We start from the raw sequence: 72,089 nt of genomic DNA, 5'->3' as shown, positions 1-72,089 counted from the left end.
GTCCAGGCGGCTTGTAACCAGTGCGTGGGTGACCGTTTTTCTAGTCTCAGTGGGGATCCAGCGAAATGTTTTTTTGAGCATGCGAAGAATATTGAAGCAAGATGATGAAACTGCGTTGACTTGTCTGGTCATCGAGAGTGAGGAATCCAGAATGACGCCCAGGTTTCGTCTGTTGGGATGGGTGCTTTTCCAAGGGATTCTGGCCACCACGAGTGGGAGGTACCTAAGATAAGGACTTCTGTTTTTTCGGAATTCAGTTTCAGGCGGCTGTGCTTCATCCATTCGGCTACTTCTCTCATTCCTTTATGTAGGTTGGTTTTGGCGGTGTTAGGGTCTTTGGTGAGTGAGAGGATCAGTTGAGTGTCATCAGCGTAGGAGATGATGTTGAGGTTGTGTTGACGTGCGATGGCCGTGAGGGGGCTCATGTATACGTTGAAGAGGGTGGGGCTGAGTGAAGATCCTTGTGGCACGCCGCAAATGACTTCAGTGGCTTCTGATTTGAATGGTGGGAGGCGGACTCTCTGAGTTCTTCCGGCAAGGAACGAGGTGATCCAATCCAGTGCTTTTCCTTGAATTCCGATGTTTCTGAGGCGTTGTAACAGGGTGCTATGACAGACTGTGTCGAAGGCTGCGGACAGGTCGAGGAGGATGAGGGCGACGGTGTCACCCTTGTCCAGTAGAGTTCGAATGTCGTCTGTTGCTGCGATGAGTGCGGTCTCAGTGCTGTGTTTGGCTCGGAAGCCGGACTGTGAGGAGTCGAGGGATTTGTTGGTTTCGAGGAAGGCGGCGAGCTGGTTGTTGACAGCTTTCTCGATGACTTTGGCCGGGAATGGAAGGAGTGATATGGGGCGGTAGTTTTTGAGTTCGGTGGGGTCAGCTGTGGGTTTTTTCAGAAGGGCGCTGTTCGGCGTGTTTCCAGCTATCTGGGAAGGTGGCGGAGGTGAGGGAATAATAAATAATTGGTCAGGGGATTCAACTTCTGTTCTGGGTCAGAGTTTGGTTTAACACCATTTGCCGACTGGGCAAGCTTAGCTTCCTACACAGACCGACTCATAATCGTAAATAGTAGTAGCACAGATAGTGATGGTAGAGGCAGGATAAGAATGTAGAAAGTAGTCTAAATTTGAAGAAGATCAAAGACTATTTTGTAAAAAATAGAAATAGGAAACAGTTTGTAATGAATAGGAGCTGTAAAAGTTAGGGAAGTATAAGTATTAATATAACAATAGAACAACTTACTGAGGCCAGCAGAAGAGCCTGCAAGGGACTGCTGTGACTGTCCACCTTCATCCACCGGAGTCTCAATGGTGCTGCTACTCGCCTTGCCCCTGGGAGGTGCTGATGATCATGAAATAAAGAAACACAACATGGATGATTGTTTTTTTTAAATATTTGATTTCTTTGACCACAATCTAAAATTGTCTCGGGGAAACAAATTAGCAACAATTGCACTACATATTAGCAACAATTGCACTACATGTATTAACCTATCTGATCTGGTCAACTAGGAGGATACTACTAGTACAGAATTGCTGGATTCGAGGCCGTCTAGTTGGAAAGTTATGTAAATCAACAACTAAACCAACAACAAAAATGTTCTACTACGACTGCCAGCACTCAGCAGCACGCGACGTGACAGACACAGTCTGTCATCATGATTGCACAGCACTAAAAAATGTCCTACTACTACTACTAATAACAAGTCATAATATACTTAACCTATCAATCTATCACTATCTCTTCTTCTTAGTGGCAGCAGGAGTACAAAGGAAGGACTAGACTTGAGTCCCTAGTCTCTCTAGCATTACGCAGTTCTGTAAAGTACTACACTCATACATAATCTCAGGCCAAATGAGCACAAAGTTGCAAACAAGTAAGCATAGTAGCAACGCCACTGAGGAGGCGAGCACCTGCAATCACAGAAGCTACTTAAACACTATTTTACCTGCAATGTAATCGAATAGGCAGCATTCTTGCTCTTCAGGAAAAACATATATTAGCAATATAACAAAGAGCAGAATAATACAAAGTAGTTATTAAATAGCTACTCACCAAGGCCAGGGATCTCCACACCTAGCAGGTGGAGAAGATCCTGCACCTGGTCGAGGACGTCCGCCCACCTGTGCGTCCATTGGCTGTAGGTGCGCCGGACCCCTGACTCCCTCCGCATGGCCCGGCACACCTTATCCCACCGCTGGCGATGCTCCCGGAGGCCAAACCCTCGACCGGGCCTGCCCCTGCTGCTACGGTCTTCGGGAGGTGGCACAGAACAAAAAATACCAGGGTGGCCAACTCCACCGCGGTGAAAACCTCCCTGGCATCTACATCAACTCCCCTCAATCGCCCGCAAGGGAGCCGGCTACGGGGTGCGGGACCCTTCCCCTTTGATTTGCCCGCTCCCTTTGCCATGGTCCTGGCCGAAAGAAGAAAAGAATAGGGGGAAGAAAGAAATAAATAAATGAAAGAGAGAGCTAAACCCAAAAAGTTATAAAGTAACAAAAAGTAAAAAAACACAAAATATAGATCTAGACAAATAGAGAGATAGATAATGAGCAAAAAAGAGCAAAAAAAAGTTCAAAGAAAGAAAGGATGGCAAAGATTCAAGCAGGATTCAAAAAGCATGCACAGGAGCATAGCAATGAATCAAAAACAAGATTGCAGCGCCCATTGAGGACCGCGTGGGTAAGTTTGCGCAATATTTCCCCCTCGAGCACGCAAAAACACGCGCAAACTTGTAATAGCGTGCTGCACACAACGCAACATTGCCAATAGCGCCCGGAAACGGAAATACGCAACGCACACAAGATGGCCGCGCCCATGTAGGACCGCATGGGCAACCTCGCAGTCGGTGCGCTGCAAGCGGTCCACGAATAAGCAAAAAACCCGGCGAACAGGCAAAAAAACCATTTTGCAAATTCGATCGAATTCGCAAATTCTGCGGATCGCGAATTTGCTTTCGTGCGATTTCGTGGATTGCAAATTCGCACATTTCGCCCATACTTTCAATTTATGACACTTTTCCCCAAAACTGCCTTTGTCTATTCTAATATGTGCCAAAGGCAGAAATGGAACTGGTCCAACCTCTATTGTCCACAGATTGAAAAAGCTAGGAAACATGTTTATAAATCTGTTTCTGCCTTCCTCCGAGACTGTAGAATGGGGTCTACCTACCACAACAATCTCCGTTTCAATATGCATGACATCTATAGGAGAGACAGTGTACATTTTACAGATGAGGGAAACAAAGTCTTCCTCTTGAACTTTAGACTCTGCATTGGTACTTACATGTAGGCACTACAATCTCCCAATAAACACAAGGGCTCTTTTTAGAGCCATCCAACATCTACACTTCATAAAAACTTGAAAAATATTTTTCCTTTTCTTCCTTCAGTACGCTTATAGGACGACTTCCAATCTTTGCACTGTACATCGTCCATATGTGCATGGTACGCGTATGATAAATCTACCATAAAAAATAGCCTGTATCACAAATTTTTTATAATCCCCGAGGACCCCATCCGCCGGGGCTTAAATATAACATTGGGTACCGTGGGAGGAGCCCCAAGGCCCCCATGGTCCCAGCCGTCTCCCCACTTCCTTCGGGAGCCGGCATTGCTTTTCGTCACAGAGAACAGCTTACATGCTTACATTTTTCTTTCAAAGATGATTTTAAGAGTTATACATTTTATAAAATAATATAGTACTGCACGATAAAGGAGAAAAGTCAGCACATTTATGATAGAATAGAAAATAGAAAAACAAATGAAATACTTTTACACTCAACAAACTCGTAAGCAGAGTACACAATTTAAGTTAAAAGCACCCTACCACAACTAGTTTTTGAAACGCATTGTACAATAAAATGCGTCACAGAATAGGCTACATACATGGTGACTGCATCGTAACATCACATAGAAAAAAGAAAGCGAATCAAAATTAGCATGAAGAACATAGACGTAAGTAGACAACAGCCAATACATTTTTTTTCAAAATCTGCGGAAGTAAAGGGATTGGTCGCTAATACGTTTTCTTATAATCGTTCACAACCAATCAGTTTTTGTTTTTAACATACGAGTACATCAGATATTTTGGCATATACAGGAAGCAAGAGGGAATTATTAAAGATGACTTGCTTTTGCAAGACCCCGAAAGGCTTGTTCCCAAAAAAGTATGCACTTTACTGTCAGACCCCATTTAATGATTATCCAGACTCTCAACTTAAACACGTCACAAATCATCTCTCATCACTTTGTCTTCTTTCTTAGTGTATTGTATGAGGTAGAGTGCATGACCCTATGCCCAGAGACTTCGAAGGTTCTAGAGACTGTCACGCCCCACGGCCAGCTCCTGCAGAGTCCCGGAGCCATGCGGCCCCTCTCCCAACATTTAAAAGCCCCGCGGGGAGATTGTAAATTAATACTGAATACGTTAGTACACGCCACTCTTACGCTACCAGGAAAACACAACAACAGTATAAGGCCCAAATTTCCATTGTAGTCATTTCTTAGTTGCAGGTCTAGTTGTCAGATCAACACACACACTCCCTCATGGCTGGTATACACCCACACCACACCCATTCAGCGCATCCGTCACTGCACACGTGACCCTATGTATAAAAAAGATGAAGCGCATGTGTTGTACGCCATTTTAGAGTTGTTCCCAAAGTACCGAACATGGGGCCCACTACTACCTGCGTGGCCTCTTTGGTCACTGAGTTAGTGGTGCCCGAAGCACTGAGTGGGTGAAGAACCTGCGATGATGATGATAGGAGCAGGAGTATGTCATTAGCCATAGAGATATCAGGACTCGGCACCATATATGAGACTTCTTTCTTGGAGACCGGACTACATCATGAGGAAGGTGTCTTTTCCACGAAAAGGTGAGCAGTGAGGCTTGAGTACGCATCGGAAGAAGTCACGGTTGTAGCAGAGTAGATACAAAAACGCGACTTAGCATTTTAGACGAATGCACTCCTATATAGTGCATTAATTTACATGTATAAATGTTTTTCCCAATAGCAGGAACGTTTTTATAATCGCTGAAATGTCCTTAAAATTACCAATACAAATAGTTCGTAGAAATGTGAGAAGGAACGTATATAAAAGCGCGATGTTATCTAACTCCAAATTAATATGGTAAAAATTACCAATCATAACATCTTTCTTTTATTATCTTTTAGATGTACAGCTTCAGGGTGCATTATGTCCGGCACGTGGTAAAAAACACCGGTTACAGAAAGGTGAGCTGCGAGTATTATTTTCAGTCACTCTCTTATTTCTTCTCTTGTTTCATAAAACAATTACACACAATGTTAACTACCTTTTTATCTTATAGATAGTGTTTTATAAATTGACGAAACCCAGCAAAAAGAAACTTACAAAGCTCTACATTTGTGTATTCTGCGATGATGCGTGGCCATTGCAACAGCGACTGAGAAGCCTGCTTCCACACGTGGTGCACCCTCTCTGAATAATGGCAACAGCAGAAGGTGAGCAAAGAAGCTTGTTTCAGAAAGAACAACAAGTTATCTGTGAAAGGAGAGAGTGCGTGCCTCCGAACAGTGACAACAGATAGGTTACAACAGTCTGAGGAACATATCTATAAGCTTATTGCGCCACTTTTGTGACACTTTCAACACGTGAAAAGTGGTGCAAGAAGCTTGTAAATCGCCGTCTGACTTTCAAGAAAAACTCTCAACTCCACATGGTCAGTGACGGCTACCACCCCTCTCCCTGTATACCCACATCAACCCAGAACACAATGACACAGATTTGTCTTTGGAAGGTGGGGGGTCGCAAGACCCCCCGGCCGTATTTATTAAGATACAAAATAATAAAATTGTTAAACAAAATATAAGATTTTTATGCAAAAATATTCAGGAACATTTAGATACATTCATATCGACAATTGTGATCGGCTAGCCTTAACAAGATTCTAATATAGCTTGTTTCCTAACCGAATCTAACATCCTCATCTGAAATTTTTTGCATACTAACATTTATGGCGATATGGCAAGGTCGCTAACCGGTGTAGGGTCTTACAAGCTGCGTCCTTATGCAGGTGCGCATGCGCAGCCGGGCCCGTTAATTACCCGGTCCACCCCTGCAGCCAAGCCTGTTAATTACTCGGTCCACCCATGCAGCCGAGCCCGTTAATTACTCGGTCCACCCCGTGAACTCCATTTAACCAGTCAAGGAGGGCCCTAACTTGTATTACCAGCTGCCCCTGAAGTTCTAGGAGGAGCCAGTGACCCCTCCTCCCCCTGGGCAGACACCTCCAAAGGATGATGCCGCCCCCTCGGACCTTAAAATAGCTGCTCACTGGTCATGACCTTACCGCATGTCCAATACCCTAATAAATACGACAACCTGTGGAAAAAAGGAACTAAAGGACAGCTACGCTATCTACAACAACATGTCATGACATACCATCATCAAGCTACTATGGAAAAAAAGGCCTAAACTAAACAGCAAACATTAATAATTACATTTTAACACTTCTCCCCCAAACGGGAAGCCAATACTCAGTACACGAGAGATATACACAAATACAGTCTACATCAAACATTCTAACCGACATGTATGCTTCAATTCTATGGCAGGACCGGAGGCTTCAGATTATGCCTTACTTTCTTCACTTTATTTTCACAGCAGCAAGAAACATGTAAAAAACTACTTTTCCCATGAACACAAGGGAAAAAACAGGAGACTGAATAGTAAGTCCTTTGTCAGTCTCTATGCACCGGCAGCAACCATCATGCCTTGCATCCACTTCCTCTTCCTATTTCTTCGCGCGAAGCACTCAGTCCAGTAACCTCACGCGTCTTGTTTTGGACCATCATTCCCTGGAAGAAAAGCTCAGAATCAGAATCTGACCTCCCTGAATACCAGGTACGCAGCATCAGTGCATACAGAACAACATCATTGTCAACCTCATAAAAGCCATAAACAGGTTACTTACATTCTGTACGGGGAGGGTCCACTTCGAGGAAGTCCTTGGGGGGGATAATCCTCACCTCCGAGTCCTTAATAGAATTGGAACTTACCAGCACTAAGGCTAGGCAAATTCTCATTCTATGGCAGGACCGGAGGCTTCAGATTATGCCAGTTCAAAGCTTATCGACAACTAGCCGAGCCACCTCTGTTACTGGCTTAAAGTAGAACCTCTTGAACGTGGAGTCTCATCAGGTCCTCCAACCGAGCCCCTAGCGCAAAAGCCTTCGAGGCGCACCCATCTGGCGATTGTCGGGGAAGAAACAGCCTTGTACAGTTTCCGTAGGGCAATTAGCAGTTGTCTCTCACCCGGAGGGCGAGTATCATCAGTCATATCCTCATATGCACGGAGGCACTGCACCACACACAGCTTGGGGGAATCCGGAAAAGCCAGGTATGAAATAACCCTCGTAAGGGTCTTAGTTCTCCTGCTCACTGTAAAGGACACCCCTTCCGGGGAAAAGGCCCGTGCTGTAATATCAAGCGCAGGCACGTCTGAGACTCGTCTGCAGGAAACCAAACACAATAGCATCGCTAGTTTAGCAGTAAGCTCTTTGCGAGACAAAAACCTGTTCGGCTGCCAAGAAAGAAACAAATTCAGAACCCTGTTGACGTCCCACAGGACTGAATACCGCGGCTCTAGAGGCAGCGAGAGGCGAATCCCCCTCAACAGTCTGCAAACCAAAGGGTGTTCCCCTGGTGTTTATGGGAAAAGTAGTTTTGTACATGTTTCTTGCTGCTGTGAAAATAAAGTGAAGAAAGTAAGGCATAATCCTCGCCTCCGAGTCCTTAATAGAATTGGAACTTACCAGCACTAAGGCTAGGCAAATTCTCATTATACATCCTAAAAGAGAAACACTTGATTAATAACAAAACAGGTATACATAATGCACAACACAGCTTTGTTCCAGGGATGGTGGGTGGGGAAAATTAGGAGGCCCCGAGTGCGGGGCACGACCAGTGTGGGGGAGCATGAGGCGACAAGAAGGGCCAACTGAGCGTTCCCCCCTCCTTTATTCCCGGGGACGCAGGGAGAGGGCGGGCCACCCCCTCCCCTCACCCCTCGATGCCCCCCCCTTTGACCCGGAAGACTGCACCACGCCTCCCGGATCAGGGATTGGGCGTCGGCCGACCGGTGGTGTGGCGCACACCTCCTGCGAAATCATTGGACGCCGGGAGATCACGCCCCCACACCACCGGCAGGCAAGGGGAGAAGGGATCGCCGCACTGCCATGCGGGCGGGGGGCCAAGGGCCCCCCCCTTTTCAGACTATGCGAGTTAATGGGGTGCAGTAGTGTAGGTATGCAATTTTAAGAACTCACATTAAATTCACTTTTGTCAGAAGTTTTGCAACTCAGTTTACAGTAATTAATCAAATGTTCTTATCTTTGCCTTCACCAAACATTCTTCACGACATATCGAGCAACAGCAATGAAATTGTCTGCAACGTATTCAATATACCTTGACATGTAGAAGCAGAGTTGAATTCAATTTGTGAATTCTGGTGGCCGCAGTGTTTATACAAGGTAAGCACAGTGGCCTAGATATACAATGCCTCCATTGCAATGCATTAGAAATAAATCGGCGCATTTACAATCCCGTTGTGCCACTTTTGTGTCAGTAACGCAGTAGGCACTTCCATATAGACACCGTTTGAACGCAAGACTATAAAAGCAGTGAAATGTACTATGCACATTACACACGTAAAATTGTGGTGTTACCTTCACTTGTAATGCTTCACCTTATTTAATCACATCTACATAACTTTAAACTCTAATTTTCATTTTTGTTTTGCAGATTACCTATCCTACATCTTTTGGAGTCCACATCACAATTCGTTTATAATACTGTTTTATTAAAGATATTTTACTAGTTGTTTCTTATATTATCTTTAAGATACTTTTATAGGTATTGTTATTTTAATAAAAGTTAATAATTAAAACTATATACTTGATTTTTTTTTTGGGGGGGAGGACGGTCCACAACAAAAATAATATTTATAATTTGAAGTACTATAGTAAGATGTTTGACAGTAGGGTTGGAAATTACTGGCTGTACAATAAGTTATATTTTCTCTGGATGGACTACAACATAGAAAGGAAATCAAAGTAAAACAAAACAATGTGTACCACATTTACAAACCTCTTGCAACATTTTTGCATCCAAACCTACCCCCCTACAAAATTAACTGTATGGTCCTCAATGATGCCCCTCAAACCACGTAAACGACCACCTCCCGGAGATTACTATATTGTGTGAGTGAGGCTGTGTGGCCCACCACCTGATGCCCTGGAGTCCGTAACACACAGACCCGGTTGCTGCAGTGACCTGGGGAAAAACAGCTATTACAACTGGTCATAACCACGCGTGACCGTCACCACAAATTCATTAGCACGCATATGCCTTTACCATGCATGCCTTTACCACGCATGCTTTTACAACTACTACACATTTACCACGCATGATAAAGTCATATGCACGATAATGGTTTTGTGGTGATAGTCACACGTTCTAATGGCTGTGCCTTACATGATTCAAATTCGTTTTTAGGTATGCGTGTGACCAAGTCTGATAAGATCGGAATCCAAGGACAAACAGCGTGGTGTCTGTGGCAGGAAATCTCATGGATCACAGATAAGATAGGCTGAAGGTAAATTGAAAGTAGCAGGTATAATAAAAATAACGGAGGAACACTACTAAAATGGCGGAGGGAGGAGTATATAATTAACATTTTTAACATTTGACGACTCGGCAATACGTTTCAAATAAACATAGATAGAATATGATTATTAATATATTACAAAAGTATAGCAGCGGATGAGGCACACAACCCGGCAGAAGAAAGCGGAAAACATAATACCTGAAATGAGGAGAGGCTTGCTTGGCGAACTTGAAGAAAAACAAGGAAACGTGGGTTTGGAAATGAGGCTGCACATGCGTAGAAAGTACAACTGGTGCAGAAAAAAAACCTGAAAGTTTTGCATACTATCATAAAAATATAGCTCTTTTTTTGACCAGTAAAGTTAGTTCTGAAAACAATTGTTTTTATGACCCCCAAAGGCCCCACGGTCCCAGCCAGCTCCCCGCATCCTTCGGGAGCTCGGGCACTGCAGAAGGCGGTCCTGAAAGGTGGTGGTCCCCAGGGCCATCAAAGGCTCCAGGAAGGGGGCCGTGGGGCCCCCCTCCCAACATTCAAAATCCCTGAGGGGTGGTAGTCCCCGGGGCTGGGTGGTTCATTCCCCCTATTTTCTATATTAGAGCCCGGAGGAGGTGGCGGTCCCCGGGGCATGTGTGAGGGGCTTGAAACCCCCACACACAGTTTTTTAAATAAAAAGAGGCCCCAGGGACTGACGTTCTCCAGGGTTCAGGCGGGGCCATGAGCCTCTGCATACATATAGTTAAAGCCCCAGGGGATGGCGATCCCCGAGGCAGAGGGACCCCTCTGGGCCCCCATTATGAAAAAAAAATTACCCATGATATTTGGCCCCCGTGGGCTAATTAAGAATAAAACGGACTTCTAATTTTTTTTCCTTTTCCACCACGTAGGAGTACCATACACGTACCCCGCAATTTTTTATTAAAAAAAAAAAACATGTAAGACCCCCTAAGGAAGCCTAGAGGGTCAGGATGTTTCTACCCTGTCCCCTTTTCTTATTATTCAACTTTGTTTTACTGTTTTCTTGTGACTCGGTTCTACCGAGGCACAAGATGGCTACCAACACTTCCTGGTTTGGAGTGTTGACAGACAGTTGACATCCAATCAACATGCAGCTCGTGCTCGTAATTGTACGGATTTCCGTACGCGTACAGTACTTCGTCTCTAGATATCACTATGATTTTACTTTTGATTTTCTCAGGAACTACTGAACGGATTTACACCATTTAACAAAAAGCACAATCTGCGAACCAAACTCTACCACTATGCCACATTTGGTAAAATTCCGTTCAGCCGTTCGGGCTGAAGCCCTGGCTAAAGGTCCCTATGGAAAATTGCATGGGGAAAACACGTTTTGGGACCCCTGTTTTTTCTCAACCCCCACTTGACGAATCACCCCAAACTTTCAGGGAAGGAGCGGAGCGGAGCAGGCCATTTTCTTGAAAATAATTCGCGAAGATTCGTCCTCCAGCGCCAAAGTTATTCCAAATAGAATGTTGTGGTTTTCCTAGTGAAAGTAGGTCCTAAATATAACTACCTACTGGGAACCACCAGTAGGTAATATGCAAAAAAAGAAGCAGAGATCGCTGGGTAGTTCTCAAGTTTAGGTGAAAAGCAGCTCCTGTATAGAACACTCTCAACACCAGCGACACTCTAGATCTGCTCACCTCAAATGACTGCTTTTCTATCAAAGTCTTTAAGCATAGGATTAGCACAGTGGTATCCACACCAAGATAGGAATAGACAAAGTATTTTGCCATTTCTACAGCAAACCTTTTAAGCATAGGACTAGCACAGTGCTGACCTTGCCGAGCTGTAAAATGACAAAAGCCATTTATCACTTCAGGCACAATATTACAGCTTTGAATTGGTAAAATACCAACCAAGCCAACCTGAAATGAATAAAAGAAACCCCTGACACAGTGTTTCGCTCTAATTAGAGCTCTTCAGAGAGGTATAGCTTTGTCCAGACACAAGGGAGCAACCAGTATAAGTCTGAAAAATTCCCTTTCAGGCATAGAGAGATGAATAAATTATGCAAAAAAAGAAGCAGAGAACTCTGGGTAGTTCTCAAGTTTAGGTGGAAAGCAGCTTCTGTATAGAGCACTCTCAACACCAGCAACACTCTAGATCTGCACACCTCAAATGGCTGTTTTTCTATCAAAGTCTTTAAGCATAGGATTAGCACAGTACTATCCACTCTGAGATAGAAATGGACAAAGTCTTTTGTCATTTCTACAGCAAAGTTTTTAAGGAAAGGACTAGCACAGTGCTCTCCTTGCCTAGCTGTAAAATGACAAAAGCCATTTATTGCTCCAGGCACAGTATTACAGCTTTGAATTGGTAAAAAACCAAACAAGCCAACCTGAAATTAATAAAAGCAACCCCTGACACAGTGTTTCGCTCTAATTAGAGTTCTTCAGAGATATATCTATATATATATATATATATATATATATATATATATATTATGCTCCATGGGGTTCTCCAAGTAGCGGGTTGCACTCAAGCCTGCGAGCGCCGTCCCCAAAGCGTTAGTTGGTATGGACAGTTGCGTGTTTGAAATAGGCCCAACGCGTTTCGGAAATTTATTTTCCTCATCAGGGGCCAGCAGTAAAGTGCACGACATCTACCATCTCCCTAGATGAAAACACACATTGTGCTTATGGGAGATGTAGTCCATATGTCCACGATGGATGCCCTTCAAATTACTCCTCGTTCCAAAGGCTCTAACATGAGCCCCAAACAACACTCCTGTCCTCATCCATTGCGCAGCTCCACATAGGCGACTCCTAAAAGTGCGAGTAACGTGGCCCCCGTTTACCGGGGTGGTGCAACCCAGCGGCAGGACCCCCCCTAATAAATTATGCTCCATGGGGTTGTCCAAGTAGCGGGTTGCACTCGAGCCTGCGAGCGCCTTCCTCAAAGCATTAGTTGGTATGGACAGTTGCGTGTTTGAAATAGGCCCGACGCATTTCGGAAATGTATTTTCCTCATCAGGGGCCAGCAGTAAAGTGCACGACATCTACCATCTACCTAGATGAAAACACACATTGTGCTTATGGGAGATGTAGTCCATATGTCCACGATGGATGCCCTTTCAAATTCCTCCTCGTTCCAAAGGCTCTAACATGAGCCCCAAACAACACTCCTGTCCTCATCCATCGCGCTGCTCCACATAGGCGACTCCTAAAAGAGCGAGTAAAGTGGCCCCCGTTTACTGGGGTGGTGCAACCCAGCGACAGGACCGGCGCTTATATATTATGCTCCATGGGGTTGTCCAAGTAGCGGGTTGCACTCGAGCCTGCGAGCGCCTTCCCCAAAGCGTTAGTTGGTATGGACAGTTAGGTGTTTGAAATAGGCCCGGCGCGTTTCGGAAATGTATTTTCCTCATCAGGAGCCAGCAGTAAAGTGCACGACATCTACCATCTCCCTAGATCAAAGCACACATTGTGCTTATGGGAGATGTAGTCCATATGTCAACGCGATGGATGCACTTTAAAATTACTGCTCATTCCAAAACGCTCTAACATGAGCCCCAAACAACACTCCTGTCCTCATCCATCGCGCAGCTCCACATAGGCGACTCCTAAAAGAGCAAGTAACGTGGCCCCCGTTTACTGGGGTGGTGCAACCCAGCGGCAGGACCGGCGGTCCGGCGCTTATATATTATGATCCATGGGGTTGTCCAAGTAGCGGGTTGCACTCGAGCCTGCGAGCGCCTTCCCCAAAGCGTTAGTTGGTATGGACAGTTAGGGGTTTGAAATAGGCCCGGCGCGTTTCGGAAATTAATTTTCCTCATCAGGAGCCAGCAGTAAAGTGCACGACATCTACCATCTCCCTAGATGAAAGCACACATTGTGCTTATGGGAGATGTAGTCCATATGTCAACGCGATGGATGCACTTTCAAATTACTGCTCATTCCAAAAGGCTCTAACATGAGCCCCAAACAACACTCCTGTCCTCATGTTATGTTATGTTATGTTAATATTATTTTTATAGCGCTCAGCTGCCCCAGCAAAGGGGCGTCCTGGCGCTTAAACAGGTACTATAACATAACATACGGAAGGAAAAAGAAAGGGGGGCGGCTACTCGGAAACAGGGAACAGGAAAGTTTTAATAGCATGCCTGAAGGTGAACAGATCATTCAGAGCTCGGATGTGCACCGGGAGCAAATTCCACAGCCCCGCAGCAAGCACCCGGTAGGAGCGGCCACCCATTCTACTAAGTTTGAAACGGGGGCAGACTGCCAGATGAAGAGCCTCTGATCTTAAAGATCTCGAAGGGATGTAGGGGATAAGCAAGTTAGCAAGAGCCGGCGGCGAAGAATGTTTCAAGATTTTAAAGGCCAGACAGAGCGCTTTAAACTTGATCCTCTGTCTGACCGGTAACCAATGTAGGGCCGAGATGGTGCACGAAACAGAACAATGTCTGGGAAGACCAACAATGGTCCTCCTCTCGTAGTCTCATCCATCGCGCAGCTCCACATAGGCGACTATATGTATATATATTCTATCTATATAAATTAAAATGTAAATGTTCGTTTGTTCAAAATCGCAAATCTCCGAAAGGTCTTCACCGATTGGTTTGAAATTTTGACACAACATTGGATTCGAATAGGCGCGTGTTTTTATATACACAACGTTGGATTCCAATATGCGTGTGTCGAATATGCGCGTGTTTTTAATCGAAAGACCGAACAGACACATAAAAATGTCAATGTTCGTTTGCTTAAAATCTTAAATCTCCAAAAGTTCTTCACCGATTGCTTTTAAATTTTGATACAACGTTGGATTCAAATACAAGCGTGTTTTTAATCGAAAGGCCGAACAGACCCTATTGATTTGGTTGCTGCGCAACAACTACAAGGGAGGCATAGAGACAATAGTCTACATATATTAGGATGGACAGTTGGTGTCAGGATGGCAGACTGGGAAGTGGGTGGAGGGAGGGGGGAAGAGTTGGTACATTTTGCAACATTAAGAAAGGAAGCATAGAGAAGAAAGGGGTTCCCAAAACGTGTTTTCCGCATGCAATTTTCCATGGGGACCTTTAAGATGGGCTACAGCCCGAACTGCTGAACGGAATTACACCAAATTTGGCAGAGAGATAGAGTTTGGTTCACAGATTATGCTTTTTGTTGAATTGTGTAAATCCATGCAGTAGTTCTTGAGAAAATCAAAAATTAAATCAAATATATATCTATAGACAAAGTACCGTCCAAGGATTATACAAATACAATTACGAGCACGAGCTGCATGCTAATTGGCTGTCAACTGTTTGTCAACACTCCAAACCAGAAAGTGTTGGCAGCCATCTTGTGTCTCGGTAGAACCGAGGCACAAGAAAACATAAACATAAGTGCACAAAAGATGGAAAGGGGGCAGGGTAGACACACCCTGACCCCCTAGACCTGCTCAGGGGGTCCCACAAGGACCCCCAAGTATAAATCGCGGCATGTGCGTAGGATATGCGCATGGCGTGGAAATAAAAAAGAAAACTTGAATCCCACTTTAGTGCTAATTAGCCCCCGGGGGGGCCAAGTCCCAGGGGCAATGTAGTTTATTATAATGGGGAGCACAGTGGGGCCCCCCTGACCCAGGGGCTGCTACCCCCGGGGCTTTTTTTTAAAATATATGTGCGGCGGTGGCTCATGGCCCCCGCAGTAAATGTAAATGTATATGTGTGGGGGAGCTCTCAGAACCCCCAAGCCCCTGGGACCTCCACTCCCTGGGGGATTTAAAACATTAATTGAGGGGGCTCTGAGGCCCCCCCAGCCCTGGGAACCGCCACCCCCCAGGGATTTACAATATTATATGATGGGGGTCTGAAGCCCCCCCAGTCCCAGGGAGCAATACCCCCCGGTGCTTTAAAATATTATTTGATGGGGGCTCTAAGGCTACCCCAGCTCCGGGGATCGCCACCCCCGGGGCTTCTTGAAAGTGTTGGAGAGGGGCTGCGTGGCCCCCTCCTGGAGCCCAAGATGGACCTGGAGTCAGCCACCCCCAAAGGCTGGCTCCTGCAGTGGTCCGGGGTGCACAGCCCCGGAACAATGCCGTTTGCAATGTCGGGTGGGAGCCTCGCGGCTCCCACCCTATCATTGGAAACTGCTTTCCTATCAGGAAGAGAGAGCTCTCTCTTCCAAATAGGAACTCAGATTGCTTTTTCTCATGGGGAACAGCATGTTAGTTGTTTGGATTTTGAAAGTGAGAACAGATTTCACTGCTCTGTCTTTCAAAATTCAAACTAAGTTTGTTATTGGAGGACGAGAGCCAGGAGACATCTGCCCTCTCATAGCAAACAGGAGTGTCCCTAGGGTAGGCACCCCGGGATACTGCAGGAACTGACTTTAGGCTCGGCGATCCGCAGGGCTCTCGAGGGCACCAGGCGGAGGGCCACACAGCCCCCCTCACACAATACAGAAATCTCTGGGGTGTGGTTGTTCCCAGGGTTTGAGGTTCATCATTGATGCCCACACACATTTAATTTTGTAGGAGCGGGGGCCTTGGACGCAAAAGTGGCGCAGGGGGGTTTTAAATCTGGTATAGTGTTTTATTTTACTTTGCTTTCCTTTCTGTCTTGTAGAGGATTTAGGGTAAATATAATGGTTTTTGTACAGCCAGTACCTTTCAACCCTACCCCCAAACAGCTTTCTGCCTGTTACCATAGTAACAGTTCATGGAACACTTACATGAGGACAGAGGTTAGAAGTTCACCACACTAAGTTGCTAATGGCGTTGTACTTTTAATGTTTTGGATTGGTACCGTTAGTTGTAGCTATAGACTCTGGTACAGATCTGGTAAAGAGTTAGACTCAGAATTATACATCAAATTCTAAATATCATTTCTATTGGGGACCGCTATCCACCATAAAAAATAAGTATATATATTTTTTAATTAACTTTTATTAAAACAACAATAAATAACTGGAAACGTACCTTAAAGATAACAATACAATAAAGAACTAGAAACATAACTTTAATAAAAAATATATAATAAACAAAATGTGATGTGGACTCCAATAGATGTATGGAAGGTAATCTCCAAAACAAAAATGAAAATGAGTGTTTAAAATTAGATCGATGTGACTAAATGAGGTCAAACATTACAAGTCAAGGTAACACTAGGATTTTACTTGTGCAGTGTGCCTAGTACATTTCACTTGTGTTATAGGGGCACATTGAAGCGGTGTCTGTATGGAAGTGCCTACTGCTTCAGATTTAAATTACAGATCAACAGGTCTTTAAAATGATTCAGAGATGAGACAGTATTAGGTGAGAGATCAAGTCAATATGCAGGACAATATTTTTTAGGGCTTATTTACAACAGTCTTGCACCACTTTTGTGTTACTTTTTTCATGTTGAAAGTGACGCAAAAGTGGCGCAAGGGGCTTGTAAATAAGCTCTTTTATATGTAATGCATTTAATCGGAGGCTTTGTATATCTAGGCCGCTCTGCTTACCTTGGTTCTACATTCCAGAGTAGACAGCAGCGTCTATAAGTTTAAAAGAGGAAGAGAAATGTTGTGAAAGAGAAAGAGGAAAAAACAACATTAAAACGTGGGAGAGAGAAAGATATAAATCGAGCTGTTAATACTGGAGAAAATATTCGTAGCTCACCTTTTGCCTCTGTTGTGTGTCTAAGCATGTGCTGGTTCATAGTGCACCCTCCAGTTTAGTGATCTGAAAGATAGAATATAGACTTTGTAATAGCATAGTGCATACAACTGCACATGTATATTTTTGCTTAATTTATTTGTATACTCAGGATAATGTATATTTTTAACTTCCACTGTAAGGAGGTGTTGTGTGCTGTGTTTCTTCCAAAGTAGTATATTACATACACTCCCACTGCATAGCGGTGAGTTCTCAATATTAAAGGGCAGATTTACAAGCTCCCTGCGCCATCAGTACGTCACTTTTGTGACGTACTGGTGGTGCAGGGGACCCTGAGCGACATTTCCTCTCCTTGTAAATATGGCCCCTTCACACGCAGCACTTTGCGGTGAAGGTGCGTTTCATGGGTGTTGCTGTGGGTGTTCTCATGCAACACCCATAGAACAAGACACATTATCCAGATTTACAAGAAATCGTAAATCTGGAGATGCATCTGAATGCTACTTCACCCAAGAGGTGGCGTAGCAAGGCGCAACAAGGACAAATGTTTTTATTTCTCTTAGTTATTTTTCCTCTTTCATTGTGTGCTGCATTCCTCGCACGCATTGAAAGAGGAAAAATGCCTTTAGCGAATATTTCTGTGCATTAAGGTGCCTCTTCTTTCACAAAACAATCTCCCCTTGGCGCAGGCATCCTTGCAAGGGTGCCTGCGCCGGCGAATGGCAACTGTTTGTGTGCCAGAGTAGGGGAGAGCACAGGAATGCGACATATTCTTGTAAATATGTCGCATTCGTACGCTCTGAAAGTGCCGTAGCGTGGTGCAGCCAAAGGGCTTACGGTCTGCGGTACTTTCTTGTAGACCTGCCCCAGCGTACCTAGACTGTTGCATCTCATTGACTCGCAGACTCTGGAGGTGAGTGTTTTTCTTGAGAAGTCAGAGGCAGATTTACAAGCTCCTTGCGCTACTTTTCCCATGTTAAAAGTGACACAAAAGTGGCGCAAGAAGCTCGTAGATCTGTTTGTCAGACTGTTGTAACCAATCTATTCTTACTGCTCAGAGGTAAACGTATATTTCTACGTAGTGAATGTGCTGGACACTACCCACTCTCTCCTTTCACAGATAACGTGTTATTGTTTCAGAAACAAGCTTCTTTGCTCACCTAGTGCCATTGGCATGATTAAATGAGGGTGCATTACGTGTCGAAGCAGGCTTCACTGTGGCCGACAGAATTCACTACTTGTACTTAGGTAAAGTTGTGCATGGCAGTGTGTACAGCAGCGACCATTACTTTAAAAGAGAAAGAGGAACTATGAGAGAGAAAGTGAGAAAGAGAAAGAGAGAAAAAACGACATTAAAATGTGGGAGAGAGAAAGTTATAGTTGGAACAGTTAATACTGAAGAAAATACTCGTAGCTCACCTTTTGCCTCCCTGTGTCCAAGCACGTGATAGTTCATAGTGCACCCTCCAATTTAGTGCTCTGAAATATAGTATAAAGAGTTAGTGATAGTATAGTCCCACTTTCTCCTTTGACTGATGACTTGTCGTTGTTTCGGAAACAAGCTTCTTTGCTCACCTTGTGCCATTGGCGTGATTGAAAGAGGGTGCAGTACGTGTCGAAGCAGCTTTCTCAGAAGTTGTTACGATGGCCACGCATCATCGCAGAATCCTCGAACATTGAGTTTTAGAAGTGTTGGGGGGGGACGCCAATTTGTAAAACACAACCTGTGATATAAAAAGGAAGTTAACAGTGTGTGTCATTTTTTATCAAAGGAGAGAGGAGGTGACAGAGTGAATGCAAAGAATATTCGCATCTCATCTTTCTTCCACCAGTGTGTTTTTCACCACCTCCTGGGACATAATGCACCCATAAGCTCTACATCTAAAAGATAGTAAAAGAAAGATGTTATGATTGGTAATTGTTACTATCTTAATGTGGAGTTGAATAACATCGCCCCTTCACACACGTTCCTTCTTACATTTATAGGAACTATTTGTATAGTTTATATTCTGGACGTTTGAGCAATTATAAAAACGTTCCTGCTATTGGAAAAAAAATATTACATGCAATTTGTACACTATATAGGACTGCGTTTTTCTAATTCGCTGCGTCGCTTTTTTGTATCCAGTCTGCTACAGCCCTTCGACTCCCTCCGATACACACCCAGGTCTCACTGCTCACCTTTTCGTGGATAGGACACCGTCTACATCATGCAGTCCCACTCTGCCACTAAGAAGTCTCACATATGGTGTAGAGTCTTGATATCTCTATGGCTAACAACATACTCGTGCTCCAATCATCATCATCGCAGGTTCTTCACACGCTCAGTGCTTCGGGTACCACTAACTCAGTGACCAAAGAGGCCAGGCACGTGGTAGTGGGCCCCTTTGCTCGGTAGTTTGGGCCTACATGCTGTGTCCGAACCACCAGGACGGGTCATCACAGCACTTGCAAAGGGAGCAACTCTAAAATGGCGTACAGCACGTGAGCCCCGTCTTTTTTATAGGTAGGATCACTTTTTTAGTGACGTATGTGTTGAATGGGTGTGGTGTGGGTGTGTGCCAGCCATGAGGGAGTGTGTGTGTGCCGATCTGACAACTATACCTGGAAAGAGGAAATCACTACAATGGAAATCTGGGCCATATAGTGTTGTTGTGTTTTCCTGGTAGCGTAAGCAGAGTGGGCTGTACTAACGTATTCAGCCTCGATTAATTTACCATCACCCGCGGGGTTTTTAAATGTTGGGAGGGGGGCTGCACGGCTCAGGGACACTGCAGGAGCTCGCCCTGGGGCGTGGCAGTCTCCAGGACCTTCGAGGGTTCTAGGCATAGGGACACGCAGTCTGCCTCACATAATACACTAAAAAAGAAGAGAAAGTGATGAGAGATGATTTGTGATGTGTTTAGGCTTGAGAGCCTGGATAATCATTATTTGGGATCTGGCAGTGAAGTGCATAGTTATTCTGGAAGAAGTCTTTTGGGGTCTTGCGAAAGCAAGTCCTCTTTAATAATTGCCTCTCGCTTTGTGTACTTGCAAGGTTATCTGATTTGCTCGTATGTTAAAAACCGATACTTTCAACACCTCTTATTGATTGGTTGTAAAGCATTGTAAGAACATGTATTAGCGACCAATCCCTTTCCTTCCGCAGATTTTGAAAAACATTTGATTGGCTGTTGTTTGGTTATGTGTACCTTCCTCATGGTAATTTTGATTGGCTTTTTTTTCTACATGACGTTACGATACACTTACCATGTATGTTGCCCATTTTGTGACGCACTTTATTTTACAATGCGTTTCAAAAACTAGTTGTGGTAGGGTGTTTTTAACTTAAAGTGAGTAGTCTGCTTACAAGTTTGTTGACTGTAAAGGTATTTAAAAATATGCACAAGTTTATAAAATATTTTTATTGAGTCTTTTATATTCATCATATGGGTGAAATGCAAATTTTTATTTTTCATTCATCTGTATCACACGTTAGACCACATTTCTTTTATTTTATCATAAGCAGTGGGCTTTTTTTGCTTTCAGATAAAGTAGAATAGAAGTGACTACGAGAAACACTCCATCACTTCTCCTGCTTTAAAGTCACGTTTTTCAGTTGACAGGTGTTCTCATTCGCACTGTTTTACTTCATCACGTGTTTATGTAAACATGCCTCTTTAAATACTTTTTAACTTTCGCATAATTTCTAAAATACTTTATTTAAACTTGTTTTTATTATTAAAGCATTTTACAGGGGGGTGGGCCTTGGACGTGAAAGTGCCTTAAGGGGGTTGTAAATCTGGAACACAGTGTTTTGTTTTACTTTGCTTTCCTTTCTGTCTTGTTGAGGATCCAGGGTAAATATAAAGTTTTCTATACAGCTAGTACCTTTCAACTCTACCACCAAACGGCTTTCTGCCTGTTACCATAGTAACAGTTCTTGGAACAGTTTAATGAGCACAGAGGTTAGAAATTCACCACACTATGTTGCTAATAGAAATAGTTACTTGGTGGCAGTTAATGTTTTTCCATGGGAACCTTTAGTCATAGAAGTCAGTGGAAAATATAATTAAAATAATAGCAGGGGTTTGCTGGGGCCCACACAGTCCCGGGGCTTCACTCATGTTGGAAGGGGGGGGCAGTAGGCTGTGGAAATTATGGGGTCAATTAGGATGGCGGATGGACAAAGTCCTTCCGCCATCCTGTCAGAGGACGGGACCATCCGCCACAGGGGCGGAGGTCTTGTGCCTCAAATTAGGATGCACCCGCCACAGTGACGGGTGCATCTCACATTTTTAACATTGCGGCAGGCTGTGCTGAAAACACCGCCCGCCGCGATGGTAAAAATGCATGTTGTGCGTTTCAAAGCACAACATGACAGGCACTGCACGGTGCCTGCCATGTTATTAGACCTTGGATGGCCAACGGTGGTGATCCGTCCGCCATCCTAAACGGCCCCTATATCGGGAAAACAACAATGCGGCTTATTGCGTCTTTTCTTTAATATAATTTTGAATAATGTGTATGTATTAGGCAGTGTTCACTTTTCTTATAGATACAGTCACTTTGTTACAGGCAATATATTAATATGTAGGACGGCGTGTTCTGTATATGTGCGTGATACAAATTTTAACATTTCATTTTCTAATGTGTTCTAACAACAATCTTAATGTTCATTTGGGTGTGAACTATTGAAAGTAGAAGTATTTTCTGTAATTCACTTGTGCTCCAGAGAGTTACAAGGACATGTAATTGGCTTTTATGTTGTATGGAGGACTTTCCTGAGCTTTCTGTTGGTTGTTTGCGAACTATTGAAAGTAGAAGTGTTGTCAGCCATTCATTTCCGCTCTTCGCAGTAGGAGAGACATCTGATTGGCTGACGTGTTTTAAGGAGGACTTTCTAAGCTTAATGTTTATTGGCTGTAAACTGTTGAAAGTGAAAGTGTTGTTAGTGATTCATCCTGTTTGCGGAGTATTAGTGTAATGTGTTCTAAGCGGGACCTTACGAAGCTTAATGTTGATTGGCTGTGAAGTATTAAAAGTAGAGGTTATGGCAGTCATTATCTCCTCCTCTGCGGAACAACATGGACATTTTATTGGCTAAAGTGTTCTGAGCACAAGTTTGCTCCTTATTGGGTTGGAATGGTTGACTGTTGTCAGTGATTTTGTGACGCACTTCCAAAGTAGTGTGGGAAAAGAAAGTAGTAGAGGGCAGGTTAGGAATACTATTAACTCTGTACAGTGCTCATAAGCTGGCGGAGAGGGATTATGAGGGAATTTTTTTTTTATATGTTTCAAGGGTCATTTATATAATTGCTGTGTGGTGTATAAATCATGGTGGAAAAATGACAGTGTGTTGCGCTGTCTTTTTTATCAAGTTTGCGGGTGACATACTTCTTAGGAGTACTATTTACTTATAATGTGGTTTACTTTTCTGATGGGAAGGTGTGGTTGTGCAGCAAAAATCTAGGTTTGAAACAGTTTTTATTAAGCAAATACAAATAAACTTCCTTCAGAAACTGTCACTGTATATATGAAAGGGGTGAGAATAAAAAATGGAATTTCATAAAATATCAGTTAAGCGTGTCCACACCCTCCTTTTTTCTGCTACAGTTTGTAAAAGTGCTGCCCCATATTGTTGATAATGTAAGAGGGCATCAGTTACTTTTAGATAAAGTAGAATAGAGGTGCTACAGCAAACAATACCGCACTACATTATCTGAGGTCAAGAGACTTCATATTACATAGGAATGTATGCATTATTATTTTCAAATTTGTATTCAGGAATGTTCTGCCGTAGTGCTTAGAGGTTGCACACTGTTCCGCTAACAAATCGCATACTCACTTAAGAATATATAGTATGGTACTCTTATAATATACAGAACTGTTTTACTTCTGGACGTGTTGGGAAAAGTTACAAACTGTGAAGCTGTAAAGGTTTCGGTTTCCATAGTAACACGTAAAAGGTCATTATTATCTACATACGTTGGAGAGTTTAAAAAGTGTTACTTGGTAAACTGTGTTTTTTGCATTCTCATTATTAAAAACATCTAAATAGAAGACATAAAAAATATTGCTTACAATAGAAGAAAAAAACGGATTAATATTTGTTATATCTATGCTTCTTAATTAAAAAAAATGCTAGCATTTGTAAATCGTAAAGCTACCCTCGGAAATGTGTGCTGGAGCTTGGGGCATTGGGAAGATTAAGCAAGGTATTATTTACAGTGAGATAGTGGTAGGCTAAGATGTCATAGTGTATAAAATGGGACATGGATTGAGAACAGGTCTCTGCAACGCACATGTATGGTATTGAATAGAAAGACATGCTTGGCTAGTAGAGACCAGGGGCTTTCAGGATTAAAAGAGACCAAATTGCTCAACATAAAATACGTCACGGAGTGTGTTTTCAAATACTCTTTCATATTTAGAAGGACAGGATAAGTTACTGTGTGTAGCTTTTCTTCTCTATGTAAATATGTCCTCATTATACACAATACTTTGTGTTGAAGGGGCGTTCTATAACTCTTGCTGTGAGAAATTTTGACTTATATAAGCAATGACTAATTTCTAATTATGTTAAAAGGTGAGTACTAGATAGGTCTTTAACTCCTTCGCTGCGATGGCTATTCCGCAGCAGCGCTAAGGGGGAGGCGCGGCCGCGCGGCGCTCCCGTGCTCGTGACGGAACCGCTCCGTCACGAGCCGTGGGTGAGCTGTGCTTGTGACGGAACGGTACCGTCACGCCCCCGCCCGCTCTTTAAAATGCCCTGCACAGGTGCGGAATTCGCGCCAAGCAGGCGCGGGAGCGGGCCGTGATGGAACTGTTCCATCACCAGCACAGCCCACCCGAGGCTCGTGAAGGAACGGTTCTGTCACGAGCATGGGAGGGTTAAGGATTGATGTGTGTGAAAACACATGAAGTATTCAAAAACTAGTGTGAGAATGGTATCTAAATACACACAGATTCACAGTGTTATTCTAGACAAGCAACAGTATCCTTTGCATTTTACTAAAACACATTTACTAGTTTGGAAGGGGTAAGGTGAATAGACATATTCTACATTTTTTAGTACTGCATTTTAGTATAGGAGCCCAAGTCATTTTCCATAGTCTTAAGCAGTGACTAGTTTCGAATTTTACAAAAACTTAATTACAGGATATGTTTATAAGCAATTATATTAATATAACCTTATGAAGTACAAAAACTCTACTGTTGGAATGTTATTAGACAATGGTATTTACATAATATTTTTTCGGGGCCAAAATAGTTGATAAACCTACTTTTGTATTATGTACTAAGAAAACTGTTAAAGTGAAGTGTATATGTTTTTGTGCAAGGACCTAGAACATAAGAGATTTGTTATGGATAAAGAGGAGAATATGACCGAAGGCACATTGAAAATGAGCAAAAGGTTAATTAAAGTACAAAATCTAAATATAACAGGCAGCAAGACTGAATTAGAGGACAACAGTACTGCAGATATCACCTGTGATTTTGAAAATGAAAGCAATGATGCTTATTTTTTGGAAGCACTGGATCACGTAGAGTTACTGGAAGCTATAAACTATGAAATGGCAAACCAGCAGTATGATCTCGAAGAAGTACCAGATGAACACCTTTTAGAAGCTGTGTTAAAATATGAGATGTCTGAATAATAATTTTATTATTATTATTATTATTATTATTATGCATTCTTATATAGCGCTCGATTACCCGTAGGCATCTCGGCGCTTGCCTTGGGAACCCGTCCTGGCTTTTTACCCAGTTAGATACCCGTACTGGGCATCCCCAAGGTGAAAGCCAGGCATCCCACCGCGGGGGGGTCGTAGTGGAGATTAAGCAAGCTAATGCCCAGAGCTGCAGACTGTGAACCCATGATTCGAGTAGGCACTGAAATGAGAATTATCGAGTCCGTGGATATTTGGGCTCAAGACCCTGCCGCGTCGGGAATTGAACCCTGGTCCCAGGTCTGACCTCTGCTTCAGGGTCTGCCTCCTCTAACCAGTGAGCCAAACTTCTCCACTCTATTGTTTAATAATAATAAAGCATTGAGCACTATTTACTTATCCATTCACTGTACTAAAACTCAAGCACTTATAGATTAACTCAGACACTCTCTTTTCAGTATTCTATTGATTCAGGCAGAAGCCAGTACTTATGCAGTGAAGTAGGCCTCAAGATATGGACTGCTTCAAACCCTTATACAGTATGCATGCAGTCTTCTATCTACCTGCACACTTGTATTTTATACCTTCAATTCCCTAGTCTGTATCCTTACACTTCCACCAAACACTCTGTCACTGCTGTTGCTCTATTGTAGTGACTCATTCAGCAGTGTGTGCTAATTAATTCACTGCATTAAAACACTAACACTTACAAATTCACCCAGGCAGTTTCACCAGAAGTACAGAGGGAAGCGTAGACTTGTAACATATTTATGTACATATGTTATATTTATGTGCTTCGGAAGTACTACATACTAAGTAAACACCTTATAGAGTTATGCTGTGGAACTTCCTTATAGTTCTGCACATTCACCATACACTACTAATGTATTCTTTCATTCATTTATGCACTACACATTCATTCAAAAAAACTTTTACACACTTTGTTAACGTTTTGGAAAACACAGGAACTTCTCAAAACAGATGGTTCTTCAGTGAAGGTGAAAGAAGAATGAATACAATGGGCGGGGTCCTTCAACAGTTAGAATAGGAAGTAATATGAACTAATCAAATCCCTTGTTTTGAAGTCACGTAGGGTGCGCTTATGATGCGAGTAAGTACGACGTACCCTGCGCTTTGCGTATTTGCTTTTAAAAGTAATATACACTTATTAAAACTAAATGAATACTATTTTTATGATAACCTCAGATAATGTATTGCCTTAAAATTTACATTAAATACATAAATATATCTTTTTAGGCATTAAAAAAAACATTGCGGTGTATGCGTAGCGTATGCCGTAGAAACGCACATAATATCACACGGAAGCGCTGATGCGACGCGTAACGTCAAAACCTATTCGCAAATTATGGGCTGGTATGTGTACAGTACGATTACAGGTGCAAAGGATAATGCGAGGACAGTACGTGTACCATACGTTTACCACAAAAGAAATGCAAAACAAATATATAGAAATTAATTTTAATATATTGAAAAAAAATGTAAATAATAAAAAAATCTTTTTAAATGGTTTTTATATTTTACATTAAAAATATGTAATGTCATTTAAAAAATAAAATAGCTAAAAATAATTATTAAGAAAAATATACTAAATTAGTATAAAAAATATATATAACAATTAATAGATATAAACATTGGCATTTATTAAACCTATGAAATTCACTGAAAAAACCATAGGTTTTAGGCACGTTATAGTTAGGAATTAGCATTTGAAAAACCTTCGAAATTCACTGAAAAAACATAGTTTTCAGCCACGTTATAGTTAGGAATTAACATTTAAAAAACCTTAGAAATTCACTGAAAAAACCATAGGTTTTACACGTTATAGTTAGCTGGACATTTCGCTCATACAAAGTCATTGAAATTCCCCCGTTATAGTTAGTTCAGCTAACTATAACTCACGCGCCCGCAATCCACTGCTGATGACATCACATCTTACATCACTCATGACATGGTCAGTGACATCACTCATGACATCTGGTAGGTAAAATACAACTATTTTTTTTAATGTCCACTTTGTTAAGTGTATACTGTGGTTAACATAGAATGTGACAGTCATTTGAATTTCAGTGCAGGCATTCATCGTAGTAATGGCCACATGCACCAACTAATTGTTGTTACAAATTTTTATTTGGATGTTTAACTACAGGTGTGGTTGTTTCACCTTGTTTAATGATAAGTATGAAATATTTTGTGACTATTGAAATTAGATGCAGTACAGGACTTGCAGGAGAGAAAGGGAAATGGGGCATGGATGTATATGTTGAATACTTCTAATTTGTGACTGCCATTGATTTTGCGGTTAATTACACCTTGTAGAGTGCAGTTTCTACATCATTTTACATTGCAGTTATCCCTATAATTTGTTTTGCATATGCTTTTTAATGTGTTAATTTGAGGAATTTCTTTAAACACACCTGTATGCTGAACTTTCCATTTTTAATTAAATATCACTTTTTGGGCAAGTATCCATTTTTTTTGGAGGTAACTTACACCAAATGTACACATAAAATATGATCATAAAGGTGTGTTTCTTTCAATTTCTTAACTATCAACATTACAGACATATGCATTGCACATTGATATGCTATTGCTTGTAAGAGAGATTTATAAATGCACTAGTCCTGGGCACAATAACAGGCAAGTCAAAAGGTCACAGGTGAGAGTGTAGCTTATCGTTCATTGTGTCCACAACGGTGTTGGTTTTGTTTGTCATCAAGCAGAAATGACAGGACATGAAAGATTGGGCCCATGGCAGAAGAGGAAGTGTGTAAGTGAGAAAAGGTGAGTTCTACCTTATATCCCTTCCATTCTGCCAACTCAGGTGTGGAGGGTTTACTGCCACAGTCACATTGGCGGGAAGGCGCATTGCGTTTGTCCCGGTGGGGGAAACTGAAGGTCCTCCATCCACCAGCCGCTTTTGTCTCTCCCACTGTTGATGCTTTCGGGATTTCCTGGGAGTTGTGGCAGGACTGCAGCAGCCTTTTGTCTATTTAACCAATAACATCTAAATAGGGTGTGTGGATTTCCAAACCAGTGGGTGGGAATAACACTGAAAAACCCCCAGTGGTACTCGATCCGCCAAGATCTAAATCTGGCTCTAAGTTCAAAGGTGAACTTTTGACTGGGACCTACAACCTCTGCTTGCCCGACCCCTGCTCCATTGTGGTCAGCCTAAACCTTTGACTTTGTCCTTGTCCAGATTGACCAGATAGCCACTAGTGGCACTTTAAGCTTTTTGGCGTTACCATGCACAATTTGTCATTTAAACTATGAAAATTCATATCTCTGGTTCCCTACTTAGGATTTTTGTTGTTTTTGGTGTTGTTTTGAAGATTAAAATATTCTCTACTTTTGTTGAAGTTTCACTGTGTTGTGTCTTTTAGTTATTTACTGTTTGGGTGGAATTAAATGTTTTACACAGAGCTGTCTCCTAAATTAAGCCTGACTGCTCATTTGGTAAGCTACCAATGGTTGTGCAAGCATTAATTTAATGAGACATGACTGGACCTGCTAGTGATTGTGGTATTATTACTAGCTAAAGGTGAATCCCACCACCTACTAATAATCTACTTTCTAACAGAATAGTTCTGCAAGTGATCTGAACCTTTGCCCCCATATGATTTCTGGTCGGTGACTAGGACCCTAAAATAATTCTGGCTTTGCCAAGAGCAACAACATCCCTTTAATTAGGATCTACTGCAGTCTCACTTGATCAAGTTAGGGAAAGGTTTGGTTGTCTGTTTCTCAAATCCACAGAGCCTGGCAATGATTTTAAGCAGAGGAAAGAGTAGATAATGATAAAGTTGGCTTTTAGGTGATAAAAGATCTTTTGAAAGTCACTTAGTTGCATATTTACACTACATTTTTACCACTTCCCCCACGATCTTGACTTGAGGATCTAAGATCTCCACAGTTTGAAGGTCAAACATATGGCTGTATCTCAATAATTGTGACTGTGCTTACTAGGACTATGATCCTGGTGTCACTCATCAAGGCTAACTCACCTTCATCCATAGGAACATGAAGCAATGTTGGCACAGTTCTTCAGCCTGCTATCTAGTCACAACTTACAATATGGCAATATTTCTACATACAAAAATGAATGCTTCAAACATGCAGAAGTTCTGAGTGACTGAAACAATGTTCCCAAAAAGATAGTATTCCTGGAACTAAATCCCAAGATCAAGTGTATGTAACAATCTACATTTTGGAGACACTTGCCTAAATGAGTATATATTTGGGTTAAAGAAAAAGGCGCATTCTTAAAATTGTTTATTGAGATCCTAATTTAAAAAAGAATCTGAATTTACAGAAATGTGACACACAAATGTGGAACATAACACCTCTTTAACTGAGCCATCACTGTAGCAACTGCATAGTTTGCGCTGAAACTATCACATGAGAACATTTGTATTCATCATGGTCAAAAAGTGACTCATAATTTAATTAAATGCATTTCAGAAACCAATTTCTATGCAAAGATTTTCCAAAGCACTTTATTATATGAAGGGAAAACCACAAAAGAAATAAGAAAAAGGATAATAAGTCATATTAAGATTTAAATGCAAATTACAGAATGCTTATTTGATTAAAGAATTATGAGCACCACTTTCAAAATTAACTAAAATGAATAGTTTTGAAAGCCACCTGAAGAGATCCTGAATACATGATTATTAACAGAGAGATGTAATAATGATAATTAAATTAAAAATTTCTCAAGAAGATCTTGATGAGGGTTCAGTATCACTTTCAGTAACAACAAGAAAGATTTACAAGTGGAGATGTATAACAACAACCATAGGTGAGTGTTTGACTAATGGAAAGACTACTGAGATGCCAGACCTGAATTTAGAAATATCTCCACTAGTTATAGCAATAGCTAGATAAAATATGTAATGACATTTTTAAAAGTAACCATTACAGTACTGACTAACTGTATTTTAACACAATTAACGCTCAGAGAATTAGGGTCACAGGGATATTTTAACGACCTGCCACGGTAATCTTACCCAACCACTACATATCAAATACACAATAAACCGGGGTGTCGCGAAAATGCCAGCAAATGTGAAAAAAATGCTCTACAGACCCTATCTTGGACTGCTTGCTCAAAAGTCAGTACCTGTGATGGTATGGTATGCGTAGGGGGATTAAACGTCAAGCGTTTCTTAAGGCCAGTATTGCTCTCCCATTTATCAATTTGCAATGATTGCTTGTCCCTAAAAAAATAGTGTCATAGTTATCTATTGTTACTACCACTCGTAAATCTTATTGTTGTTACTGAAAGTGATACTGAACGCTCATCAGATTTCTGCTATGCATGACACTCCTCCCCGCATGGTAAATCACCCTGACAATAATTTTTCATGCACATTCCTCTCTCCTTCCACTGCTCCACACCCTGCAGCCCATCAGGGTTTACCCTCCGTTTTTCAGTACCTAGTTAGCCCCTGCCCAGCCACGTGCTGTCTCCCCCACAACCTTATCCTTGCGTTACCCCTCCCCTTCCTATCCTCACCCTCTCCTTTCCTCCCTGTACAGCACCGTCCTTACTATCTACCCGGTCCTGAAGATGATCCTGAATAAAGAGGATCTAAATGCCGTTGACCGTTCAGCGCAACTGAAGGCTCATTCCATAATGTGGCTCTGTCAAATTCTTCCAACAAATGAAAAAAACATTTCAAACTATTGTTTTGAGCCATATTGTGTATTTAACACAGTGAAAATACACAAACACTTGCGCCGTCCTTGCTGATCACTACTGTCACTTGTGTCGCCACTTTCTGTGTCACATACACACTTTGAGCAAAAACTGCAATTTGGGTTGTTTTACAATTTATTCTAGACAGTACTGCTACAACTGTTTATATTGCTTACTTTAAGTATTTGATGCCTCAAGCACATTCCTAAACTTTACCTATTGAGTCTCCTTGTGTCTGTTTACGTAATCTTGATGCATATATGTTTAATTGTCTTTAAGAAAAATACCATTTGTGATATTGTTTGCTAATTCTCATTTACCTACCCTAATATCAACATGGTTTAAGGGTTATACTCCTGTAGTTCTCTACAAGATTTTGAGCAGCTGCTGAGCAGCGAGAGTTGGTGCCCTTAGGGCCCTCCTTTCGGACCCATTTTTGTGGTCCATACTCCTTGTTGTCACATTATTGCCATCAAGGATGTCTAAGGAGACTCTATCCTATTCGGATGAATATATCTAAAACCTAATGGGCGGCCCTCACTCCTCTCAAGGCCTTCCATCACCACCACCAGTACCCCCACCCCTAAATCCTCCTGTGTGTTGTTAGAGAAACTGGAAAAACTAAAGAAGAAGCAGATAAGAACAGAACATGCACGCATGCTCACGGACTACTTAAAATCTGGCGTCATCCCCTTAGGTCTTCAAATCAGAAACACACCGGCTATCTTCACACAAGACCTGAAATTCCGCATTGGCTTCAGTCATTTGGCCACAACTTGCACACCCCACTGGATGGTGCTTGGCATTGACACCACCATTGAACACAGCTGAAAAGAACTAAAAAAGATAGCTGAACTTGAAAGATTGATTTTGGCGGACTCTTCCATCATGGATGCTAAAAATCTTCTTGAAAAAATCAACAATACTATCTCCACCTTTAACACCTTCGAAGTTAATAAAAAGATCACCAAGATCCAGAAAGACATCTAATTCTACAAAGTAGAACAAACCTACCCATACCTCCATTAGAAATTCTACAACACTCCCTATATTCCACCAAGAACTCGCAACTGGGGAAGATGTCGCAACAACCAATGGATCACATTCTTGGACTCATCTAACACCCCAATTGAGGACACAGACGCAGGTGAAGGAACGAGTACATCTCGAACCCTGAACAGACTACAGCCATTAATTCCACCAGGTTTTTTAGGATGATGCCACAGACGTGGCCAACCACAGACCAGACCACCCAGAAATCGACAGTATCAACCCCAATTCGCAGGAGAGAGGCAAACCCGCAACCGGTTTTACTAATGGGGGCCACAACAATAGCGCCCTCAATGATCCTGGTTCCAAACTCAACGCCCCTACCACATCAACTTTGGATCCACTGTCCATACCCATATTCAACCTATCTGATCACATCCTCATCCATGATGAGACCCAGCTCCTCTCCAGAGGCTTGAGCTTTGTGCCTACTGAATGCACCAACTTTCTTGAACTTCAATCTAATCTACTGATGTTTTTCCGACGCATTAGACTAAAACATTTTTTGCTGACAAAGCAGAATCCACCCAACCCTCTAGAATACGGTTTCATGTACCATCTACCTTTAATCCCCCCTCTTCAACAATGCCCACTGAAATATTGGCCTTCGAACGTCTAGTCATGCAGGATGTCACTGACCTCAATTCACAATTTGAGTACGTACCATATAACTTACCTCTTACAGAAAAATGAGCCATATTGACACTGAAGAACAACCCCGAACTGATAATTAAACCTGCTGATAAGGCTGGTGGCAAAGTGGTCATGGCAATTGACAAATACGATCAGGAAATCAAACGACAATTGGGCAACCTCAACCACTATCGCCCACTCACCAAGGATCCCTTACCCGACATCCAGATCAAAATTCAACAAACCACAGGACTAGCCAGATCACTTGACATCATATCCCAAAAGGAGTACAATTTCCTCAAGAACCAAAACCCATGAACCCTGAAACTATACATACTCCCCAAGATCCACAAAGACAGTACCAATCCCCCTGGCCGCCCCATCGTCTCAGGATGAGGGTTTATCCTCAAACCTCTGGGCAAATACATTGATGCCATCATCAAGGAGTTCGTCCCCATAACCGACACATTCATTTGTGATACTATGGATCTCATTATCACCGTTGAAGACAGACCCTTCAACACCAACACGGACCTGATGGTGGGACTGGACATAGAATCATTATACACAAACATTCCACATAAGGAAGGCCTTGATGTCATTAAGGGGCTCCTGGTAGCAAGACCCCAACCCGCCGTGTCCCCACAGATTTCATCATGGACCTCTTACGCATCGCCCTTGAGAACAATTACTTTCTTTACCGTGACACTTTCTACCTACAGATCAATGGAGTCTCCATGGGCGCATGCTTCACCCCCAATTTTGCTATTTTGTTTGTCCACAATATGGAGAAGACACTCATCCTTACATACCCTACCATAATCCGTTCTTGAACAACATCAACCTTTGGGATTGATATATTGACGACATCCTCCTTCTCTGGAACGGCACAACAGAAACCTTGTACCCATTCATTGAATTGCTGAATCAAACAAAGAACCACCTCAAATTCACCTGTGATTCTAAGAACAATGATTTACCCTTCCTGGATGTTCTTATACATGCAGAGGTTGATAAACTAGGGACCTGCCTGTATTGCAAGCCTACAGAGGGGAACACCCTCCTACAATACAACAGCTATCTTCCCTGCGGCCTTCGGGATGGGCTCACCTTTGGCCAGTTCCTACGCATTTGTAGGTACTGCAAATGGTGCAAAGAGTATTTCTGAGAGTCAGACATCCTCATTAACAAACTCCGCAATAAAGGATATCCCAAACGCCTCAACACCAGAGCTAGAAAAAGGGCCTGGTATTGCCACTGTGAGCATCTTCGGACAACCCAACCAAAAAAAGCAATGACCTGAATACCCTTTGTCACCGAATTCAGCCCATGCAGTAACCAAATAGCTAAAGTCATCAAACATAATTGGACAGTGTTACGTCCCTTTAAACCATTCAAGGAGCCACCACTGTTCTCCTACCAACGTGGTGATAACCTGGCCACACACTTAGTGCATGCAATCACATGGCCCGAGAAACCAATGGACAAACACACCATTACCGCTGCCTGGGGTCTCGCACCAATCATTGGCCACTTTAAATGCCAAAATTGCAGTGTATGCGACGTCACATTGAACACTAAGAACTTTCAATTCAACGACAAAACATACACACTCAAGAACCATACCAATTGTAGGTCGCAAAATGTTATCTATGCCATCCGTTGCCCATGCAACCTGCTCTATGTGGGCTAAACCACCCAGATGGTGAAACAAAGAATTACACAACACAAGAACCGGATCCATTGCAAAGTCCTCACTGCGCTCCTGGAAACACACTACCTGGAAATTAACAACCGAGATACAGACATCACCTGGCAGGTGATAGATAAGCCCACCTTACCGACCAGAGGAGGTGACATCAAAACCCTCCATAACAGGTGTGAGTGAAAATGGATCACCTTAGGCAACTCTGTAAATAATGGGCTCAACACAATTGACGAGTGGAACAGCACCATTGCCATCTGATGATCTTGCCACTCATTGTCAATCCACCCAGGGCACTCCATCCCCTTGGGCACCCCTACTGTCTCCCATAGACCGCACTCTGAGTAATTTGTTGCTCTTTGAAAGTGATAGTTTTCCACCCAGTACAGATACATGTATTTTTCTCATACATGACTTTAAATTACTCATTGTTTTATCCTAACCAACCAGCTTCCCCTGTGTGCACTAATTTCCCCTGTTTTTTTCAAATGATCGACCGTGTCTCCCTTGCCTAAAAGCAATTAGGTCCCTCTGATATTTTTCAATTGCCTTTCAAACTATGCATACATTTTCAAGAGCTGTTCTGTTCTAAATGTAAATTGTATTCGTTCATCCCATCTGCCTCGCTCTTTAGCTTGTTTACCTTTGCCTTCCTTCCCCTCCCGCCCCCTTCCTTGTCATCACCCGACCTCGGTATCACCACGTTAACCGGGTGACGCCCACTCCCCCGGAAGTGTTTGCATCTTTTTAACTCACTGACTTTATTCACCCCCAGGACCCTGCACATGATCGTGGCGAGTTCGCCTCAACTCCCGCTTATTGACTCAGCCCCAGGTGAGCCTCTTCTACAAATCCTACACCCCCTCCGCTCCGGTTTGTCCCCAGAGGCGATTTCACTGACCCCTCTGTTTTCCCTTTGGCTTTCAATTTCGGAGTCTATACCTGCTTGTGCCCCCGCCGATGACCTCTTCTTCTCGGTCCATGGGCTAAATTAACCAGCTATGCCTAATCGTCTTCTCACTTTTACCGCAATCAGGTACATGATCTGTTCTTTTTTCCCTTTGCACACCGCATTCATCTGTGCCTTTACCCATCATTCCCTCTCTTCACCCCTTCCTGCAGGATCTTTGTTCCACCGACGCCGACCACAATTCCACTGTCGCTTCTGCTCAGGCCCTCTCAGAACCCACCAGGTACCCCGCATCCTGTTCCTGCTCTGTTCAGCCCAGCCTTTTCCTGTCTACCCGCACGCCTCCGACTCCTTCTCCCCGCCCCTTAAACACCTGGCCGCCCTCGGTTAGTGCCACTTTATACCACCTCGGCTAGCTCATCCGAGTCTCTCACCGTAACCCGCCAAGCACAAATTTCACTGACCAAGCTGCCTGCCCGTGTATCCCGCTTCCTCTACCCAACCCTGACAGTGCCTGGACCTCCATGGTGAGCGCCTTGCTGTTTTACTTCAGCACGTATCGCTTGACTACACACGGCGGCCAGTCCTAGCATTCCGAGCACTTAACTTTCTACACATTTTTCCCATACACCGGCCTCTCCTTCTGCCCCCACTCCGTGCTCACGATCCACATCACCCTCTGTCGCTCCACCTTAATTCTCCCTCCTCAGATTTCTGAAATGCATGACACTCCTCCCCGCACGGTAATTCACCCTGACAATAATTTTTCATGCACAGTCCTCGCTGCTTCCACTGCTCTACACTCTGCAGCCCGTCAGGGTTTACCCTCTGATTTCTCGTTCCTAGTTAGCCCCTGCCCAGCCACGTGCTGACCTCCCCTGCATCCTTATCCTTGCGTTACCCCTCCTCTTCCTATCCTCACCCTCTAATTTCCTCCCTGTACAGCACCGTCCTTACTCTCAACCCGGTCCTGAATATGATCCTGAATAAAGAGGATCAAAACGCCGTTGACTGTTCAGCGCAATTGAAGGCGCATTCCATAAACTTGCTCTGTTAAATTCCTCCGACAAATGAAAAAAGACATTTCAAACTATTGTTTTGAGCCATATTGTTTATTTAATCCCTCCCATGCTCATGACGAGCTCAGCTCGTCATGAGTCACGGTTGCCGTGTGCTCATGACGAGCTCAGCTCATCATAACGGCTTCAACGCTCGCACGCAGGGCTAATTCCCCCACTGTGCTGAACGTTCCACACAAACGGGTGTGGCCGTGACGAGCTCAGCTCGTCATGAGCACACAGCCACTGTGGCTCATGACAAGCTGAGCTCGTCATGAGCAACGGGGCCCTGTTTGCGCTCCCCGCCCCAGCACAGCGGGGGAATTACCCCTGCGGCCAAGGGTTTAATACACTGTAAATACACAAACACTTTGTCACCTTACGCCATCCTTGCTGATCACTATTATCACTTGTGTTGCCACTTTCTGTGTCACACACACACTTTATGGTACAAAAGGGGGTGGTGATGGATGGAGCATCTGAATCAATCAAACACTCACACCCAGTCAAAAGATCTGGGTTTAATCCATCACCGTTCTTTAGCCCACTCTGTCATCCCAGTTCAGACATGGCTATATGCAAATCAGTCTGACCCTGTGCCTCATGGGAACAGTCCAGCCCGAACTGCCAAGCCATGTCTTCCCTGGACTGGAAACAAGCTTCCGAGGACCGGTTTCTGGCATTCCAGCCGTCTTCAGCCCGGGTTGCTTGAATCCAGTGGCAAAGTGAGCAAGGGACTCACGTCTGAGCATACCCTGCCACACTTATGGTGGCCAAAAGCGGTACAAAAGGGGGTGGTGATGGACGGAGCATCTGAATCAATCAAACACTCACACCCAGTCAAAAGATCTGGGTTTAATCCATCACGTTCTTTAGCCCACTCTGCCACCCCAGTTCAGACATGGCTATATGCAAATCAGTCTGACCCTGTGCCTCATGGGAACAGTCCAGCCCGAACTGCCAAGCCATGTCTTCCCTGGACCGGAAACAAGCTTCCGAGGACCGGTTTCTGGCATTCCAGCCGTCTTCAGCCCGGTTTGCTTGAACCCAGTGGCAAAGTGAGCAAGGGACTCACGTCTGAGCATACCCTGCCACACTTATTGTGGCAAAAAGTGGTACAAAAGGGGGTGGTGATGGACGGAGCATCTGAATCAATCAGACACTCACACCCAGTCAAAAGATCTGGGTTTAATCCATCACCGTTCTTTAGCCCACTCTGCCACCCCAGTTCAGACATGGCTATATGCAAATCAGTCTGACCCTGTGCCTCATGGGAACAGTCCAGCCCGTACCACTTTTGGTGAACAGGGGTGTTTGCCTGAGCTCCCACGCCTCCACGGGGAGTTCCCAAATGTTTTTGCATACTTACTGTATGGGGGTGTTTTTTGGGGATATGTCTCCGCCTGTTTGGCGGGTTGGAGCGGATGGGGGGAGGGCGGGTTGGGTATGTTGTCGTTGTTTGGACTGGTCCTGACTATTGCTATGACTCCTGGATTTATACAGCTGGAGAACTACTCTTGAGGTGGGGAGGTGTTACAGGCTCTTTTGAGCTCCGAACCACTAGCTATGCATACCTATAGGAATCTCACGTGGAATGTGAGAGGCCTTAACCACATGGCTGCTAGGCGTTTTCCCGTCCTGCGCTGAAAAAATGAAAATCCCATTTATCAATGACGAGCTGGCCTTGTCATCCGCGCACGGCAGGTAAGCGCCATGACGAGCCCAGCTCGTCATTAGCTTCGAAGGGGTTAATGATTGTAGAAAGGCGCGACTGGTGCACGCTTATCTATCACAGCAAAATATCAATATCTGTTTTCTTCAGGAAACGCACTTGAACACGGTCCCCTCCCTTAGGCTCAAACACTCTAGATGGTCGCACATACATGCTGCAATTTACTCGAATTACGCCCAAGGGGTTGCCATCCTGATACGCAAAGGGATTGACTGGAGGGAACATGGGGTGTTCTCGGACCCTGAAGATCGGTATGTCATATTACATGGTACATTGGGTGGCAGGCAGGTTGTCCTAGCAGCGATATATGGCCCAAATGTCGACTCCCCATTGTTCTTCCACGAGCTGTGGGCAAAGATTACGTCTGCCAACTGTGATACTATCATCTGGGGTGGGGATTTCAATGCTATTTTAAATGATGAGCTAGCCAGGAAGGGTGCAGCTAAACCACTACAACCAAATGCTCGCGAGACTCTGTGTAATCTATTGGGGAAGGTGCTCTGTTAGACATCTGGCGCGTTCGACATCCTGAGCTGCTAGAGGGGACGTGCATATCGAATACACATGCTACCTGGTCTAGATTAGACTGCTGACTTGTTTCCCCCGTCGTTGCTACTTGGACGTCGGAGGTACGGCACTTGGCCCGTTCCCTATCGGATCATGCACCCACTCTATTGGTTATTTCTCTTCCTGACTCGCCCACCCGGGCCTTTAGCTGGAGACTTCCGCCACATGCCTTATTAGATGAAGTCTTCAAAGAAGAGATCCGCACTGACATAATCGAATACTTTGATAAGAATGTTGGCTCGGTATCCACGGAGGCAACCCTGTGGGACGCCTTCAAGGTAGTAATCCGTGGTCAATGCATAGCAAGGCAGGCTGGAGTTTTGAAAGCGATTAGGGGCACCCTGTCCCGTATCGAAAGCCAGATCAAGGACCTCGAAGGACAGTTTTATGCAGACTGCAACCCCCAAATTGCAGCGCAATTGAAAGACAAGCTGTTAGAATATTCAGAGGAAGCCCAACATGAAGTTAAATTCCTGGGGAAATTTGCCGAAGCACGGCGCTATGGAGAAGAGGATAGGCCAGGAAAAACTCTTGCGAATATGGTTCGCAAAGCGTCACCGGCACCCTTTATACATACGGTCAGGAAACCGGATGGCACCACAATATTAGGCCAGTCTGAGGTCCTCAATGAATTCAAAGAGTTCTATGCTGGGCTGTACCAAACCAAACAAGTGGGCGACCCTGATCATTTGCAAGCCTTTCTGGACACAATCGCATTGGTGTGGTTCCACAATGGTCATCGTAAATATATGGACTTCTCTGTCACAGTGGATGACAATAAACAGGTCATCAAGGGGCTCCCACTGAATAAAGCGCGGGCCGGACGGCCTCACCACTGCCTTCTAAAAGGCATATGCTAAGGAGCTGGCACCCAGACTCTACGAAGTATATGGCGAGGCACTTGAGGATGGCATGCTCCCACCCTCGATGAGAGAGCCCCTAATAATAACAGTATTGAAGCCTGACAAGTACGAGACAACAGAGTTGGATTCCTACCGCCCCCTATCTCTCATTAATGTTGATGTGAAAATATATGCGAAGCTGGTGGCCAATAGATTACAACCGCTGCTCCCCATGATGGCCTTGCCAGACCAATCGGGGTTTATACCTGGTCGGAGTACGTCCCACAATATTACAATCATTTTTGCAGTTCTGCATTATCTGCACCCTAGTGTGAAGGCCGCTGCAGTTTTTTTAGACGCTACAAAAGCTTTTGACACCCTCGAATGTTCATACTTATTCCCAGTTCTTACCAGAATGGGATTTAGTCCCATGTTCATTAATCAGATACGACTCCTATACACTGCACCGTCAGCGAGAGTGCGTATAAACGGTGCGACGTCGGAGCCCTTCCCCATCACTCGTGGAACCAGGCAAGGTTGCCCACTTTCACTCCTGTTATTCGCTATAGCTATGGAGCCATTGGCGGCCAGGATTCACCAGCAATATACTGCCAGAGGCATCGGATTCAGCACCCGCAGTTTACTAATCTCACTATATGCGGATGGCGTTACGCTATATGTCTCAAACCTGTCTGTAAACCTAGATCCACTCCTAAGGGAGTTCATCAAATTTGGTGGACTTTCGGGTGTTGCCATTAACTGGGCGAAATCAGTCATATTTCCTTTGACTGACTCGACCCCGAGGGTGACTACGGTGTTCCCACTCGGATGGGCACCTGAAGAGGTAAAAAACATGGGCATGTGGATATGTAGGAACATGCAAGACATCTAGAACATGAATTGTGGGAGAGCTGTTCACTGGCTTGGAGAAAAGGTAGAGATTTGGTCCCGACTGTCCCTGTCAGTAGCGGGGAGGATAGCATTGACTAAGATGGTGGTGCTTCCTAAATTTCTGTATCTCTTTGCAAACATTCCGATTCCCTTAACGCAACATTTTTTTAAATCCCGTCGTACCCTCTTACTGTCCCTGATTTGGGCTGGTGGCCAGGCCAGGGTGTCGTGGGTGCTTCTGATACTGCCACTGTGACAGGGAGGCTTAGGTGCCCCAGACATGCAGCTCTAAGTCTTCTGTGCTCAGGCCCAATACTTGCGTTTCTGGGTCCATCATACACCATACCAGCCACACATTGCTGTGGAAATGGACTATGTGGCTCCCCTGACACTAGACGTAGCTGTATACAAAAATGTAGCCCGCCCCAGATTAGATGTAGATACTGTGGACATGCTGCGTTGGGTTTGGAGGAGATGCAGCGCAGAGCCCACCTCCCACTACTGTATGCCCCTGCGGCCCTTTTGAGAGGATATCCAATGCTAGCATGCCTGGAAGAACTAGATGGGGTCCAATTACGAACTTTTGCGGATTTATTTCCTGAGGGAAGATTTCTCCCCCCGTTGGTAGAGACACCTGACAAAGTGCTAACATTTTGGGAAAAGTTAAAATACTACCCGATGAGGGTAACAGAAGGCTTTTGTCTAAACTCAGGAAACATTGTTCCTTTGTTAGTAAACCCCTCACTCACCACCTAGTGGTGACTTGCTTCATCATCGGGGCCCACCCAAGTGGCCTAGCGTCACTTGGGTGTGCTTCAACACCTGCGATTGCAGTGGAGCAGGTAGTGAAGTGTGGGGTGCGAAAAAAAGAGTGTGAATGTTAAAATTGTCCTGGTTAATGCTTTTATACAATGTTTAATAAAAAAGTAACTGGACAAAATTAAAAATATAGGTGAGATGGTAGTAGGGAAGTTACGACCTACTTATCTCTGTTTATGTGTTGGTCGACATGTTTCTACCAAATGGGGGAAATCCCCGGTATTCCTCAGGACCAAAACAAGGAAGTGGGTGGTATGTGCCCCCTAAAAGACACACCCAACCCTAATTCCTTGGTCATCCAGAAGAAAAATATACTCCTGGGTAAGCACACCTAGGGTTAAGGGTGCTAAAAAACAATGCTGGGGCTCTAGTCGAGCTGCATCAAGCAGGAGTAGGGCGCTACACCGGTTACAACATAATAGTTGCGTGTGGCGAAATCAGGCGGATCACCTACTTCTCCGTACTCGCTGCTTGGTAGCCTACTGCAATACCAGGTTGATGCGTGGAGTGGACAGAGCAAGCTCCTATTCCATCTCCCTGTTCCAAAAATCAATTTAATATATGGTCCCCAGATAGAGGACGTATCAGATATTAAACTGATAAGAACAGATACTACACTTGATCTTAGCCAAAAGGCCGAGAAGCGATTAGCGAGTACGGAGAAGTAGGTGATCCGCCTGATTTCGCCACACGCAACTATTATGTTGTAACCGGTGTAGCGCCCTACTCCTGCTTGATGCAGCTCGACTAGAGCCCCAGCATTGTTTTTTAGCACCCTTAACCCTAGGTGTGCTTACCCAGGAGTATATTTTTCTTCTGGATGACCAAGGAATTAGGGTTGGGTGTGTCTTTTAGGGGGCACATACCACCCACTTCCTTGTTTTGGTCCTGAGGAATACCGGGGATTTCCCCCATTTGGTAGAAACATGTCGACCAACACATAAACAGAGATAAGTAGGTCGTAACTTCCCTACTACCATCTCACCTATATTTTTAATTTTGTCCAGTTACTTTTTTATTAAACATTGTATAAAAGCATTAACCAGGACAATTTTAACATTCACACTCTTTTTTTCGCACCCCACACTTCACTACCTGCTCCACTGCAATCGCAGGTGTTGAAGCACACCCAAGTGACGCTAGGCCACTTGGGTGGGCCCCGATGATGAAGCAAGTCACCACTAGGTGGTGAGTGAGGGGTTTACTAACAAAGGAACAATGTTTCCTGAGTTTAGACAAAAGCCTTCTGTTACCCTCATCGGGTAGTACTCCTCCATTTGTTCTTCTGAACCTTGACCAGGGAATCAGGAGTATTCCCCGTCCGACGACTACGGACGCAACTCCTTACTCTCCTTCTTGTTTTCCAAAAGTTAAAATACCACAAACTGAAGAGGGCTTGCGCTTCACTGTCCCCGGTTTTCCCTGAGGCCCCTCCTACATTAAACGCACCACAAGACATACTAGCTCGGGCATCACCGTGTAAACTGGTCACGCGTTTATATACAGCAATGCAGGACCAGGCCCCTGTAATAAAGCCCAAATCATTACAGCTCTGGAATGTAGACTTAGACCCTCCACTCTCAGACAAGCTTTGGGAATTCTGTAGCAGACAGCTCCTTGAACTCTCACCCAATTACAATCTACGATTAGTGCATTTCAAGTATTTACATAGATACTATAGGACACCGACCGCTCTGCGTCGAATGTCACTACGTGACGACGCACAATGCTGGAGATGTGGTTTTAAGTCGGCTGACTTTGTTCACATGGCGTGGTCCTACACTCGGTTACAGAAGTTCTGGACGGAGACCTTTGAGGCCATAAATCAAATCCTGGGTAGAACAGATGTCCCCACCCCGCACCGTGGCTTGCTAGGTTTGGTAATAGATACTGAACCCTCTACTCCGAAATTACATGCATTACTGCTGTTATATGCTAAAAGACAAATTGCAGTGCGCTTGGGGAGAAAAGCAGCTCCTAGATTCGAGGCGTGGCTGTCGGACGTGACCTATGGACAAACACAGCTGGCCACATTTTGGGGGCTAATAACGGCTGCTTCCAGACCCAGGGACATATGGGAGCCCTTTCTGACATGGACCATATTGCGAGATGCCACACCTGATAACACTGACTCCCAGGTTGCAAATGTATGCTGAATACTTAAATTTGTACTGTTGCCTTAACCACTTTTATCCTCCAACTAGAGTGCTTGACCGTGTGCCGTTGTGTGCCTAACTACAAAAGTCATGTATCACATCTGTATTTTATTCATGTCCTCCTTAAGGCTGTATTGCATTGTATCTGAAAACTCTGGTTGTAGCTCAGACCAATCCATGTTCTTAAGTTATGCGGCTGTTCTGTCCGTACTCGTTTTGCAGAAATGTATAATCTGTAAGGTCGTCATATGCTTTATATTGCTGTATACACTGACTCAACTGTAAAATCTTAATAAAAACAATTACAAAAAATAAATAAAAAGAATAATACCAGTTGAGATATTATTTGCTAATTCTCTTTCTAAGGGTTATGACATTCTTCAACCTCAACAAGACAGGCTACCAGAACTTGTCAAGGGGGTGCGCACATGGCGAAGACATCATTATGCCAGCCTTCTCCAACCACATTCCAATTCATTTAAAATATACCTATGCCAGGAAATGGGCATTAGCCCAGGCTCCTGCATTATACAAAAATCATGTAGGATGGGATGAGGATTCTCCTCACCATAAAATCCAGTTAGAAAATCAACCAACTGCACAAAGGCAGTAACCAGTTAAGCAAGAAGCTAAAAAACAGATCAGGGAGATATTAGAACAACTTGAATACCAGGGGGTGATTGAAACATGCACCTCGTCCATGAACAATCCTTTGTTTCCTGTCTCCAAACCAGACAATACATATCATCTAGTTTTGGACTAGAGAAATCTAAATTCATGTTACAAAACTTTTGAATTGCAAAATGCACATAGTGCAGCATTAATGAATAACATTGTGCGTAAAAAATATAACACCACATTAGATATTTCTAATAGTTTCTTCTGTCAAAACATTGCACCAGAAAGTAGGTATTTGACCGCTTTCTGAATTATGGGGACACAGTGTCACTTCTGTTGTCTACCATAGGGATTCAAGAACAGTCCTGGGTTATTCTCAGCAAAGATAACATAGTCACTACAAACCTAATATGATGAAGCATTGTCATATGTCGATGACAACTATCTAACAGACAATGACTTGGATAGGCACTTGAACAGGGTAAATACAATTATATTGGTATTCGCCTCTGAAGGGTACAAATTCAATTTAAAATAAATCTAGAATTGCCCATTTAAACGTCCTCTTTCTAGGATATAAACTTTCAAGTGAAGGCAAAAGCCTGGCAGCAAACTTTCTAGAGAAAAGTGCGCTGCCCTGACCTCCAAAAATGCTGAAAAACTTCCAGTCAATTCTAGGTTTCCTAAATTTCAGAACATACATTCTAAATTACACAGAAAGCATTAAACCTCTCTACAAACTAATCAAACCTGATTTCAAAACAGTTAATTGGACACAAAAGCACACAGAAATTTTGCGTTCATTGCAAACAGACATGTTAGCAACTAAACATTTGCAAACACGCGTAAACTTATGCAACTTATTGATCCGAATAATTTCAGGACAATACGGATTCACGTACTTAACTTTTAACAAAGGTGAAAAAGTACCCAAAACTTACAAATCACACTTTTACACACAAGCTGAAATGAAATTCACTTAAACAGAAAAAATTCTAACAGCGGTTCAAACTGCAGTAGCAAAAGAGCGAGCCCTCGCACAGGGGAAACGTATTATGGTCGTAACTCCTGTACCTGCCTTAGAGGCAGTGACAAAAGTGAGCATTCCGTATCCAAAAGCTTTAAATCCGAGATGGATACAATGGGTTAATTATCTTGCTACAACAGACGTTGAATACGTTTTTGACCCATATTTGAAGACACAAGTATTTCTACAATACGAACAAGAATGTCCTCTGCCTACTAAAATTCTACCTCTAGAGCAGTATGAATGTTTAATTTATACTGACGGAGCAGCTCAACCTGCTTCGGAGGGTAAACAAGCCTATAACGCGGTGTGCGCGATCATTTAAGGTTGCTGGCGCGATGGCAAATTCGGACCAATGGTCACTAAAACCCAATCTCTAGGAGATTGTACAGCTCAGCGAGCTGAACTACAAGCATTCAAGATGGCACTTGAAAATATAGATCGCAAATTCCCCACACTCATAGTGTGTGATTCGTATTCAATCTTACAATGAATACTTGCAAAAATGGCTTCAAAACAGTTTCGACGATGCAAAAGGTGGCACAATCAACCATAAAATGCTTTGGGAATAAGCAGTTCAGTTACAACAAGGACAACAAAACACTCATGTGGTACATACGCTGAGTCATCAACGTGATGCGTTCACGTTGCAGGGAATTCATTGGCTGATGAAGCCCCAAAGGCAGCTGCGCAAACGGCTTCCGTAGCTGCAATATCTCGTTCAAAAATGAAAATAGACGGCAAAATAATGCTAGCTGTCAATGCCACAAGCAAAGGCAGCTGTGCAGCGTTACCTAATACGTTTCCAATCAAATACTCATATATAATTGATTCAAACTCCGTTCCTTTTGCTCGTTCCCTGCAGTGGGGGATAGGGTAATTCCAAACAGGAGACGTAGATTAGCTTTGATAGAGAGGCACATTTAGGAGAGGGTCTGATACCTCAGGGGATCTCTAAGACTATACTAGAATTAAAAGAGATGTACTGGTGGCCAGGAATGAATGCACGCATTCACACATTTGTAATGAACTGCAATGACTGCAATAGAGATCACAGCAAAGAACGCCACCAGATTCCTGACTATAGCATAGCCAGCCCAGTACAGATACCTTTGTTAGACAGCATTACACTTTGTACACACAGATGTCCCTGTGGACAAATGCAGTCCCACAATATTAAGACAAGGATCATTTGAATGTGGCCTCAGCGCTCGGCTGACGCTCGAACTGTTATAAAAGAGTCTTTATCAGCACATACACAGTCGGCACGCTACATTATGACCAGGGTCCTGAGTTTAGCTATCAAGCTTACAAGGAGGCCATGGCCAAATTGGGCATTGTATTGCAGTTCTCTAGTCCATTCCATCCTGAGGGAAATTCAGTAGTGGAGAGAAAAAAATGGGACATAAAGCAATCTATAACAGCTAGGGTATTAGGCTCGGGTGACGAGTGGGTCAAACATCTAATAAGTGTCCAATGTAGTCCTAACAATTTGCCAATAGGTTCTCTGGGGGGTATCACTCCATATGAAGTCATTTTAGTGACCAGAATGTTAGTATTGGACCTCAATTGTCAGACTTCGGTGGTAGACCAAAAACCCTTTGATATCAAAGACCGTTTGGCTGTTTTACAGGACTTAAATGATATAAGAACGAAACAAAGTAACGTGTTCCTTAAACCAACCACCACTGAAGAAAACCGACCGTCCCAGCGAGGCTTATCTGGATTGCTAAGCTTGGGGATCTAGTCAGAGAGAAGATCGCGGACAAGAAGGAATTTGGCCTTCTAACAGACAACGAGTACCTGTCCTAGCAATCCACGGATCAAGAACAGTATTACTGCCACCCCTTGCTGGTAAAAAGAACAGGTTTGTGTCCATCAACCTCGTCAAACCACATCATGCGGCCGATCATAAGCAGTAGGCAAAGTGGACTCCGTCAATCTAGCAGACGCCCTGCTCAAGCTACTATCCAAGAGGTTCAAACTGAGAGACTCATCACCTTTGAAGAATCCACAGTGTGAAATGAAGGACTAAGCAACAGAACTATGGAACTTGTACCTCTTGGGACCTAAATAACAGTTTGTCAAGAAACACCTGTCTACAACGAAGTAGCATTAGTCTACATAAACGTAACAAGTGATCCTGTGGTTACAGCGATTTCAACAAATCCTGATGCAACCCCTACAATTGACAGAACTGGCTCTGGCTACTTCAGTAACTTTGATACATTTTCTGAGGATCCAAGTGTACCTGAAATGACGCCAGCTAAAAGACCTTTCAAAGAACAAGCAACAGACCTTTTTCATCACCTGGAAAAGACTTATCTGGTTGCACCATGGATTTAACTGGATTGTGTTGGGTGTGCTTTTTCTTCTACTTTGGTTGACTCTGGTGATGACTTTGGGAATGCTGATAAATGGAAGATATGTAAAAAGGGACACAACAAGTAAGAACATCAACTTACTCCTTAAACCACATAACTCATCTCATTGTGAACAAAGAGGCTTGTCATCAGTGAACAGCACAGCCGTTCCTATACCGGGGGGTATAGCTTGGGACAGAACTGACTATGACATTTTTGGCCCCGCGGAGCTGTTGAAGATTCCACACCTGTTCAATATTTCCTTGAATGACTTTGTTTCATCTAGTACATTTTCTGCTGATTGAGACTTCAAGACTGTTAATAATATGATGTCAGACTTCGAAAAGTCTGCTGTTTTTACAAATCATGAATACTTAGTAGGTTCATAAAATTATGAACAAATGTATTGTTATAATCATTATGTCATCATTTCTTGCACAAATCTGCAAATCCTAGAAATGTATGTATGTATAATCAATGGGGACATTGTCCTACACCACCAAAGGGTAGATCAAAAACTTTTGCCAATAAGTTTCCATACTTTTCAGGTTTTAATGGATCCAATCCAGAATCATTTTACTTTAAACACATTAACAAGACAGGATTGAAAAGTATGTTGACCAATACAAAACAAATTTATTTTGCAACCTTTAATGCTCAACTTTCTAAACTAGGTTTCGACTTCTGGAAAGACACAATTGACACAAAAACTGTCTGGGGCACAAAAGATTGGCTGGTACAGGGGATAGAAGCTATGTTTAGAGCCTTTCTCATCCCTGAGCAAATTATGTTTTTGAATGACACTGTCCAACAGACGTCTTGTCTTGGGTTAGCCAAGAAGAAAGGACCTGAACAATCCGTCCATACCTACACCTACACCTGCTTCTGATAACACTGCAGAGGGGGAGGTCGACATACATACTATTGTGCATCACAACAGAACAGAACCATATTGGAAAACATGCTTAATCTGGCCCACAGACACAAACATCTGTCAAGATAGATTCCTAAATAAGACACAGGGTTTCACATTCACTAGGCCAGATCCAAGATATGTTCAAAGACAGCATCCAGGAATAGTAACAACATACAGTGTAGGGAAAATGTGCCTTGATTGGCTACATAGATCTACACTTAAGGATGTTAAACAACACTTATCTTTACTTAAAGATGGTGCTGATCTTAGGGAATTCTTGCTAGGACCAAGAACACTGCGTCATAAAAGTTTTATATATGCCGATATCTATGCTGCTTATTATGAAGCTTGGAAGATTACGCAAGTAGAGACTGCAGAAGAATATGAAAAATTGATCATATTAATTTAGAGAAAACTCTCTCTGTGGTTGACAATGGGTTAACCACTCAGTCGTCCAGGATATATTCTTTGGACAGCAAAGTGTATTCTACCATAGACATCATGGAACAGGACTTGGTCATGTTGCAACATGGTCAGTCGCAATTACGTTCTATCATGCTATTAGGCTGGACGTTACAAAACCTACGTTCAGGCTATGTGCCTTGGCGTTTAATCAATACTACGTCACTGTTTTCAGAATTCAATCTCACTGATAAACATATCAAATTGGCACAAAGGGGAGCAGACTATACAGTGCTGAGCATTGAAAAACTGGAAAGATTGCCATTGACAGTCGCTGAAAAGCCAGCCACTGAATGGATTATGCGTGGAACAATCACTCTGCCTGCTACAATTTTCCATTTTCAGTAATTCCTAACATATATACCAGCAGGCACATATGAAAGGTTGGGTAAAGAATACATCAAAACATCCTGGGAATTACTATACACACACTGATGTTGGAGTGGGGGAGAGTAGTGTTTCTTAGTGATAGAAATTGTGAAAACGCACTATGCAGTTCTCTCCTTTGTCAGGGTAGTAATTTACAGGGGGCCTGCGATAGTTCCTCTACCAACTTATCCTGCCACCTGCAAGGTACACCAGCTGTGGTGATTGGTCCAATTTTTGTACAACTTTGCAATGGAAGTTACCTCATGTTGAACAATCACAGCTACTGTGGCATTTTGCCAGGTTTACCTTAACTAGTAACTGTGTCAGCCAGGGTCACTTGCTGTATGCAAGTATTGTTTCCAAAGACCAAGTCAGACAGGGAGTCGCCTTTATGGCCTTCACTAAACATCTCTTCTATACGAATTGATACTTTAAGCAGAATGAAAGCCATTCTTTTGCAAAAAGCTGTGCCACTGATATCGGCCAAAGAGACCTATGATCTGCAAGTTGCAAGGACTTCTGCCCCCTTTACTACAAACTGCCCTGTACATTTCTCAGAAATGTTAAGTCGTATCTTAAACATGTCTGATACGAGCAGTTTTGTACATTTATTTAAGAGCGTATTTTCTGGACTGTTAGCACCTTTTGAAGCAGTCCTAGGAATATTTCCAAACTTCTTGCACTCAGTGTTTGGCGGACTGCCTCTCAATTTGGGCCTCGCTGCAGGGATACTATTTTTGCTCCTACTGCTACGATATGGCAAGCCAATTCACCAGCGACAACCAGTTCTCCATGGAGACAACTCTACTGGCGATGAAGTGTAGTGAGCGCATCGTCCAAATTTTGGGGCTACCTTGTCTGAGAGAATCGAATACCACATGGTTTCCATCATTCAGACCAATTTGGCAAGATTGCATCTTACCTGTTCTACGCTGCCTGCTATGCAGAGAAGAATGCGTGTTAGACTTATGTCTCACACTCCCATCTGTTATGCCAACGGATGTTGATACTTTGCTTGAACCAGTAACCGTCCATGCACTGTGTTGCACCCAGCAGCTACCAATTCTGATGACAGCATTCATTGAGATCTCACAGATGCAAAATACTGACGGTGAGGTACGAGAGGAAACAGGCACAGAGGTATCATCCACTACAAACATTGCTAATGCAACCAATGCTGACGGCAATGCTTCACATCTATGTGCGGTTCATCTTCTAAACAAGGTAATCCAACTTTCACCTACAATTGTAGAATTTTTTTTTACAGACTTAGAAGATTTGATGTTTTCTCCAAACAATTACACTGACTTTTTATTTGGCACACAGTATTCTGAGAGACTTTGATTTCAACCTTCATTTTTCAAAACAAAGTTCTAACTTTGGGACTCTTTTTCCTATGATTAAATTTTTTTTCTCCAAATTTGTATTTTTACTCTTTTTGGCACAAAGTAATCTGCTTAAAGTTGAACTATTCATAGAGAACAAGAATTCTTTGAAAAACTTCCAGAGACAATATTTGAACTTGCCCACATACACAAACATTTTTATTTATTCTTACATGTAATGGTTTTGGCCCTTTTCTATTCTGTCTTAACGAGCCATTTCATAAATATATATTTCGTGATTCATTCGGACAGAATTCACAAATGTCAATTATATGCTTAGAATGAACCATTGCTCTTGATACGCACAGCACCAATGCGCTTTTGTGTACAACCAGTACCACTGCATTTTTATGTGTTTTGGGTGGGTTTTAACATATCATGTTTAGATATGTTTAACATGTTTAGAACTTAGTAATGTTGTACATAAGAAAAGTGGAGTGGGTGTTGTATGGCATTTTAGATTCCGAATTAATTTTTTTGCAAATTCATGGCCTTATATATGTACAATCCACGTTGAACTTATATAGGCATAGAAATAAAGCCCTTATTTAGGCATAGCCCATGCTGCCCAGATACAGGCATGGCTACTTCCATCCGTTCATCAACGTCACAACGATTTCTAGGAAAACCAGACTCTTAAGCAGAAGGGACTTCCCGTAGCCTGGATATTAATTTCTCCAAGAAACTCATTATTATGCATGAACAACTATTCCTTAGGGGTTCATCTATGACGTTCATATGCCCGACTTCACGTCAAAGCTGGCATTCCTAAACACCTTCAAGGTATGTATATACCATAACTTGCTATAGCAAAGCACGGTGGTTCTGTGCAGTTCGATGACCGACTTGCCTGATGCATCTCGCTACAGCAAGTGCCGAAGGTAGCGACTCTTCAAGCTGACGCACTGATCAGGAAGCTGCCCTCCTCTGCCAAGAATCCAGCTCCAGTGTTTCCGACTCCCCATGCGGGTTGTTGGGAAATTGAGTCCCGAGACAGAGATACCAACCTCTTTCATTCTAAGGTATGGAGCTGATTAGAACCTAGAGAAACCTTTGGCAATTATTGGTGAAAGTAAAACTTATGCTAAACAATACTTACTTCTTCCCTCGTACTAGACCTAGGTTAGGTACATTGAGGTAGGTGTATTTTAGAAGCAGTTGAGTAGTTTAGCCTGTGTTATTTATGTATGTATTTTTATATGGCTTAGAAACCATACAATACTATCACTGTATTATTTAATAATACTATTCTCGCTGTACGCATTATACTTTGCATTCTGCCTAACGAGTGTAGCAGTTAACATCTCTTGCATAAGAAAGAAGACTGTTCAATAAACCCTTTTATAGAAACGCCCGTCTCTCTATTCCTGTGCAACCTCTGTAGAAACGAAGCATGCACGATTGACTAAGTAAAATAGTTATCCAGTCCTAGGGAAGCAAAGTTTTCATGTTTATACGGTTGTCGGAAAGTAATCCCTTCTTGTGTGTTCGAGAACATTTCTAGTGACCTCTGAGCTAGCTGGCACTCACAATTAAGTTTAGTATATTCGATAGAGACCTACCAACCTAAGTCCTATGTCATATCTGTAGAATATATGATTCAAATGCTCAGGGCCTATTGGGAATATAAGAACTACACTACAATACTACTCGTATAACTGGAGGATTCTACTAGTATAGATGACACGTACTTATCATCACATCAGATGTAGAGTAATGTCTATATGAAACATTGGAATCCAAAGAGATAACGGAATGTCTTCAAGGTGCTTACCAAAGCTTGTCTGTGGGAAATCTTAAATGGTGGATCAGAAGCACTTGCCTCCAATGCACACATTCATAAGTAAGTAAAAAGGAGGGCCACAAATACTGGGAGAGAAGGAACGCAAAAGCAAACAATACTATCTGTAAAACCCATTTGAGGGCAAGCAAAAAAAGTATTCTCTGAAGTAACATAACATCAACCCCATCCCCAGGAATGTAAGAGCATGTTAATATGCTACCAACATCAAATGAACCAATAATGATTATAGTATTTTAGCAATGCCATTAACATACCACAAGAGAAATGTAATTATGAATGATTAGAGTGACCACTGTCCTTGACATCCAACCAAATTGACTCATATCATTTTACCTACAGTCCAAAATCTAAAGGCTTTTACCTTCTCTTCCTATCGGTTCTAAAAACCAAGTCAGTAGGTAAAGTAAAGTCAACAAGTAGGTTCTAGATCACACGAGGATCATGACTGGTACACTAAAGCACTCTTTCAAGGTCAAAACACATTGACAATACAACAGGCAAAGAAATACTGTACAAAATATAGAAGCAGTATTTGCCTGATCAACCAAGTAAAAAGAAGAAGAGCAATTACTTTGGCTAACTACTCGCCTTCTCCAGGTGCAGTAAAAGGAAGGCTGGCTGTATTGGAGAGGGTCTTCTCTGCTAAAGGAAATCTACAGCAATGCCCCTGATAGTAAAACCTAGAACTGTTTTAAGAGTTCCTTGGTTTTCATTATATTTTCTTTATATTTATATCTATCATGATATCTCACCAAACAGAGAAGTTGGTGGTCTTACAAACACTGTAGTATGTTGTCCATATGAAAATTAGTTCTTGTTTTTTTATCAATCTATGTGTATATATAGAAAATATTATATTGTTGGTGTGTATAATGACTAGAAAAACAAATATTATTTTAAAGAAGCTATGTACTATTTTTGGAGTCAAAATATTGTATCAATTACAGTGTGCATATCTAATTATTAGCAGTCTATGACAGAATTCCTGTATGAATGAAACAGAATAATACATAACCTGGTGGGGGAAGTTGGGGTTGGATTTGTTGGCTAAGCTTGTCCTCTACAGCTAAAATGTAGGCTGCACCCTTTGTTGTTAAGTATAGCAATCATATGGCTATTCTGGATTTCTGATATTTTGACTGTTGAGGGTCTTGATTGGAATGTATAGTGCTATGATTTATTGTTAGAGGTAAATAGGAGGAAGCCCGTCTTACTGATGTTGTTTGTGTTTTGGAGAATCTAGGGGCTTATTTATGAGCCCCTACCCTCACTTTCTGTGATGCTCTGGTGGCACAGATTACTAAATCAAGGGGGTTATTAAAGATCTAACATCCACCTCCAAGAGTCATATCTTGTGATGCTCTGTTGGTGCAGATTACAAAATCACAACTAGGAGGTGAAAAAAAGCCACAATGCGTGGCTTTGGATGGCCTCATAGATAGGGAGTAAGGCAAGGCTGAGCAAATCATGACACTGCCTTACTCTGCACTCAGAGGCATTCCGTGGGCATTGAAGTGGGTTTTCCTATGCAACACCCTTGGATTTTGATGCTTCCCCATATTTACAACATCATGTAAAACTAGGGAAGTATCAAATCCTTACGCCTCCTGGGGTGAGGCGCGACAAGGAGAAAGTTCTTTATTTCTCCTCGTTATATTCTCTTTCTATATGTGCTGCATACTGCAGCAAACATAGAAAGAGGAAAATGCCTCTTAGGATTGTTGCTGTGCAGGAAGGTCCTGTTCCTGGAAAACAACAATCCTGCTGATAATACAAGCACTCTTGCAGCATGTTGCAAGGATGCCTGCGTAGGCGCACGGTAGCCGAAACAGTGCCAGTGCAAGGAGAAAGGGCAGGAATGTGCTGAATTGCATACATTCAGTGCATTCCTGTGCTTTCACTTTGGCATAGGGAAGCGCTTTCACTTTAGCATAGGGCAGCGCTTCTAGATGACTTGCTGCACTGCCCTATGCCAAAGCCCTGTAAATTAGCACCCTAGAATTTTATGTGTTTGATCTCAAAATATCATTCTTCTAGCATTTTTAGAGACTGACGTAAAGTTATCAGGACCTGCACTTACTAAGGGGTCTGTTAGGATGGCGGTCGGAGAACCATTCCGACCGCCATGCTAGCGGAAATCAACCGTCCGCTGGTACCGCAGCAAAACCAGCGGTCCCATTAGGATCAACTGCCCTAAAATTCCGACCACTGTGTAACGATGCCACGAAAGATCGCCAGTAGCGGCCGAGGAGGTGAAAATCCAACCGCGGCGGTCAGCTTTGCGACAGTAACACACAATACCACCACGAGGTGTGCCGAGTGACCGCCCCTAAAATTAGGATTCCATTGAGGTGAGAGCAGGACGATCTGCTGTTTCCGAATGCCATGAACGCTAATAGTGATGAATGGGAGAGGCTGCCACCACGCAAGCTCTGTGAAAAATATGGCAGCCGACAAACAAAAACACCCAACAAGGCCACCAAGTGTACACATCAAACTAGATCTGCCCCCGAAAACACCTAAAACACCCCAATGACACTGCCCCATGGCAACGTAAAAAATACAAATCCCAGGACAACCCACACAACGCACCTGACAAATACTCCATTTTGACACACCACATAGCTGAGTATAAAGCAGCCCCTTCCCTGAACAGAGTCCTTTGCTTTACTCCAGCACTGAAGAAAACAAAAGCTGCAGCACATTGGATAGACAAAACACCACACATCTCACCAGCACAACAACACACACACACACACATCACCCCCACCACCCTCACAACTGCACTTCCAACCACTTGCACATCACACACCATGGCACAAAAGAAAAGGCCGAAATTCACTAACAGTGAGTTGTCAGCCATGGTAGATGAGATAATAAGAGTAGAACCACAATTGTTTGGTACCCCAGTCCAAAAGACACCATTAGCCACAAAAGCACAAATGTGGGAAAGGATAGTCAACAAGGTCAAAGCAGTAGAGACAATCCTGTGCAGTGAGAAGGAGATCGTGGGGCGCTGGCATGACTTCAAGAACAAGCTGAAAGAGAGTAAGAAGAACCGTCAGCTGGCTCAGATGACTGGTGATGGCCCTTCCATTCCATAAAAAACATTCACTGCATGGGAGGAGAAGGTGCTTGCCATACTGCATCCAACGAGTCTCACATGAATACATGGGGGAGTGCAGGCTGGTAAGTACTAACAAATATATACTATTACACTGCCATGTCCTGTCTTGAAAAACACACAAAGCTACAACCCGTAGGCCAAATCTCATTCATCTGCACCACTAAACCTAACACAGGTCTCACAGATGTAGCATCCACCCCATCTGATTCCCCCCAAAGTTAGCCAGCTACATTCCCAGGGTTGTATGTGTACCGGCAGCCAGCACTACAACTCACACCAGGCCCCCTTGTCCCAAAGCTCAGCAAGATGAAGCATTCCCCCACCCAGAAGCAAATGGCAGCCATTGTAGTACACCAACCAAACGTACAGGTAGGTAGCCATCTTCCCAGGGAGGGCTATTTGGGGGTGGGAGGCCTGCACTACAATTCCCACCAGGCACCCTTGGCTGTTCATTTATTTCTATTTATTTATTTTAACAATTTATTAAGCGCAACATATACCCATAGGCGTCTTGGCGCTAAAAAGATTCCCTAAGTATCTTTGGCGGCTCATAGTGATGTTAGGTACATTATTGATCAAAGAGCCCAGTCTTTAGCTCCTTACGGAACTGAAGGAGTGAAGAGGACATCTTAATGTATTGTGGCAAAGTATTCCATAATTTGGAAGCCGCCACTATAAAGCGGCGGTCTCCCCATGAGACTGTTTTAGCTCGAGGGACCACTAGTTGGTTCAGGCTGGCCGATCGAAGCTGTCTACCTGGTTTATAAGGTATCAGCTGATGTTTGAAAAAGGCTGGGCCTTGATCATGAAGTGCGTTGTAAATTATGCAGAGAGATTTAACTTTGACCCGATTTCTGATCGTTAGCCAATGGTATCTCCTGATGATATCAGATATCGGGAAGAACCTAGGTGTTTTAGAGAGCAGGCGAGCAGCTGCATTCTGTACAGCTTGAAGCTTATTCGTTGTTCTAGCTTGGGCATTTAAAAACAGACCGTTACAATAATCAAGTGATGATAGCACTAAGGAGCTTATCAGTGTTTTCGCGCGGTTGCAGGCAAATACGGAATGATTTTTCTAATCATCCTTAGTTTGTAGTGGGCTGTTGCCGCTGTCTTGTTGGCGTGTGCCACAAAGTTTAAGCCCACATCAAAAATTACTCCCAGGTTCCTTGCTTCGGGAACAGGGCACGGGGGTCTCCCATGGCGGAAGGCCACCAGGTTGTTGGCCACTCTGGTCGGAGGGGTCCAAAAATAAGGACCTCCGTCTTATCGGAGTTAAGCTTAAGGTAATTAGATGCCATCCACTCCCTGATTGCAACCATTCCATACTCATCAGTGTCCAGGAGCTGGGGTATCTCCTTGCGCAAGGCCAGGTTGTGGAGCATGCAGCATGCAACTACAATCTGACACACCTTTTTGGGCGAGTCCATCAGTGCACCTCCGTTCTTGTCCAGGCAGCGAAATCGTAAGTTCAGGAGACCTAAAGTACGCTCCACCACACAACATGTCCTCCCATGGGCATAATTGTAGTGGACTTCACTTGGGGTCCTGGGATTCTGCAGTATGAAACCAAGGCGGTTGGGATATGCAGAGTCACCTAGGTGTGAGATAAACAGACCAACTTTGTAGTATGACCATGGCAGAGGACAGCATGTCACACAACAGCACACTACTTGACTCAACATACTCACCTACAATCCATGCCCCCTCCAGAAGCAGATTAGCCATCAGCTGTAGCACAATGCTGTTATGCACGATGTACGAGTCATGGGCCGAGCCAGGAAACTTGGCACAGATTTGGGAGATGATCATATCTGCCTGGCACAGCACTTGCACATTGGTGGAGTGAAAATGTTTCCTGTTCCTGTAGATGTGCTCACGTGTCTATGGTGAAACCAGGCCAATATGTGTGCAGTCAATGGCATCAACAACATTAGGGATGTGCCCTAGGGCATACAAATCAACCTTCACAGCTGCCAATTCATGCCTCTGGGGGAAATGGTTGTATCTGTCCTTGTAGTTAATCATAGCGGACAGAACATCACGTAGCACCAAGCTGAACATAGGCTGCGACATCCCACCTGAGTTGAACACCGTGTACTGGAATGAACCAGTAGTAGAGAAATGCAGGGCCACCATCACCTTACACGTGGGTGTCAAAGCTGTTGATGTGTTCTGCAAGGCCACAGGTGGGGCTCCAACTTAGCACATAGGTCTTGTAGGATGGGTCGATACAGACAGAATTTCCATATGATGTCCTCATCCTCCATGTCCGCCAGCACTGTGAAAGGATGATGCACATTTAGACACCTCCTAGGTGAGAAGAAAGGGGACACATGTCATTGCAATCCACCATATGATGTGTCCAACATCTTATGTTTTGACTGACACAACGCCAACAATGACTGGCAGCAAACCTCAGCTTACAGCACAACTTACATGTAGGGACACCAACAGCTACACTAGTATTACACTTGTACACTGTTCACACTGGGAGTTCCTCCAAAACAACATCTGACTATGTAAATGCCCAAAGGTATATTGCCACATCTTGTATAACTAGCACTGGCAGCAGTTCATACAGCATATGTGTGAAAGACTAATGACTCCTACCCAGCTGCTGTTCCTGCCACACCTTATTGCATAAGGGCACACTTGAACAACACAATGATCACAGTCTGTGCATTAAGATCAAGTATGTGCAGGAGCCAAGCAAAGTAGACAATGAAATATGCACATTGTGTAGTCATACATTCATCACTGTAAATGTAAATGTAAATGTACATGTATTTATATAGCGCAAATCGCCCACATCGCAGGCATCTATGCGCTTGCTTAGGGAGCCCGTCCTGGTATTCCCCTGTGAGATAACCCCGGCAGGGTATCCACAAGGTGAAAGCCAGGCATCCCGCCGCGAGGGGCCGTTGTGGAGATTAAGCAAGCTATTGCCCAGAGTCGCAGAGTGTGAACCCGTGAGTCGAGTAGGCACCGGAGCGAGAATTATCGAGTCCGTGGAATTATTGAGCCCAACCCCCGTCGGGGCGGGGAATTGAACCCTGGTCCAGGGCCGATCTCAGCTTCCGGGTCTGCCGCCTCTAACCCCTGAGCCACACTTCTCCCTAACCCCTGAGCCACACTTCTCCCTAACCCCTGAGCCACACTTCTCCCTGTGAGTTGCACAGCCATATCATACATTGACATGTGTAAATATTGGAGAGTTCATCACAATACTAATCTGTGTTAATGCCCAGCAATATCACAAGTGACATGTGAGGGTGTACATGCCAATGTTTGTAATGAGGTACACCAACATGGAAGGTGTAGTCAGCAGTGGGTTACATGTTACATTGGCATTGTGTGAACTATCTTGTGCCATTAATCATGGGTCCACTGTACACTGTTGAAAACTGGCCATTGCTATTGACACAGCATGATTAGTCCATAGCTGCTGTCAACGTGGTCCGCCACCCAAATCACGTTCATTGGCCCCAATGTATAGCAGCAGTATTAGGGACTGACCGCCAGGATCCTGTGGTGTGTCACTGCCAATACAAAAGCCACACTCACGGTAGTGATACAAAAATGTTTATAGTCAAATGGCGGTTGGAATGCTCCGTCACCCAAATCACGGTCACTGGCTCAAAGGTAGCAGCCATATTGTGGTAGCGAACGCCTGGCCTCTGCAGTGTATCACTGCCTATTTCAAAGCCACACTCGCGGTAGTGATACACAAATGTTTACAGTCAAATGGCAGTTGGCATGCTCCGCCACCCAAATCACGGTCGCTCGCTCCAATGTTTAGCAGCCATATCGTGGTAGCAACTGCCTGGCACCTGCGGTGTGTCACTGCCAATGCCAAAGCCACACTTGTGGTAGTGATTTGCAAATGTTTACAGTCTAATGGTGGTTGGCAAGCTCTGCCATCCAAATCATGGTCATTGGCTCCAATGTATACCAGCCATTTCATGAGAGTGACCACCTGGCACCTGCGGTGTGTCACCGTCAATGCCCAAGCCCTTACAGCCAATGGGAACCGCAATCGCAGTAGCCCAATGCAATTTTGAAAATTTTGGTAGGCGTGCTCCGCCACCACAGAGCCAGTCATTGGATGCAATTGAAAGATACACGATCATGGTAGTGACCGCCTGGCCCCTGCGGTGTGTCACCGCCAATGCCCAAGCCCTTACAGCCAATGGGAACCTCAATATCGGTAGCCTAATGCAATTTTGAAAATCGTGGTAGACATGCTCCACCACCGCCAAGTGGGTCATTGGATGCTTTTGAAAAAAGCTGACCTGGAACACCAATTACAGCAGCTTAGAACCACGGAAACTACCCCAGGGGGCTATATATGTGTGGGTGAGAGCCTCACATTTCCACTGCTTCCAGACACTGCTGCCTGATACCTCTCACCCCCAACTGCTGCTGCTCCTGTCTCCAGACTCTACTGCCTGATACCCTTCACCACCAACTGCTGCTGCTCCTGTCTCCAGACACTACTGCCTGATACCCCTCACCACCAACTGCTGCTGCTCCTGTCTCCAGAAACTGCTGCCTGACACCCCTCCCCTCCAACTGCTGCTGCTCCGGTCTCATGGACCCAGTGATGGTGAGGCTCGAGAAGATCAGGGCCTGTCCATTCACCATTGAGGAGCTTGAGGTCCTGGTGGATGAGGTGCTCACACAGTGTGGAAGGCTATATGGTGCTTCAGATGTCATGGTAAGTGTTTCATAGTGGAAGTGAGAGTGCAGGGAGTGCACACATGAAGTTGATCTGCTGCAGTATTTGAGAGTTTGGGGTTGTGTCATACAATGCCTAGCATGCTGACTCCAGGGGAAAGGGGTGTGTAGCCTATTTCACATGTTTCCCTGGCTGCACATCAGAATGGGTGGGACATGTATTGTTTTTTCATCCATATAGAGACACAGCAAGTTGGTTATGTGGGAGGCAACACAGAAATTGCATGTGTGAATGTATGTGTGCGTCCATGATGTTCTTCATAGGCTCATCTGTGACATTATCAAGGGTTTACATCCAGAGGGTACTGATGGAAGTGTGTCTTACTCAAAATTGCCATCATGTATAGGTCAGCACTATGCACAGGAATTAAATGCCAGAGGTTGTCACTCTTGCTGGTAAATCACCTATAACACAGCAGATTGCTGTACTTTTGTCAAGGCAAAAACAACAGGTGATGGACCGAATGTGGATCAATGTCACACACTCACCCCAGTCCAAAGATCTGGGCCCAAATCCATCGTTTTTTTGCACTCCACACCACCCTGGGTTAGACAATGGCGATATGCAAATCAGCTCTGACCCTGTGCCCCATGGGAACAGTCCAGTCCGAACTACAAAAGCCATGTCCTTCCCAGAACGGAATCAAGCATCCGAGGACCGGACCGGTTTCGAGGTAACACCTCTCATCAGCCCGGCTAGCTTGACTCCAGTGGTGTGGAGTGCCTGGGACCCACGTCTGGGCATCCCCAGCGCACTTAGGGCGGAATATGCAAAAACAACAGGTGATGGACCGAATGTGGATCAATGTCACACACTCACCCCAGTCCAAAGATCTGGGCCCAAATCCATCGTTTTTTTGCACTCCACACCACCCTGGGTTAGACAATGGCGATATGCAAATCAGCTCTGACCCTGTGCCCCATGGGAACAGTCCAGTCCGAACTACAAAAGCCATGTCCTTCCCAGAACGGAATCAAGCATCCGAGGACCGGACCGGTTTCGAGGTAACACCTCTCATCAGCCCGGCTAGCTTGACTCCAGTGGTGTGGAGTGCCTGGGACCCACGTCTGGGCATCCCCAGCGCACTTAGGGCGGAATATGCAAAAACAACAGGTGATGGACCGAATGTGGATCAATGTCACACACTCACCCCAGTCCAAAGATCTGGGCCCAAATCCATCGTTTTTTTGCACTCCACACCACCCTGGGTTAGACAATGGCGATATGCAAATCAGCTCTGACCCTGTGCCCCATGGGAACAGTCCAGTCCGAACTACAAAAGCCATGTCCTTCCCAGAACGGAATCAAGCATCCGAGGACCGGACCGGTTTCGAGGTAACACCTCTCATCAGCCCGGCTAGCTTGACTCCAGTGGTGTGGAGTGCCTGGGACCCACGTCTGGGCATCCCCAGCGCACTTAGGGCGGAATATGCAAAAACAACAGGTGATGGACCGAATGTGGATCAATGTCACACACTCACCCCAGTCCAAAGATCTGGGCCCAAATCCATCGTTTTTTTGCACTCCACACCACCCTGGGTTAGACAATGGCGATATGCAAATCAGCTCTGACCCTGTGCCCCATGGGAACAGTCCAGTCCGAACTACAAAAGCCATGTCCTTCCCAGAACGGAATCAAGCATCCGAGGACCGGACCGGTTTCGAGGTAACACCTCTCATCAGCCCGGCTAGCTTGACTCCAGTGGTGTGGAGTGCCTGGGACCCACGTCTGGGCATCCCCAGCGCACTTAGGGCGGAATATGCAAAAACAACAGGTGATGGACCGAATGTGGATCAATGTCACACACTCACCCCAGTCCAAAGATCTGGGCCCAAATCCATCGTTTTTTTGCACTCCACACCACCCTGGGTTAGACAATGGCGATATGCAAATCAGCTCTGACCCTGTGCCCCATGGGAACAGTCCAGTCCGAACTACAAAAGCCATGTCCTTCCCAGAACGGAATCAAGCATCCGAGGACCGGACCGGTTTCGAGGTAACACCTCTCATCAGCCCGGCTAGCTTGACTCCAGTGGTGTGGAGTGCCTGGGACCCACGTCTGGGCATCCCCAGCGCACTTAGGGCGGAATATGCAAAAACAACAGGTGATGGACCGAATGTGGATCAATGTCACACACTCACCCCAGTCCAAAGATCTGGGCCCAAATCCATCGTTTTTTTGCACTCCACACCACCCTGGGTTAGACAATGGCGATATGCAAATCAGCTCTGACCCTGTGCCCCATGGGAACAGTCCAGTCCGAACTACAAAAGCCATGTCCTTCCCAGAACGGAATCAAGCATCCGAGGACCGGACCGGTTTCGAGGTAACACCTCTCATCAGCCCGGCTAGCTTGACTCCAGTGGTGTGGAGTGCCTGGGACCCACGTCTGGGCATCCCCAGCGCACTTAGGGCGGAATATGCAAAAACAACAGGTGATGGACCGAATGTGGATCAATGTCACACACTCACCCCAGTCCAAAGATCTGGGCCCAAATCCATCGTTTTTTTGCACTCCACACCACCCTGGGTTAGACAATGGCGATATGCAAATCAGCTCTGACCCTGTGCCCCATGGGAACAGTCCAGTCCGAACTACAAAAGCCTTGTCCTTCCCAGAACGGAATCAAGCATCCGAGGACCGGACCGGTTTCGAGGTAACACCTCTCATCAGCCCGGCTAGCTTGACTCCAGTGGTGTGGAGTGCCTGGGACCCACGTCTGGGCATCCCCAGCGCACTTAGGGCGGAATATGCAAAAACAACAGGTGATGGACCGAATGTGGATCAATGTCACACACTCACCCCAGTCCAAAGATCTGGGCCCAAATCCATCGTTTTTTTGCACTCCACACCACCCTGGGTTAGACAATGGCGATATGCAAATCAGCTCTGACCCTGTGCCCCATGGGAACAGTCCAGTCCGAACTACAAAAGCCATGTCCTTCCCAGAACGGAATCAAGCATCCGAGGACCGGACCGGTTTCGAGGTAACACCTCTCATCAGCCCGGCTAGCTTGACTCCAGTGGTGTGGAGTGCCTGGGACCCACGTCTGGGCATCCCCAGCGCACTTAGGGCGGAATATGCAAAAACAACAGGTGATGGACCGAATGTGGATCAATGTCACACACTCACCCCAGTCCAAAGATCTGGGCCCAAATCCATCGTTTTTTTGCACTCCACACCACCCTGGGTTAGACAATGGCGATATGCAAATCAGATCTGACCCTGTGCCCCATGGGAACAGTCCAGTCCGAACTACAAAAGCCATGTCCTTCCCAGAACGGAATCAAGCATCCGAGGACCGGACCGGTTTCGAGGTAACACCTCTCATCAGCCCGGCTAGCTTGACTCCAGTGGTGTGGAGTGCCTGGGACCCACGTCTGGGCATCCCCAGCGCACTTAGGGCGGAATATGCAAAAACAACAGGTGATGGACCGAATGTGGATCAATGTCACACACTCACCCCAGTCCAAAGATCTGGGCCCAAATCCATCGTTTTTTTGCACTCCACACCACCCTGGGTTAGACAATGGCGATATGCAAATCAGCTCTGACCCTGTGCCCCATGGGAACAGTCCAGTCCGAACTACAAAAGCCATGTCCTTCCCAGAACGGAATCAAGCATCCGAGGACCGGACCGGTTTCGAGGTAACACCTCTCATCAGCCCGGCTAGCTTGACTCCAGTGGTGTGGAGTGCCTGGGACCCACGTCTGGGCATCCCCAGCGCACTTAGGGCGGAATATGCAAAAACAACAGGTGATGGACCGAATGTGGATCAATGTCACACACTCACCCCAGTCCAAAGATCTGGGCCCAAATCCATCGTTTTTTTGCACTCCACACCACCCTGGGTTAGACAATGGCGATATGCAAATCAGCTCTGACCCTGTGCCCCATGGGAACAGTCCAGTCCGAACTACAAAAGCCATGTCCTTCCCAGAACGGAATCAAGCATCCGAGGACCGGACCGGTTTCGAGGTAACACCTCTCATCAGCCCGGCTAGCTTGACTCCAGTGGTGTGGAGTGCCTGGGACCCACGTCTGGGCATCCCCAGCGCACTTAGGGCGGAATATGCAAAAACAACAGGTGATGGACCGAATGTGGATCAATGTCACACACTCACCCCAGTCCAAAGATCTGGGCCCAAATCCATCGTTTTTTTGCACTCCACACCACCCTGGGTTAGACAATGGCGATATGCAAATCAGCTCTGACCCTGTGCCCCATGGGAACAGTCCAGTCCGAACTACAAAAGCCATGTCCTTCCCAGAACGGAATCAAGCATCCGAGGACCGGACCGGTTTCGAGGTAACACCTCTCATCAGCCCGGCTAGCTTGACTCCAGTGGTGTGGAGTGCCTGGGACCCACGTCTGGGCATCCCCAGCGCACTTAGGGCGGAATATGCAAAAACAACAGGTGATGGACCGAATGTGGATCAATGTCACACACTCACCCCAGTCCAAAGATCTGGGCCCAAATCCATCGTTTTTTTGCACTCCACACCACCCTGGGTTAGACAATGGCGATATGCAAATCAGCTCTGACCCTGTGCCCCATGGGAACAGTCCAGTCCGAACTACAAAAGCCATGTCCTTCCCAGAACGGAATCAAGCATCCGAGGACCGGACCGGTTTCGAGGTAACACCTCTCATCAGCCCGGCTAGCTTGACTCCAGTGGTGTGGAGTGCCTGGGACCCACGTCTGGGCATCCCCAGCGCACTTAGGGCGGAATATGCAAAAACAACAGGTGATGGACCGAATGTGGATCAATGTCACACACTCACCCCAGTCCAAAGATCTGGGCCCAAATCCATCGTTTTTTTGCACTCCACACCACCCTGGGTTAGACAATGGCGATATGCAAATCAGCTCTGACCCTGTGCCCCATGGGAACAGTCCAGTCCGAACTACAAAAGCCATGTCCTTCCCAGAACGGAATCAAGCATCCGAGGACCGGACCGGTTTCGAGGTAACACCTCTCATCAGCCCGGCTAGCTTGACTCCAGTGGTGTGGAGTGCCTGGGACCCACGTCTGGGCATCCCCAGCGCACTTAGGGCGGAATACGCAAAAACAACAGGTGATGGACCGAATGTGGATCAATGTCACACACTCACCCCAGTCCAAAGATCTGGGCCCAAATCCATCGTTTTTTTGCACTCCACACCACCCTGGGTTAGACAATGGCGATATGCAAATCAGCTCTGACCCTGTGCCCCATGGGAACAGTCCAGTCCGAACTACAAAAGCCATGTCCTTCCCAGAACGGAATCAAGCATCCGAGGACCGGACCGGTTTCGAGGTAACACCTCTCATCATGCAAAAAAACGATGGATTTGGGCCCAGATCTTTGGACTGGGTTGAGTGTGTGACATTGATCCACATTAGGTCCATCACCTGTTGTTTTTGCAAATTCCGCCCTAAGTGCGCTGGGGATGCCCAGACGTGGGTCCCAGGCACTCCACACCACTGGAGTCAAGCTAGCCGGGCTGATGAGAGGTGTTACCTTGAAACGGGTCCGGTCCTCGGATGCTTGATTCCGTTCTGGGAAGGACATGGCTTTTGTAGTTCGGACTGGACTGTTCCCATGGGGCACAGGGTCAGAGCTGATTTGCATATCGCCATTGTCTAACCCGGGGTGGTGTGGAGTGCAAAAAAACGATGGATTTGGGCCCAGATCTTTGGACTGGGTTGAGTGTGTGACATTGATCCACATTAGGTCCATCACCTGTTGTTTTTGCAAATTCCGCCCTAAGTGCGCTGGGGATGCCCAGACGTGGGTCCCAGGCACTCCACACCACTGGAGTCAAGCTAGCCGGGCTGATGAGAGGTGTTACCTTGAAACCGGTCCGGTCCTCGGATGCTTGATTCCGTTCTGGGAAGGACATGGCTTTTGTAGTTCGGACTGGACTGTTCCCATGGGGCACAGGGTCAGAGCTGATTTGCATATCGCCATTGTCTAACCCGGGGTGGTGTGGAGTGCAAAAAAACGATGGATTTGGGCCCAGATCTTTGGACTGGGTTGAGTGTGTGACATTGATCCACATTAGGTCCATCACCTGTTGTTTTTGCAAATTCCGCCCTAAGTGCGCTGGGGATGCCCAGACGTGGGTCCCAGGCACTCCACACCACTGGAGTCAAGCTAGCCGGGCTGATGAGAGGTGTTACCTTGAAACCGGTCCGGTCCTCGGATGCTTGATTCCGTTCTGGGAAGGACATGGCTTTTGTAGTTCGGACTGGACTGTTCCCATGGGGCACAGGGTCAGAGCTGATTTGCATATCGCCATTGTCTAACCCGGGGTGGTGTGGAGTGCAAAAAAACGATGGATTTGGGCCCAGATCTTTGGACTGGGTTGAGTGTGTGACATTGATCCACATTAGGTCCATCACCTGTTGTTTTTGCAAATTCCGCCCTAAGTGCGCTGGGGATGCCCAGACGTGGGTCCCAGGCACTCCACACCACTGGAGTCAAGCTAGCCGGGCTGATGAGAGGTGTTACCTTGAAACCGGTCCGGTCCTCGGATGCTTGATTCCGTTCTGGGAAGGACATGGCTTTTGTAGTTCGGACTGGACTGTTCCCATGGGGCACAGGGTCAGAGCTGATTTGCATATCGCCATTGTCTAACCCGGGGTGGTGTGGAGTGCAAAAAAACGATGGATTTGGGCCCAGATCTTTGGACTGGGTTGAGTGTGTGACATTGATCCACATTAGGTCCATCACCTGTTGTTTTTGCAAATTCCGCCCTAAGTGCGCTGGGGATGCCCAGACGTGGGTCCCAGGCACTCCACACCACTGGAGTCGAGCTAGCCGGGCTGATGAGAGGTGTTACCTTGAAACCGGTCCGGTCCTCGGATGCTTGATTCCGTTCTGGGAAGGACATGGCTTTTGTAGTTCGGACTGGACTGTTCCCATGGGGCACAGGGTCAGAGCTGATTTGCATATCGCCATTGTCTAACCCGGGGTGGTGTGGAGTGCAAAAAAACGATGGATTTGGGCCCAGATCTTTGGACTGGGTTGAGTGTGTGACATTGATCCACATTAGGTCCATCACCTGTTGTTTTTGCAAATTCCGCCCTAAGTGCGCTGGGGATGCCCAGACGTGGGTCCCAGGCACTCCACACCACTGGAGTCAAGCTAGCCGGGCTGATGAGAGGTGTTACCTTGAAACCGGTCCGGTCCTCGGATGCTTGATTCCGTTCTGGGAAGGACATGGCTTTTGTAGTTCGGACTGGACTGTTCCCATGGGGCACAGGGTCAGAGCTGATTTGCATATCGCCATTGTCTAACCCGGGGTGGTGTGGAGTGCAAAAAAACGATGGATTTGGGCCCAGATCTTTGGACTGGGTTGAGTGTGTGACATTGATCCACATTAGGTCCATCACCTGTTGTTTTTGCAAATTCCGCCCTAAGTGCGCTGGGGATGCCCAGACGTGGGTCCCAGGCACTCCACACCACTGGAGTCAAGCTAGCCGGGCTGATGAGAGGTGTTACCTTGAAACCGGTCCGGTCCTCGGATGCTTGATTCCGTTCTGGGAAGGACATGGCTTTTGTAGTTCGGACTGGACTGTTCCCATGGGGCACAGGGTCAGAGCTGATTTGCATATCGCCATTGTCTAACCCGGGGTGGTGTGGAGTGCAAAAAAATGATGGATTTGGGCCCAGATCTTTGGACTGGGTTGAGTGTGTGACATTGATCCACATTAGGTCCATCACCTGTTGTTTTTGCAAATTCCGTACTTTTGTCAAGAGCCCCTTCCATTTCCATCAGCATGTCTACTGACTTGCATGTGTAGCCACTGTTTGTGCTCTCATATTGTCCCTGCATGTGACATTTTTGTTGCCCCACGTTGGACCTCAGTGTGAGCCCACCTAGCCTGCATAGTCACTGCCCAATCAGACAATGGCACATCACTGAATGCACAGTGTGAGACACATTGGTTGTCTGCTAGACTATTTATTTATTTATTTATTTATTTATTTATTTATTTAATTTGTATGGCGCGTTATAACCACAGGGGTCTCTAAGCGCTGTCTGACCATATTTACGTGATAGATGTTATATTCACTTGAAACCAGCTGTACACCTAAGGTCTGCTCCATGCTTGTTTGAATAGTACGGTTTTTAATTTTTTTCTGAAGGAAAGTAAATTACTCTCCTTCCTGAGCTCTGGATCCAATTTGTTCCATAGGGCTGGGATTGTGTTGGAGAAAGCACGGCCCCCCACCGTGGTCAATTTAAAGCGGGGCTGAGACAGAAGAGTGGCGTCCGACGAACGCAAAGTCCTACCCGGTATGTAAGGGGATAGTCGGGATTTTAGGTATTTTGGTGCTTTACCATGCAAAGCCTTGTGAGCAATGCACATCCCTTTGAAGACAATTCTCTGGCGAACTGGTAGCCAGTGTAACTCCTGCATCAGGGGAGAGGCATGGGTATTTCTGGGTTTTTTAAATATCAACCTAGCTGCATCGTTCATGACTCCCTGTAGTTTGTCCAGCAGCCGCTGTGGCAAACCTAAATAAAGGGAGTTCCCGTAGTCCAGCCTAGCCAGAATTGTGGCTGAGACCACGTTTCTCAAGGTAGAGAATGAGAGTAGGGCCGCGATCTTCCTAAGTTGTCTTAACAAGCCTATACTGGTGCCTACTACGGTGGTAACTTGTTTTTCCATGGATAATTTATTATCCACATATAGGCCTAGGCTTTTGACTGCAACTGCCGGCTTTGGGGGTACACCCAGCTCCATTGGCCAAAATTTATCACTCCAAGGGTTACCCGAGATGGAAATGGGTAATACTTCCGTTTTATCCGGGTTGACTTTTAAGGAGTTCTCGGACATCCAATTGACTGTGGTTTTCAATATGTCCTGTAGCCTGGTGGGAGCTCCTGGACCATCATCCAGCCGGATGATTATCTGGGTGTCATCGGCATAGTTGTACACTAGGCAGTCCATCCTATTCAGGAGAGCAATTAGTGGTTGCAGGTAGATGTTGAAAAGTAGTGGAGACAAGGCAGATCCCTGGGGGACCCCGCAGGTGATCGGAGCAGGGGTAGAAAGTAGATCCCCCAGCTGTACTCGTTGTGTCCTACCCTGCAGAAATGAAGAGAGCCATGCATGTGCTGTACCCACGACGCCAAAGGATCTCAGCCGCGACAGAAGCTGTTTATGGCACACGGTGTCAAACGCCGCGGAGAGATCCAATAGTACCAGGGCGCTCGGTGTTTTTACATCAGCTCGCATCCTTAGCTCATCCAAAATGGATAGCATAACTAGTTCCGTGCTGTGATTAGCACGGAACCCTGCCTGATTGGTCTCCAACAGGTTGTTACTCTCTAGATGGCCCGATAATAGAGCTAACACATGCTGCTCAATTACCTTGGCCAAGAAGGCAACTGGGAGATGGGCCGAACATTTTTCAGACATTTTGTGTCTGCTCCAGGTTTCTTCAATAAAGGGATCAGGCGAGCCTCTTTAAAAGCTGAAGGGATCTGTCCTGTCCGGAGAGAGGTGTTCAATAGGTGCAGAACCTCCTCCTCTATTCCTGGCATTGCCATCTTGAATATGTCAGGCGGGCAGGGGTCCACCAAGGAGCCTGATTTGACTCGGCCTGTGACTATCCATCAAAGAGCTATCTCAGCCCTGTAGATTGCACACAACAGACCTTTTGAGAAGGGTGTGACACTTGAGGTTCCGTGACGATCGTAAGTGGTGTTTCTGACTCGCATGAATATGGTCGAGTCTGGTATCTATGAACCGCAAATGACGAGTTTAGTGGGTGTACGCGTTTTCGCTGTGCTAGCCTAAACCGTTGGTTTGTTTCGTGGGTTTCTACATCTGAGCCCACGGGTTCCATCTTAGATACGGCATCCATTTTGTTTCTTGCCCTCAAGTGGCCAGCGAACGGACGCTGTCCGCTTCGCGACCCTGGGATTCCCAAGACTCTTGCGGAAGACACGTTTCCTTTGAAAGTGTCTTTATGATGAGGGGGATGACACTGTAAGGCAGATGGCTCCGCTCGAGGCACATCTTGCCGTGTCGCTCTATTGTTTCAGCCGTGCATCTCATTAGGCACGTCCCTTTGATGCCTGTAGCTCGTGTTTCCCGATACCACCCCTTTTACACCCTTTCCAATCTCCCCACTGTTTCTGTCTTCCTCTGCACCTGTTTTCTGTTCCTTCTTCGATCTGTTTACTGCCAATTGGAATGTACTAATGGTGGGAAGATGTGTTTTACAGTTGGGAACCAACAAATGTTTCCGTACGTATGTTCCGGGCCCTGAATGCATCAAAGCAACCCCTCTTGGAGATTACGATGAGAACCGAGTTGTAAACCTTTGTGTACAATGTTAACCTATGAGAGAAATGTGTATAAAAGGAGCGACCTACAGTAGCAATTTGAAGCAGTCTCCTCGAACCTACACACGCTGTACTTCTTGTGACTTCTGTGTTCCCTGCAGTAATAAACCTCGAATCTTTGACGCCGAAGGAAGTGTCCCGTGTCTCTGTCATTTGTACGCCGGAACAGGTTACCCACGAAGGTTTCAGGTGTTGTCCCCTGGCACCGCTGGGTCTTAGAATAACCCAGTCCTTCACACTGTAAGATCAAGTCCCTAAATGTGACCTCTATGACACAGTGGGACATTCACAGGGCAAGGACATTGAGGGCTGTGCAGTGTTGGACACAGAGAGTCTGCCCGAAACATAATTTCAAATGTAATGTATTTCTTGCTCACCCACAAACTGGATAGCATATGTGGGCCCCTTACACATAGCTTTCTGTGCTGGTATCCTGCATGTGTATGGGATGGGTAGGTACTGTGTCCACCCTCCTACCTGCATGCATTGTGTATGATTCTCCCTTGCTAATGTACTAGGTGAGATGCTGTATTGTCTCTGCTAGGAATACTTGTGAAGTAGTGCTGAGTTAGTATCATGCTCCTGTACTAAGAGATAGTGGGACATAACCCTGTGTCACTGATATTTCTCACTCTTGTCTCCCATGCCTGCAGCTCAAATTCGATAAGCATAAGGCTATGTGGAGGGCCATTGCATGCATGGCGCAGGCTCTGGGTGCCTCCAACGGACGGTGCACACACTGTCACGAGAGATGGGATGACATCTGCTGGCGGAGCAGAAACATGGCAGAGATGACGCTGGGGCAGCTCCCTCTTATTGGAAGGTTGGCGCACAGGAGCATGACAACACTAATGGCCTGCATCTTAGCTGTGACACAGCCTGAACTGGATGCACATTTGAAGGAGCATCAGTAGCAAGCTGGGAGTGAGTATACTGAGGAGGGTGACTTTGGTTGTGAGTGGCTGCATGTGTTTCAAGCCTGTGCCAGTGCTGAGCTCTTTCATGTTGCTAGTGTGATGCAATGGCTTGTAAGTGGCCTATGTACTGGGTGCAGCGGTCATGCATTTTCCCTACCTTAACTTTCTCATGTTGTTGAAGTAAGGGCCCGTTACATTGCCTTCTGATTTGTGGCCTTTTGGCATCGTCTGCATTGTGGAAGTCAGGGACATCCCATAGAAGGGAACGGCAGTGTCCCTCATCTGAGTGTGCTTTCATCAATGTGTGCTTTGCCAGACATCAGAATTGTGAGGACTATACATCTGACACCAATGTGCAACTGTAGTTATGTCCCAAAGTATGACATGGTGGATGGCATGAGCTAATGGCCATTGTGAAATGATATGTTGGAGTCTGTATCTATTTTGTCGCCTCCTGCTGCCTTCAGATGTGACTGTGGCAACATATTGGGAGGCACATTTTTCCCCCCTCAGGGCCCTAGGTGTTCTCAGAGGTATCTATATGTCTGGTTACACAGAGCCAGGGGCATGCCATTTGGCTGTGTGGTCATCAGATGGGTCACTTATGCCAAGTTTTCTTGATGTCACGCAAAATTTGAGTTTTGAATTGAGGTTGATCAATGTTACTGCACAGGGTTGTGTGCAACATGGAGATATCATCATCTTGTTTAGTGCTTTGTTTGCATGAGATGTTTGTGTTAATGCCACTGAACTTACCCTTCGTCTCGGCATCAGGGACGAGGCAATATGGCGGGCGCTTAGCTGTGGCCGTAACGGCGGAGCGGTGAGGGCTAGTAGTGGATCAAGCCTAATGGAGATTCAGATTTAACCAGGAGTTACCGTATCAGAGCTTACAATACAGCATGATTCTTGGAGTTATGCTGGTATGCTGACGACGCTGGCTTGCCGCGTATCAGCAAGACAATTGCTCCAGGAGCTGACGGCCGTGCTTGCTGTTCTCT

The 72,089-nt window shown here is 44.9% G+C and overlaps 1 non-coding gene across 1 annotated transcript; it reads right to left on the bottom strand.

Moving 5' to 3' along the window:
• Positions 1 to 41,301: 41,301 nt before the first annotated feature.
• Positions 41,302 to 41,494, bottom strand: LOC147664992 (U2 spliceosomal RNA). The gene has a single exon (XR_015305073.1). It is a non-coding gene; the product is annotated as a U2 spliceosomal RNA (small nuclear RNA).
• Between the last annotated feature and the right edge of the window lie 30,595 nt (positions 41,495 to 72,089).

Source organism: Lissotriton vulgaris, unplaced genomic scaffold, assembly GCF_964263255.1.
Source record: "Lissotriton vulgaris unplaced genomic scaffold, aLisVul1.2 SCAFFOLD_1017, whole genome shotgun sequence".
In the NCBI taxonomy this organism is placed as follows: Eukaryota; Metazoa; Chordata; class Amphibia; order Caudata; family Salamandridae; genus Lissotriton; species Lissotriton vulgaris.
Note: the sequence above shows the minus strand (reverse complement) of the source record. Positions and strands in the feature narration are given on the sequence as shown.